The sequence below is a fragment of the Entelurus aequoreus genome, linkage group LG20, assembly GCF_033978785.1.
Source record: "Entelurus aequoreus isolate RoL-2023_Sb linkage group LG20, RoL_Eaeq_v1.1, whole genome shotgun sequence".
NCBI lineage: Eukaryota > Metazoa > Chordata > Actinopteri > Syngnathiformes > Syngnathidae > Entelurus > Entelurus aequoreus.
This window is the reverse complement of record NC_084750.1, coordinates 17,692,989-17,765,077: the sequence shown is the minus strand read 5'-3', so window position 1 is coordinate 17,765,077 and position 72,089 is coordinate 17,692,989. Positions and strand designations below refer to the sequence as shown.

The 72,089-nt window shown below is 33.6% G+C and overlaps 2 protein-coding genes across 5 annotated transcripts; both read left to right on the top strand.

The window, feature by feature from the left end:
• Positions 1-21,528: 21,528 nt before the first annotated feature.
• On the top strand, positions 21,529-54,072 carry usf2 (upstream transcription factor 2, c-fos interacting). Of its 4 annotated transcripts, XM_062029533.1 has the most exons (11): positions 21,533-22,010; positions 30,196-30,239; positions 32,914-33,020; positions 33,150-33,269; positions 35,440-35,602; positions 40,242-40,329; positions 40,582-40,626; positions 43,061-43,119; positions 43,965-44,056; positions 45,695-45,823; positions 53,211-54,072. In XM_062029533.1, exons 1-11 carry the CDS (start codon positions 21,967-21,969, stop codon positions 53,298-53,300), a joined length of 981 nt encoding a protein of 326 aa, XP_061885517.1. In that variant the 5' UTR covers positions 21,533-21,966; the 3' UTR covers positions 53,301-54,072. The 4 variants fall into 4 exon arrangements, with proteins under 4 accessions (XP_061885520.1, XP_061885518.1, XP_061885517.1 ...); XM_062029534.1 differs by lacking the exon at positions 40,582-40,626 and having other exon boundaries at positions 21,530-22,010; XM_062029535.1 differs by lacking the exon at positions 33,150-33,269.
• Positions 54,073-54,124: 52 nt separating this feature from the next.
• tekt2 (tektin 2 (testicular)) lies at positions 54,125-70,571 on the top strand. Its single transcript, XM_062029532.1, has 10 exons — positions 54,125-54,240; positions 57,127-57,289; positions 57,367-57,492; positions 59,440-59,645; positions 59,725-59,868; positions 62,882-62,996; positions 63,070-63,177; positions 67,442-67,585; positions 67,676-67,755; positions 69,964-70,571. The coding sequence occupies exons 2-10, from the start codon at positions 57,134-57,136 to the stop codon at positions 70,166-70,168; spliced, it is 1,284 nt and encodes a 427-aa protein (XP_061885516.1). The 5' UTR covers positions 54,125-54,240; positions 57,127-57,133; the 3' UTR covers positions 70,169-70,571.
• The last annotated feature ends 1,518 nt before the right edge of the window (positions 70,572-72,089 follow it).

Below are 72,089 nucleotides of genomic sequence, written 5' to 3'. Positions count from 1 at the left end.
AACTACGATATTCCAAATGCAAAATTGAATATTATTCATATTTAATCCAAATTTGAAAAAGTGACTAATCATGATTAATCCAAATTCAATTTATTAATCATCATTAATCCACATTCCAAAGTGTGATTGACAACAATTAATCCAAATGCAAAATTTAGTGTTATTATTCATATGTAATCCAAATTTTAAGATTGGCTAATCATGACTAATCCAAATTTAAGTGTGATTAATCCACATTCAAAAAGTGTGATTGACTACGATTAATACAAATGCAAAATGGAAAGTGTTTTTATTCATATTTAATCCAAATTTGAAAAAGTGACTAATTACAATTAATCCAAATTCGAGTGTGATTAATCACGATTAATCCACATTTAAAAGTGTGATTGCCTAAAATGAATCCAAATGCAAAATTGAGTGTTATTATTCATATTTAATCCACATTTGAAAAAGTGGCTAATCATGATTAATCCAAATTCAAGTGATTAATCCACATTCAAAAGTGTGATTTACTATGATTAATCCAAATGCAAAATTGAGTGTTATTATTCATATTTAATCTAAATTTGAAAAAGTGACTAATTACGATTAATCCAAATGCAAAATTGAAAGTGTTATTCATATTTAATCTAAATTTGAAAAAGTGACTATGATTAATCCAAATTCAAGTGTGATTAATCATGATTAATCCACATTCAAAAGTGTGATTGACTACGATTAATCCAAATGCAAAATTGGGTGCTATTATTCATATGTAATCCACATTTTAAAAAGTGACTAATCATGATTAATCCAAATTCAACTGATTAATTATGATTAATCCACATTCAAAAAGTGTAATTGACTACGATTAATACAAATGCAAAATGGAAAGTGTTATTATTCATATTTAATCCAAATTTGCAAAAGTGACTAATTGCGATTAATCCAAATTCGAGTGTGATTAATCATGATTAATCCACATTTAAAAGTGTGATTGCCTAAAATGAATCCAAATGCAAAATTGGGTGTTATTATTCATATGTAATCCACATTTAAAAAAGGGACTAATCATGATTAATCCAAATTCCAAGTGTGATTAATCATGATTAATCCACATTCAAAAGTGTGATTGACTATGCTTAATCCAAATGCAAAATTGAGTGTCATTATTCATATTTAATCCAAATTTGAAAAAGTGACTAATCATGATTAATCCAAATTCAACTGATTAATTACGATTAATCCAAATTCGAGTGTGATTAATCATGATTAATCCACATTTAAAAGTGTGATTGCCTAAAATGAATCCAAATGCAAAATTGGGTGTTATTATTCATATGTAATCCACATTTAAAAAAGGGACTAATCATGATTAATCCAAATTCCAAGTGTGATTAATCATGATTAATCCACATTCAAAAGTGTGATTGACTACGATTAATCCAAATGCAAAATTGAGTGTCATTATTCATATTTAATCCAAATTTGAAAAAGTGACTAATCATGATTAATCCAAATTCAACTGATTAATTATGATTAATCCACATTCCAAAGTGTGGTTGACAACGATTGATCCAAATGCAAAATTTAGTGTTATTATTCATATGTAATCCAAATTTTAAAATTGGCTAATCATGATTAATCCAAATTTAAGTGTGATTAATCCACATTCAAAAAGTGTGATTGACTACGATTAATCCAAATGCAAAATGGAAAGTGTTATTATTCATATTTAATCCAAATTTGAAAAAGTGACTAATTACGATTAATCCAAATTCGAGTGTGATTAATCACGATTAATCCACATTTAAAAGTGTGATTGCCTAAAATGAATCCAAATGCAAAATTGAGTGTTATTATTCATATTTAATCCACATTTGAAAAAGTGGCTAATCATGATTAATCCAAATTCAAGTGATTAATCCACATTCAAAAGTGTGATTTACTATGATTAATCCAAATGCAAAATTGAGTGTTATAATTCATATTTAATCTAAATTTGAAAAAGTGACTAATTACGATTAATCCAAATGCAAAATTGAAAGTGTTATTCATATTTAATCTAAATTTGAAAACGTGACTATGATTAATCCAAATTCAAGTGTGATTAATCATGATTAATCCACATTCAAAAGTGTGATTGACTACGATTAATCCAAATGCAAAATTGGGTGCTATTATTCATATGTAATCCACATTTTTAAAAGTGACTAATCATGATTAATCCAAATTCAACTGATTAATTATGATTAATCCACATTCAAAAAGTGTGATTGACTACGATTAATACAAATGCAAAATGGAAAGTGTTATTATTCATATTTAATCCAAATTTGAAAAAGTGACTAATTACAATTAATCCAAATTCGAGTGTGATTAATAACAATTAATCCACATTTAAAAGTGTGATTGCCTAAAATGAATCCAAATGCAAAATTGAGTGTTATTATTCATATTTAATCCACATTTGAAAAAGTGGCTATTTAATCCACATTTGAAAAAGTGGCTAATCATGATTAATCCAAATTCAAGTGATTAATCCACATTCAAAAGTGTGATTTACTATGATTAATCCAAATGCAAAATTGAGTGTTATTATTCATATTTAATCTAAATTTGAAAAAGTGACTAATTACGATGAATCCAAATGCAAAATTGAAAGTGTTATTCATATTTAATCTAAATTTGAAAAAGTGACTATGATTAATCCAAATTCAAGTGTGATTAATCATGATTAATCCACATTCAAAAGTGTGATTGACTACGATTAATCCAAATGCAAAATTGGGTGCTATTATTCATATGTAATCCACATTTTAAAAAGTGACTAATCATGATTAATCCAAATTCAACTGATTATGATTAATCCACATTCAAAAAGTGTGATTGACTACGATTAATACAAATGCAAAATGGAAAGTGTTATTATTCATATTTAATCCAAATTTGCAAAAGTGACTAATTGCGATTAATCCAAATTCGAGTGTGATTAATCATGATTAATCCACATTTAAGTGTGATTGCCTAAAATGAATCCAAATGCAAAATTGGGTTTTATTATTCATATGTAATCCACATTTAAAAAAGGGACTAATCATGATTAATCCAAATTCCAAGTGTGATTAATCATGATTAATCCACATTCAAAAGTGTGATTGACTATGCTTAATCCAAATGCAAAATTGAGTGTCATTATTCATATTTAATCCAAATTTGAAAAAGTGACTAATCATGATTAATCCAAATTCAACTGATTAATTATGATTAATCCACATTCCAAAGTGTGATTGACAACGATTAATCCAAATGCAAAATTTAGTGTTATTATTCATATGTAATCCAAATTTTAAAATTGGCTAATCATGATTAATCCAAATTTATTATTCATATGTAATCCAAATTTTAAAATTGGCTAATCATGACTAATCCAAATTTAAGTGTGATTAATCCACATTCAAAAAGTGTGATTGACTACGATTAATACAAATGCAAAATGGAAAGTGTTATTATTCATATTTAATCCAAATTTGAAAAAGTGACTAATTACAATTAATCCAAATTCGAGTGTGATTAATCACGAATAATCCACATTTAAAAGTGTGATTGCCTAAAATGAATCCAAATGCAAAATTGAGTGTTATTATTCATATTTAATCCACATTTGAAAAAGTGGCTAATCATGATTAATCCAAATTCAAGTGATTAATCCACATTCAAAAGTGTGATTTACTATGATTAATCCAAATGCAAAATTGAGTGTTATTATTCATATTTAATCTAAATTTGAAAAAGTGACTAATTACGATTAATCCAAATGCAAAATTGAAAGTGTTATTCATATTTAATCTAAATTTGAAAAAGTGACTATGATTAATCCAAATTCAAGTGTGATTAATCATGATTAATCCACATTCAAAAGTGTGATTGACTACGATTAATCCAAATGCAAAATTGGGTGCTATTATTCATATGTAATCCACATTTTAAAAAGTGACTAATCATGATTAATCCAAATTCAACTGATTAATTATGATTAATCCACATTCCGAAGTGTGATTGACAACGATTAATCCAAATGCAAAATTTAGTGTTATTATTCATATGTAATCCAAATTTTAAGATAGGCTAATCATGATTAATCCAAATTCAAGTGGGATTAATCCACATTCAAAAAGTGTGATTGACTACGATTAATACAAATGCAAAATGGAAAGTGTTATTATTCATATTTAATCCAAATTTGCAAAAGTGACTAATTACGATTAATCCAAATTCGAGTGTGATTAATCATGATTAATCCACATTTAAAAGTGTGATTGCCTAAAATGAATCCAAATGCAAAATTGGGTGTTATTATTCATATGTAATCCACATTTAAAAAAGGGACTAATCATGATTAATCCAAATTCCAAGTGTGATTAATCATGATTAATCCACATTCAAAAGTGTGATTGACTATGCTTAATCCAAATGCAAAATTGAGTGCCATTATTCATATTTAATCCAAATTTGAAAAAGTGACTAATCATGATTAATCCAAATTCAACTGATTAATTATGATTAATCCACATTCCAAAGTGTGATTGACAACGATTAATCCAAATGCAAAATTTAGTGTTATTCATATGTAATCCAAATTTTAAAATTGGCTAATCATGATTAATCCAAATTTAAGTGTGATTAATCCACATTCAAAAGTGTGATTGACTACGATTAATCTAAATGCAAAATGGAAAGTGTTATTATTCATATTTAATCCAAATTTGAAAAAGTGACTAATGACGATTAATCCAAATTCGAATGGGATTAATCACGATTAATCCACATTTAAAAGTGTGATTGCCTAAAATGAATCCAAATGCAAAATTGGGTGTTATTATTCATATGTAATCCATATTTAAAAAAGTGACTAATCATGATTAATCCAAATTCCTAGTGTAATTAATCATGATTAATCCACATTCAAAAGTGTGATTGACTACGATTAATCCAAATGCAAGATTGAGTGTCATTATTCATATTTAATCCTAATTTGAAAAAGTGACTAATCATAATTAATCCAAATTCGACTGATTAATTATGATTAATCCACATTCCAAAGTGTGATTGACAACGATTAATCCAAATGCAAAATTTAGTGTTATTATTCATATGTAATCCAAATTTTAAGATTGGCTAATCATGATTAATCCAAATTTAAGTGTGATTAATCCACATTCAAAAAGTGTGATTGACTACGATTAATCCAAATGCAAAATGGAAAGTGTTGTTATTCATATTTAATCCAAATTTGCAAAAGTGACTAATTACGATTAATCCAAATCCGAGTGTGATTAATCATGATTAATCCACATTTAAAAGTGTGATTGCCTAAAATGAATCCAAATGCAAAATTGGGTGTTATTATTCATATGTAATCCACATTTAAAAAAGGGACTAATCATGATTAATCCAAATTCCAAGTGTGATTAATCATGATTAATCCACATTCAAAAGTGTGATTGACTATGCTTAATCCAAATGCAAAATTGAGTGTCATTATTCATATTTAATCCAAATTTGAAAAAGTGACTAATCATGATTAATCCAAATTCAACTGATTAATTATGATTAATCCACATTCAAAAAGTGTGATTGACTACGATTAATCCAAATGCAAAATGGAAAGTGTTATTCATATTTCATCCAAATTTGAAAAAGTGACTAATTACGATTAATCCAAATCCGAGTGTGATTAATCATGATTAATCCACATTTAAAAGTGTGATTGCCTAAAATGAATCCAAATGCAAAATTGGGTGTTATTATTCATATGTAATCCACATTTAAAAAAGGGAGTAATCATGATTAATCCAAATTCTAAGTGTGATTAATCCACATTCAAAAGTGTGATTGACTATGAATCCAAATGCAAAATTGAGTGTTATTATTCATATTTAATCCACATTTGAAAAAGTGGCTAATCATGATTAATCCAAATTGAAGTGATTAATCCACATTCAAAAGTGTGATTTACTATGATTAATCCAAATGCAAAATTGAGTGTTATTATTCATATTTAATCTAAATTTGAAAAAGTGACTAATTACGATTAATCCAAATGCAAAATTGAAAGTGTTATTCATATTTAATCTAAATTTGAAAAAGTGACTGATTAATCCAAATTCAAGTGTGATTAATCATGATTAATCCACATTCAAAAGTGTGATTGACTACGATTAATCCAAATGCAAAATTGGGTGCTATTATTCATATGTAATCCACATTTTAAAAAGTGACTAATCATGATTAATCCAAACTCAAGTGTGATTAATCCAAACTCAAGTGTGATTAAGCATGATTAGTCCACATTCAAAAGTGTGATCGACCACAATTAATCCAAATGCAAAATGTAGTGTTATTATTCATATTTAATCCAAAATTGAAAATTTACTAATTATGATTAATCCAAATTCAAGTGTGATTAATCCACATTCAAAAGTGTGACTATGATTAATCCAAATGCCAAATTGAAAGTGTTATTATTCATATTTAATCCAAACTTGAAAAGGTGACTAATTACGATTAATCCAAATTCAAGTGTGATTAATCATGATTAATCCACATTCAAAAGTGTGATTGACTACGATTAATCAAATGCAAAATTGAGAGTTTTATTATTCATATTTAATCTTAATTTGAAAAAGTAGGTAATCATGATTAATCCAAAATTCAAGTGTGATTAATCATGGTTAGTCTACATTCAAAAGTGTGATTGACTACGATTAATCCAAATGCAAAACTGAGTTATTACTCATATTCAATCCAAATTTGAAAACGTTACTAATTATGATTAATCCAAATTCAACTGATTAATCATGATTAATCCACATCCCAAAGTGCGATTGACTACGATTAATCCAAATGCAAAATTTTGTGTTATTATTCATATGTAATCCAAATTTGAAAATTGGCTAATCATGATTTATCCAAATTCAAGTGTGATTAATTATGATTAATCCACATTCAAAAGTGTGATTGACTACGATTAATCCAAATGCAAAATTGAAAGTGTTATTCATATTTAATCCAAATTTGAAAAAGTGACTAATTACGATTAATCCAAATTCAAGTGTGATTAATCATGATTAGTCCACATTCAGAAGTGTGATTAATCTGATCAAAAAAACAAAAAAAAAACATTTTATAGCACGAGTTAGACTACAAAATTTAGTACTGTAGTGTACACAAGACCATATACAGGATTAGGATTAGGGCTACAGTTTGAGGCCCCCTTCATTTTTCACACTTTTTTATTTATATGCAACTTTTATACCTTTTTAATCAAACTTGAAACTTTAATTTGATGCATGTTTTGAACCAAAACGGGGAAAAATCGTAATTAGTTATTTTCTTTTTGTGAAAAAAACATTTGAACATAATTAAAACATCACCTGGGACCCAGTATGAGTGCCAGTGCATTACCACTGCTCTGTTATTTTATTTTTTTTATCAGTGATGGAGCAGGAAGGGGCTGTGAATACCTTTTTAGAAGCGCCCTCATTGACATTTTACATGGCACTTTGAAAAAAAATCTGTTTCAGAAGCTATTTTTTTTTCAAATTCCATCCCTCCATTTCTTACTGCTTCATTGCTAAAAACAATAAGCAAGGGGGCAAATACTGCATATAAAGTCCAATAAAATAATAGTTGTAAACATCAGGCCTACCTGACCAGCGTCAAAAGTCAGACATATGTCTCTCCATCGCTCTGCGGCGCTTCTTCCGTCCCTCAGACTGCAGGTGTCATTACATCCCAGACTGCAGGTGTCATTATATCCAGTCCCAGCCTTCACGCTCCGGAAGTTTAATAAAGCTTCTGGACACGAATGTGCTTTCTCCGCCCGCTCTGCAAACACCGTCACCTCGCAACCGCCCGTAAGATCACATTGCTATCATGTGGAAATGTACGCTAATCACTCGCCGGGTCAAAGGTGACGAGGAAAGCGTGGAAAAGGTGATGCTTCATGTCGGTGGCTTTGGATGCAAGCGAGGGGGCGGAGCTACAATACGGCTATTGGGGAAGTCCCGCCCACGGCAAAAGAGGGTGAACTGTCAGTGATACACATATTCTGTATCTACATAATAGGGCTGTCAAACAATAAAATATCTAATTGTGATTAATCACATTTTGTCCCTACTTTACTCAGGAATAATCGCGACAAATCGCAGATTTTTAAAAAATCTTTAATAAGTGTACTTTTAAGTGCACAATTAAAATAGCTAATTGTGATTAATCGCATTTTGTCCTTACTTAACTCAGAAATAATCACGACTAATCACAGATTTTGTTTAATTTTTTTATATTTAATAAGTGTACAATTAAAATATGTAATTGTGATTAATCACATTTTGTCCCTACTTATCTCATAAACAATCGCGACTAATCGCAGATTTTTTTTAATATTTAATGAGTGTACTTTTAAGTGCACAATTAAAATAGCTAATTGTGATTAATCGCATTTTGTCCTTACTTAACTCAGAAATAATCACGACTAATCGCAGATTTTGTTTAATTTTTTTTACATTTAATAAGTGTACTTTTAAGTGTACAATTAAAGTATCTAATTGTGATTAATCACATTTTGTCCCTATTTATCTCATAAATAATCGCGACTAATCGCAGATTTTTATTTTTTTATCTTTAATGAGTGTACTTTTAAGTGCACAATTAAAATAGCTAATTGTGATTAATCGCATTTTGTCCCTACTTAACTCATAAATAATCTTTAATAAGTGTACTTTTAAGTGTAAAATCTAAATATCTAATTGTGATTAATTGCATTTTGTCCCTACTTAACTCAAATCGCAGATATTTTAAAAAAATGTTTGGTTTCCTTTCAAGTGTACAATTAAAATATGTAATTGTGATTAATCGCATTTTGTCCCTACTTAACTCAGAAATAATCACGACTAATCGCAGATTTTTTTATCTTTAATAATTGTACTTTTAAGTGTACAATTAAAATAGCTAATTGTGATTAATTGCATTTTGTCTCTACTTAACTCAGAAATAATCGCGACTAATCTCAGATTTTAAAAAAAATCTTTAATAAGTGTACTTTTAAGTGTAAAATTAAAATATCTAATTGTGAATAGCATTTTGTCCCTACTTAAGTCAGAAATAATCGCAGATTTTAATTTTTTATCTTTAATAAGTGTACTTTTAAATGTACAATTAAAATAGCTAATTGTGATTAATCGCATTTTGTCCCTAATTAACTCAGAAATAATTGCAACTAATTGCATATTTTTATTATTTTTTATTATTTAATAAGTGTACTTTTAAGTGTACAATTAAAATATGTAATTGTGATTAATCGCATTTTGTCCCTACTTAACTCATAAATAATCGCGACTAATCGCAGATTTTTAAAAAATCTTTAATAAGTGTACTTTTAAGTGCACAATTAAAATAGCTAATTGTGATTAATCGCATTTTGTCCTTACTTAACTCAGAGATAATCACGACTAATCACAGATTTTGTTGAATTTTTTTATATTTAATAAGTGTACAATTAAAATATGTAATTGTGATTAATCACATTTTGTCCCTACTTATCTCATAAACAATCGCGACTAATCGCAGATTTTTTTTAATCTTTAATGAGTGTACTTTTAAGTGCACAATTAAAATAGCTAATTGTGATTAATCGCATTTTGTCCTTACTTAACTCAGAAATAATCACGACTAATCGCAGATTTTGTTTAATTTTTTTATATTTAATAAGTGTACTTTTAAGTGTACAATTAAAGTATCTAATTGTGATTAATCACATTTTGTCCCTACTTATCTCATAAATAATCGCGACTAATCGCAGATTTTTATTTTTTTATCTTTAATGAGTGTACTTTTAAGTGCACAATTAAAATAGCTAATTGTGATTAATCGCATTTTGTCCCTACTTAACTCATAAATAATCTTTAATAATTGTACTTTTAAGTGTAAAATCTAAATATCTAATTGTGATTAATTGCATTTTGTCCCTACTTAACTCAAATCGCAGATATTTTAAAAAAATGTTTGGTTTACTTTCAAGTGTACAATTAAAATATGTAATTGTGATTAATCGCATTTTGTCCCTACTTAACTCAGAAATAATCACGACTAATCGCAGATTTTTTTTTATCTTTAATAATTGTACTTTTAAGTGTACAATTAAAATAGCTAATTGTGATTAACTGCATTTTGTCTCTACTTAACTCAGAAATAATCGCGACTAATCTCAGATTTTAAAAAAAATCTTTAATAAGTGTACTTTTAAGTGTAAAATTAAAATATCTAATTGTGAATAGCATTTTGTCCCTACTTAAGTCAGAAATAATCGCAGATTTTTATTTTTTATCTTTAATAAGTGTACTTTTAAATGTACAATTAAAATAGCTAATTGTGATTAATCGCATTTTGCCCCTAATTAACTCAGAAATAATTGCAACTAATCGCATATTTTTATTATTTTTTATTATTTAATAAGTGTACTTTTAAGTGTACAATTAAAATATCTAATTGTGATTAATCGCATTTTGTCCCTACTTAACTCATAAATAATTGCGACTAATCGCAGATTTAAAAAAAAAATCTTTAACAAATTTACTTAAGTGTAAAATTAAAATATCTAATTGTGATTAATTGCATTTTGTCCCTACTTGACTCAGAAATAATCACAGATTTTTTTTAAAAATCTTTAATAAGTGTATTTTTAAGTGTACAATTACAATATCTAGTTGTGATTAATCACATTTTGTCCCTACTTAACTCGAAAATAATCGCAGATTTTTTATTTTTTTTAAATCTTTGATAAGTGTACTTTTAAGTGTAAAATTTAAGTATCTAATTGTGATTAATCGCATTTTGTCCCTCATAAATAATCGCGACTAATCGCAGTTTTTTTTTTTTTTAAATAATCTTTAATAAGTGTACTTTTAAGTGTAAAATTAAATTAGCTAATTCTATCAACATATGACAGGACAATTTGTTGGCTTTATGCAAATGTTTATTTAAAGTTCTGCTTTTTTACACAGCTCAACACAAAAAGGACACAAAACACTTTTACAGACACACACATGCATATGTACATACTAGGGCTGTCAAACGATTAAGGTACGTAATCGCGATTAATCGCAGATAGATGATAGTTTTTTTCATCTTTAATAAGTGCACTTTAGATGGATCATTTTCAAGTTGTTGACACTATCAACATGTGACAGAGCAATTTGTTTGCTCTATGCAAATGTTTGTTAAAAGTTCTTCTTTTTTAAACAGCTCAACACAAAATAAACACAAAACACTTTTACACACACATGCTCGGGCTGTTAAAAGATTCAATTATTTAATCGTGATTATTCACATTTTTCCCCTACTTAACTATCTACTTAACGCATAATTAGTTGTGGTTAGTAGCAGTCAGAAACACTTTTTAAAATCTTTAATAAGTGTACTTTAAAGGGATCATTTTCAAGTTGTTGAAACTACACTCTTAAAATGAATGTGTTGGAAATAACACAATTTGTGTTGTTTTTTTTACACATCTCAATGTCCAGAGGGGGACAACTCAATTTTTGTTCATTTTAACACATTAACTTTGTTACTTATATTAACAAAGTAAATGTGTAGGTTTTAGTAACAAATGTTTGTGTTACTTACTCACAATCAACACATTTCTGTGTATATTGGCAACATGTTTGTGTGTCTGTGCATGCTATGCTATATATAAAAAAAACCAATTGAAATTGAATTGGCATTTAATTCAATAATTCCTTCTATTCATTACATTTACTTTTACCATTTACACAAGTCACAACATTTAGGAAATAAGTCTGTAACTTGTTAGCAAGTGCAATACCTTATAATTGTTCAACAACCATTCTAAGTTACGGTTTGGTAATTAACATGGGCAGCTATTGCATCATAGCTTATAGATGTTCAGCAAACATCTTAAGTTACGATTTGGTAATTAACATTAAGATTAAAGATTAAAGTACCAATGATTGTCACGAGCATTGATTGCATCATACCTTATAGCTGTACAGCCTACCGTTCTAAGATACGGTTTGGTAATCAACACGAGCGGCGATTGCATTATACCTTATAGCTGTTGTGCAAGAAACCAAGTTATATGACTCTGAGTCATACGTTGGCCTATGTCATGTGAAATTAATTTGGCGTATTCGGCTACAAAATTGTCCAAAAAGAACATGGGCGCCGATAGCGTCGTACCTTAATAGCTTTTTCAGCCAACCCTTTTAAGTTACGGTTCTGTAGTTAACATGGGCGCCGATTGCGTCGTATCTTAATAGCTGTTCAGCCAACCCTTTTAAGTTACGGTTCTATAGTTAACATGGGCGCCGATTGCGTCGTACCTTAACTTTTTCAGCCAACCCTTTTAAGTTACGGTTCTGTAGTTAACATGGGCGCCGATTGCATCGTACCTTAATAGCTTTTTCAGCCAACCCTTTTAAGTTATGGTTCTGTAGTTAACATGGGCGCAGATTGCGTCGTACCTTAATAGCTTTTTCAGCCAACCCTTTTAATTAACGGTTCTGTAGTTAACATGGGCGTCGATTGCGTCGTACCTTAATAGCTTTTTAAGCCAACCCTTTTAATTAACGGTTCTGTAGTTAACATGGGCGTCGATTGCGTCGTACCTTAATAGCTTTTTCAGCCAACCCTTTTAATTTACGGTTCTGTAGTTAACATGGGCGCCGATTGCGTCGTACCTTAATAGCTTTTTAAGCCAACCCTTTTAATTAACGGTTCTGTAGTTAACATGGGCGTCGATTGCGTCGTACCTTTATAGCTTTTTCAGCCAACCCTTTTAATTTACGGTTCTGTAGTTAACATGGGCGCCGATTGCGTCGTATCTTAATAGCTTTTTCAGCCAACCCTTTTCTTTCTTTCTTTTCTTTCTTTAGTTTATTTCGAACATGAACACACTTACATCTTAATACGTCACACAATTTCATATCATTTCATTTTACATCATGCCCGAAAAGGAGTAGGAAGAAGCAAAGCTTATTTAATCCTACCCCTTTCCCACTTCAAAGCGTTTACAGTGATATAGAATCATTTACTGACCTTCTTATATAATAAAATAACATCTATGAATTAGTATACACAACAGTTTTATAATATGTAATTAATTAATTCAGTCATTATTAACATACTGAGATGAAGAATATCTTATTTTTAATAAGGTTAGAAGTATTTCTCATAATTCTTCTTTGTACTTTGTAAGCACTATTATTTTGAACAACCTCTTAAACTGGATCATATCAGTACAATTTTTAACTTCTTTACTTAGTCCATTCCATAATTTGATTCCACATACTGATATGCTAAAAGTTTTAAGTGTTGTACGTGCATATAAATGTTTTAAATTATTTTTTCCTCTAAGGTTATATTTCTCCTCTTTAGTTAAGAAGAATTGTTGTACATTCTTTGGTAGCAGGTTATATACTGCTTTGTACATCATTTTAGCTGTTTGCAATTTTACCAAATCACCAAACTTTAATATTTTTGACTTAATAAATAAAGGGTTTGTATGTTCTCTATATCCAACATTTAAGTTTTTAGTCTTTTAAGTTACGGTTCTGTAGTTAACATGGTCACAGATTGCGTCGTACCTTAAAAACTGTTCAGCCAACCCTTTTAAGTTACGGTTGCGTTATACCTTATAGCTGTTGCGCAAGAAACCAAGTTATATGACTGAGTCATACGTTGGCCTATGTCATGTTATATGAATTTGGCGTATTCGGCTGCAAAATTGTCCAAAAAGAAGTTCACGTGCAAGTTTAACGACAAGACAAAGAGTCAAAGCAGCACTTGTCTGATATTGCTATAGTGCTATCTCCAAATTGTCTCCACTCGCTTTACATTGGGAAGGCCAATGGTTGCAGAAAGTACAAAGTCATTTAATACACTTTTAAGAAGAACCAAATGTTGAAACCGTGAGTCAGGATGGTGTGTGGAAAAGCTAAATGCCTGTGTCAGTCTCCCAGATAATAAACATGTTAAAGCACCAGTTTAAAACAAAGTTCTGCTAAACAGTGACATTGCATACCGGATTTGCCATTGAATGGTGATTTTGATTGGCTATCCAAAAAGTCTCTGACAGTAAAGAAGACTGACTAACAAAAGCCTTGGACTTTGAAAATTTGCGAGTTGTTTGATCATTCAAACTAATTGGTTTGAGAAACAGCGAAACACAACCTGATTAAATGTAAAACTAGAAAGAGCTGAATACTTAATGAATTATCTGTAATAAGTGGAAAAGTACGGACAGTCCATGCGTACTCCCGGCAACACTAGGTTCTTTTGGCTCAGCTCTTCTTTTGATTCCCAATTTTTTGGTCAAATAAATGCATAATTTAGGAATACAGGTTTTATCTAATATTTTGTATTTATTTGGCCTTTTTTATACAATCATCATGAAACCAATTACTACAAAAAAAGACCCATCTCAGTGAGACAAAAAGGCCCAATATGATATTTCTAGACCAGGGGTCACCAACCTTTTTGAAAGCAAGAGCTACTTCTTGGGTACTGATTAATGCGAATGGCTACCATTTTGATACACACTTAAATAAATTGCCAGAAATAGCCAATTTGCTCAATTTACCTTTAACTCTATGTTATTATTAATAATTAATGATATTTACACTTAATTGAACAGTTTAAAAGAAGAAAAAACACGAAAAAAATGACAATTAAATTTTGAAACATAGTTTATCTTCAATTTCGAATCTTTCAAATTCTAAATTAAACCGAAAAAAAGAAGACAAAAACTTAAAAAAAATAATTTATGGAACATCATTAGTAACTTTTCCTGTTTAAGATTAATTTTAGAATTTTGATGACATGTTTTAAATAGGTTAAAATCCAATCTACACTTTGTTAGAATATTTAACAAATTGGACCAAGCTATATTTCTAACAAAGACAAATCATTATTTCTTCTAGATTTTCCAGAACAAAAATTTTAAAATAAATTCAAAAGACTTTGAAATAAGATTTAAATTTGATTCTACAGATTTTTTAGTTTTGCCAGAATAATTTTTTTGAATTTTAATCATAATAAGTGTAAAGAAATATTTCACAAATATTCTTCGTCGAAAAAACAGAGGCAAAAATGAAGAATTAAATTACAATTTATTTATTATTCTTTACAATAAAAAAAAATACATTTACTTGAACATTGATTTAAATTGTCAGGAAAGAAGAGGAAGGAATTTAAAAGGTAAAAAGGTATATGTGTTTAAAAATCCTAAAATCATTTTTAAGGTTGTATTTTTTCTCTAAATTTGTCTTACTGAAAGTTATAAGAAGCAAAGTAAAAAAAATAATGAATTTATTTAAACAAGTGAAGACCAAGTCTTTAAAATATTTTCTTGGATTTTCAAATTCTATTTGAGTTTTGTCTCTCTTAGAATTAAAAATGTCGGGCAAAGCGAGACCAGCTTGCTAGTAAATAAATAAAATTTAAAAAATAGAGGCAGCTCACTGGTAAGTGCTGCTATTTGAGCTATTTTTAGAACAGGCGGGCGGGCTACTCATCTGGTCCTTACGGGCTACCTGGTGCCCGCGGGCACCGCATTGGTGACCCCTGTTCTAGACCATTTACAGTGAAACAACAAATCATCATAGAACGTAAAACACTATAAAATGTGCTAAATTCTAAGCTAACCCAGCTGAGAAAACGCCTTGTTCACTTTACAGCGTGAACGGCTCCCGTCGTTGACTACAAAGAGCCTACTCCAAAAGCCGGATCGTTGGCAAACGTGCCAGCGCTCGTGCTAATAGGCAAAAACATACTTGTGAAAATACCCAGACTGTGTTGCTATTTGCGGCCCGCTACCAATTTGTATTACGTTACTGTTAAAAAAAGAACAAAAATACATAAAAAAGTGGAATAAAAGAGCAAGCAGGTAAAATGTAACTACAAAATGTTGCAATATTGACACTTCTAACACACAGATATCACTGCTCAAAAATCAATAATGAATCAAAATAAATGTTGTGAATTATTGACCTATTCCAGGCTCCAAATACTTCACATTTAAAAATTCACTTTTAAATATTTTTTGGCCAAAATATTGCATATTTGGAGTGTTTGCCATCAAAAACTAATTTTTCTTTGACAAAAAGGGCATTTAAAAAAAAAAAAAAACATGAAATATATTAATAAGGTATCATCGGCGGATAGATCTGAAGTAGAAAGTAAAAAAAAAGAAAAAAGTATGACTTTTATGAGTGGGGGGGCCTTTTGGATTATGAATTATTGATCCAACTACGTCACATAAAATATTCCACTTTGTCCATTTTTTGGAGTGAAATATTGCAGATTTCTTTGTTTTTGCCACAAAAATCTGGGTTTTGACAAAAAGGGCATAAACATAAAAAGAAAAAAATATATATTGACAGATAGATCATAGACTGAAAGTTGATCTACACCAGGGGTCACCAACGCGGTGCCCGCGGGCACCAGGTAGCCCGTAAGGACCAGATGAGTAGCCCGCTGGCCTGTTCTAAAAATAGCTCAAATAGCAGCACTTACCAGTGAGCTGCCTCTATTTTTAATTGTATTTATTTACTAGCAAGCTGGTCTCGCTTTGCCCGACATTTTTAATTCTAAGAGAGACAAAACTCAAATAGAATTTGAAAATCCAAGAAAATATTTTAAAGACTTGGTCTTCACTTGTTTAAATAAATTCATAATTTGTTTTACTTTGCTTCTTATAACTTTCAGAAAGACAATTTTAGAGAAAAAATACAACCTTAAAAATGATTTTAGGATTTTTAATGACACATACATTTTTACCTTTTAAATTCCTTCCTCTTCTTTCCTGACATTTAAATCAATGTTCAGGTAAATTTATTTTTTTTATTGTAAAGAATAATAAATACATTTTAATTTAATTCTTCATTTTAGCTTCTGTTTTTTCGACGAAGAATATTTGTAAAATATTTCTTCAAACTTATTATGATTCAAATTCAAAACAATTATTCTGGCAAATCTAGAAAATCTGTAGAATCAAATTTAAATCTTATTTCAAAGTCTTTTGAATTTCTTTTAAAATTGTTGTTCTGGAAAATCTAGAAGAAATAATGATTTGTCTTTGTTAGAAATATAGCTTGGTCCAATTTGTTATATATTCTAACAAAGTGTAGATTGGATTTTAACCTATTTAAAACATGTCATCAAAATTCTAAAATTAATCTTAATCAGGAAAAATTACTAATGATGTTCTATAAATTATTGTATTAATTTTTTCAAAAAGATTCGAATTAGCTAGTTTTTCTCTTTTTTTCGGTTTAATTTTGAATTTTAAAGAGTTGAAATTGAAGATAAACTATGTTTCAAAATGTTATTGTCATTTTTTTCGTGTTTTCTCCTCTTTTAAACCGTTCAATTAAGTGTAAATATCATTAATTATTAATAATAACATAGAGTTAAAGGTCAATTGAGCAAATTGGCTATTTCTGGCAATTTATTTAAGTGTGTATCAAACTGGTAGCCCTTCGCATTAATCAGTACCCAAGAAGTAGCTCTTGGTTTCAAAAAGGTTGGTGACCCCTGATCTAGAGATTTAAGTGTTGAATGAAAAAATAAACATTTTATATATGACTTATTTTTTTAATTTTTATGACTGACATCCGTCCAGATCCCTGGTACCAAACTTGATGGGAGCCCTAAAGGTAAAAAATTTGTATATATATAATATATATATATATATATATAATATATTAGGGCTGTGAATCTTTGGGTGTCCCACGATTCGATTCAATATCGATTCTTGGGGTCACGATTCGATTCAAAATTGATTTTTTTTTTTCAATTTAAGACTATTCTTGATTCAAAAACGATATTTTCCCGATTCCAAAGGATTATCTATTCATTCAATACATAGATTTCAGCAGGATCTACCCCAGTCTGCTGACATGCAAGCAGTAGTAGATTTTTGTAAAAAGCTTTTATAATTGTAAAGGACAATGTTTTATCAACTGATTGCAATAATGTAAATTTGTTTTGACTATTAAATGAACCAAAAATATGACTTATTTTATCTTTGTGAAAATATTGGACACAGTGTGTTGTCAAGATGCGATGCAAGTGTAAGCCACTGTGACACTATTGTTCTTTTTTTATAAATGTCTAATGATAATGTCAATGAGGGATTTTTATTCACTGCTATGTTGAAATTGTAACTAATATTGATACTGTTGTTGATAATATTCATTTTTGTTTCACTACTTTTGGTTTGTTCTGTGTCGTGTTTGTGTCTCCTCAATTGCTCTGTTTATTGCAGTTCTGAGTGTTGCTGGGTCGGGTTTGGTTTTGGAATTGGATTGCATTGTTATGGTATTGCTGTGTATTGTTTTGTTGGATTGATTAATTAAAAAAATAAAAATAAAATATTTATATTCTTTTAAATATTCGAATTCGAATCGATTTTTCCCCACACCCCTAATATGTATATATATATATATATATATATATATATATATATCACACTAGTAACGATTTGATACCATACTTTGACCGATATCTGGATCGACCCCATCCTGCAAAATAGTAAGATTAATGGAGTTGGTTCTTTTGGCTCGGCTCCCTAAGAAGAGCCGACTCTTTTGACTCCCAAGTGGCTTCATATTTTTTTGCCAAATAAATGTATAATTTAGGAATAGAAGTTTTATTCAATATTTTGTATTTATTTGGCCTTTTTTATACAATCATCATGAAACCAATTGGTACAAAAAAAGACCCATCTCAGTGAGACAAAAAGGCCCAATATGATATTTCTAGACCAGGGGTGTCCAAACTTTTTCCACTGAGGGCCGCACACTGAAAAATTAAAGCATGTGGGGGCCATTTTGATATTTATATAGGCATTTTTTAAATTTATTTTACCTTTAGGGGTCCCGGGGACCATAAAGGGTCTCAGTCATTAAAATGTAAAAAAAATAAGTCAGATTATTATTATTTTTTAATTATTTAACGCTTACAGTAAATCTCTATATCAACTTCAAGTTGATATAAAGTAATACAAATTAAAAAAAATGTTTTATGGCTTTTCTGTCAAAAACAACTTAGTTTTTTTTATAGCAAAACTGAAATATGCAGTATTTAGTAATTAGAGCCCTAAAAGATCAATAATGCAGGACACCATTGATTTGAATTCTTTCATATTTTTGAGTAATCACAGTGAAAAGATAAATAAAAAATCACTAAATATATTTGGGATCCAAAAGGTGCCCCACTCATAAAGTGATAGATTTTTATTAGGTTTTTCTTTAACTTTCAACACTTAAGTTACGAGATCAACTTCAGATATATCTGTCCATTTTATGCTGGAACTATTATTTTTTTTGTTTTATGCGCTTTTGTCAAAGAAAACTTTGATGTTTTTATATGGCTACTACACGATATATGCAATATTTACCACATAAAACAATTTAAAGTGAAATATTTGAAGTAATTGGAGCCCTGAAAATAATTCATTATAACATGGATTTTTTTGTCATCATTTTTTTTTTTTGAAGCAATGGCAAAAAAAGAAAAATGAAGAAATCAATCAATCAATCAATGTTTATTTATATAGCCCTAAATCACAAGTGTCTCAAAGGGCTAAAGAAAAGACCATAGAGAAAAAAAACAGCCTGCATGGCAGCTTTTGTGTCAACATTGCAACTTTTTCTCGTTAGATTTCACATCATTCCACTTTTTTTAATGTTCTTTTTTATTTTTACAATAGTATTTCCAGAATGTGTGGCGGGCCGGTAAACAATTAGCTGCGGGTCGCAAATGGCCCCCCCGGGCCGCACTTTGGACACCCCTGTTCTAGACCATTTACAGCAGGGGTGTCCAAAGTGCGGCCCGCAGGTCATTTTTTAACGGCCCCATGGCAGATTTTAAAAATACGATTGAAAAAAAATACAAAACATTAAAAGTGGTATTTAAAGAGCAAACAGGTGAAATGTAACAAGAAAATGTTGCAATGTTTACTCTAATCACACAAAGCTGCCATGTAGGCTGTTTCTTTCTTTAAAAAATAATAATGAATCAAAATCAATGTCATTATGAATTATTGACCTATTCAAGGCTCCAATTACGTCACATTAAATATTTTGAGATTTTTTGGGGAAATGTTGCATATTTTGTGTTTGCCATGTAAAAAAACGAGCTGTTTTTTTTAAAGAAGGGCCTAAAACGAACAAAAAAAAACATAAACAACAATAAAACTTATAATTGACAGATAGATCTGAAGTTGATCTTGAGATTATTGTTAAAGGAAACAGTAAAAAAAATAAAAAATATATAATTTATTTTTTAACACTTTAATGAGTAGGACCCTTTCAATTTTAGTGTGATTAGTTTTTAAGTGTCATTGCTCAAAAAATAATAATGAATTAAAATCAATGGTGTTATGAGTTATTGTTATGAGTTATTGACCTTTTTAAGGATCCAATTATTATCTAATCTCAAATATCCCACTTAAAAATGTTATTGGGTGAAAATATTGCATATTTTGTGTTTCTTTTCATTAAAAAAAGGGTTTTCTTTGACAAAAAGAACATACAATTTAAATCTTTAAAAAATGTTATATTGACAGATAGACAGAGATTTAAAAACTTGAATAATAACACAAATAATAATACTGAATAATGACACATTTTTTATATTTTTTGGACCTAAACCCTTTGAGGTCCCCGGGATCAAGCCTGAGCGGAAGCCTAAATGTGTATTTTTTTATACATATATTGTATTGGTTTTTAAAATAAAAAATATCAAAATGGCCCCTGGTAGCGTTGATTTTTCAATGTGCGGCCCTCAGAGGAAAAAGTTTAGACTAGAGATGATGTTCGAAACCGGTTCTCCCGGTTGTTCGATAAGAAAAGAACCGTTCGATAAGAAAAGAACCGATTCCATGGACTCGAATCCCTTTTTGAGAACCGGTTCCCGTTATCGAGGCCACTATAGTAAAGAAAAATAGTTGGTTCTTTATTCGAATCCCTGGGAACGAATCCCGTCCCACAAGAAATGCCCTGTGGAGCAAGCAGCAAAAATAATGGACCGGAATGGCTATTCACCTATAGTGATCACAGAGACAGGTTGTTTTTGTGTTACTGTATATATTTGTTTTTCTGAAAAATCCCACTTAATATACTTTGGGTAACAACAGTCAATATGTATTTATTTTATTTTTTTAGGGGGTTAACAGTCAATATTTATTTATTTATTTTAAAGTGAGCTTTTGTTAAACCGAATATTGTGTTTTTTTTCCATATACAACAACCTATCTGGATTTGATAACAGAATCGATAAGGAATCGGTTCGATAAGATGATTCGATAATGGGCTCGAACTCGATAATTTCTTATCAAACATCATCCCTAGTTTAGACACCCCTGATTTACAGTGAAACAACAAATCATTATAGAACGTAATGTGCTAAATTAGAAGCTAACCCAGCAGGGAAAACGTCTTGTTCACTTTACAGAGTCGGCTCCCGTCGTTGACTACAAAGAGCCGACTCTAAAAGCCGGATCGTTGGCAAACGTCCCAGCGCTCATGCTAATAGGCAGCTCAACCTAGCAGAAAACAGGAAACGCACTAAGAAAAATCGTCTTTAAAGGACTACAACTTTGCTCAAATAGCTATTTAACACACCGGAAGAGGACCCCGTCTAAGTCCCGCTGTTGTGGACGCGTCGGCGCCGTGCAGGAGCGCCAACAAGCGCAGCGTCGGTCGGTTTTGTCGCCCGGTCGTCGAGTCGTCGTGGAGCGGCGGCGTCCATCTTAGCTCCCCCGTGGATCTCTGCGCGCCTCCTCACGTGTCCCGGCCTGTCTGCCTCACATGACCCGCGTGTTTGTCCCCGTGATCACAGCCTCCATCTCCGTGGGTCCGTGTCGTTGACGTCGCTCCTTCCCGCCAGAGAGAGAGAGTCTTCATGGAGATGCTGGAGCAGCAGCAGAGTGTGGACAGCTCGGCGAGGTGAGCAAGCTCTTGTCCGCTTCCTGCTCGGCCATTGAGGCCTCCTTTTTTCTTTTTTGGACTTAGCTTTGGAGTCTTTACAAAGGCTCTTCTTTATGTTTTAAGCTGGTTGACCCGGTTACTTTTTAATCGCGTTGCAGGTTTGTTTAGCGCCTACCAGGTTGTATGAACCCCGTTGTGCAATTCTGGTCTCATATCCGAGTAAAGGTGAGACTATTTTGTTAGTCTTTTCTGCTAGTTTTCGTAGCATTAAGGTCATTTTACAAAAACGTGACTATTACAGCCGGTGACCAAAAATTAACTTAGCATTTAGTCGATAAATAACTGCATTCCGTTGCTATGTTGAATCTTTACATTTAACGTAATGTATATTTTAGTACTTATTTGCAATGTTTCTTTAGTGTTCTTTTGCAATGCAGCCAAACGAACACTAGATGGCGACTCACTTCAACGCCTTGTGTTGGCCGACATTTGTATGTACGGTGGCCTATAAGGCGAGCTTTTTAAAAAAAAAATTTTTTAATTTCGAACAAAATATCGACATATTTTTGTTTTCTCTTTACAACCGAAAGAGAGTATAAATAATCCGAGTTTATCTAAGCCTAACAATTTGTAAGATTTGTTCACTTGCTGTTTTCCCTTTATAACACTATTTAAATCAATGAGTAATAAATACAGGATGTTTACGTTTTTTTCAATGGTCGTTATCGATAATAAGTGATATTTTGATGACTTATGGAAACTATGGACCAGGAGGAAAATAAATTAAATGTTAACATTTGTATTTGAAATGCAATCTGGTTATAATCCCCATAGCTATAAAGGCAGAAAGGAAAAACAGCCATGGAAAACACTCAAAAAATGTAAATACAATTTTAAAATGACAATGAATACTTAACAGTAATTTCCTGAGAGGTGTAAAAATAAGGAATAAATAAATAAATGATAAATGGGTTATACTTGTATAGCGCTTTTCTACCTTCAAGGTACTCAAAGCGCTTTGACAGTATTTCCACATTTACCCATTCACACACACATTCACACACTGATGGCGGAATATGTCAGAAAAGCTTGATAAAGCGTAACAAAATAGTGCAATGTGTGGATTTGTGTTCTCATATCCGAGTAAACGTCAGACTGTTTTCTTAGTCTTTTCTGCTAGTTTTCGTAGCATTAAGGTCATTTTACAAAAACGTGACTATTACAGCCGGTGACCAAAAATTAACTTAGCATTTAGTCCATAAATAACTGCATTCCGTTGCTATGTTGAATCTTTACATTTAACGTAATGTATATTTTAGTACTTATTTGCAATGTTTCTTTAGTGTTCTTTTGCAATGCAGCCAAACGAACACTAGATGGCGACTCACTTCAACGCCTTGTGTTGGCCGACATTTGTATGTACGGTGGCCTATAAGGCGAGGTTTTTTTTAAATGTTTTTTTTAATTTCGAACAAAATATCGACATATTTTTGTTTTCTCTTTACAACCGAAAGAGAGTATAAATAATCCGAGTTTATCTAAGCCTAACAATTTGTAAGATTTGTTCACTTGCTGTTTTCCCTTTATAACACTATTTAAATCAATGAGTAATAAATACAGGATGTTTACGTTTTTTTCAATGGTCGATATCGATAATAAGTGATATTTTGATGACTTATGGAAAGTATGGACCAGGAGGAAAATAAATTAAATGTTAACATTTGTATTTGAAATGCAATCTGGTTATAATCCCCATAGCTATAAAGGCAGAAAGGAAAAACAGCCATGGAAAACACTCAAAAAATGTAAATACAATTTTAAAATGACAATGAATACTTATCAGTAATTTCCTGAGAGGTGTAAAAATAAGGAATAAATGATAAATGGGTTATACTTGTATAGCGCTTTTCTACCTTCAAGGTACTCAAAGCGCTTTGACAGTATTTCCACATTTACCCATTCACACACACATTCACACACTGATGGCGGAATATGTCAGAAAAGCTTGATAAAGCGTAAGAAAATAGTGCAATGTGTGGATTTGTGTTCTCATATCCGAGTAAACGTGAGACTATTTTCTTAGTCTTTTCTGCTAGTTTTCGTAGCATTAAGGTAATTTTACAAAAACTTGACTATTACAGCCGGTGACCAAAAATTTACCTAGCATTTAGTCGGTAAATAACTGCATTCCGTTGCTATGTTAAATCTTTACATTCAACTTAATGTATATTTGAGTACTTATTTGCAATGTTTCTTTAGTGTTCTTTTGCAATGCAGCCAAGCGAACACTAGATGGCGACTCACTTCAACGCCTTGTGTTGGCCGACATTTGTATGTACGGTGGCCTATAAGGCGAGCTTTTTTTTTTAATGTTTTTTTTTCATTTCGAACAAAATATCGACATATTTTTGTTTTCTCTTTACAACCGAAAGAGAGTATAAATAATCCAAGTTTATCTAAACCTAAAAATTTGTAAGATTTGTTCACTTGCTGTTTTCCCTTTGTAACACTATTTAAATCAATGAGTAATATATATAAAATGTTTGCGTTTTTTTCAATGATCGATATTGATAATAAGTGATATTTTGATGACTTATGGAAACTATGGACCAGGAGAAAAATAAATTAAATGTTAACATTTGTATTTGAAATGTAATCTGGTTATAATCCCCATAGCTATAAAGGCAGAAAGGAAAAGAAAAACAGCCATGGAAAACACTCAAAAAATGTAAATACAATTTTAAAATGACAATGAATACTTAACAGTAATTTCCTGAGAGGTGTAAAAATAAGGAATAAATAAATAAATGATAAATGGGTTGTACTTGTATAGCGCTTTTCTACCTTCAAGGTACTCAAAGCGCTTTGACAGTATTTCCACATTTACCCATTCACACACACATTCACACACTGATGGCGGAATATGTCAGAAAAGCTTGATAAAGCGTAACAAAATAGTGCAATGTGTGGATTTGTGTTCTCATATCAGAGTAAACGTGAGACTATTTTCTTAGTCTTTTCTGCTAGTTTTCGTAGCATTAAGGTCATTTTACAAAAACGTGACTATTACAGCCAGTGACCAAAAATTAACCTAGCATTTAGTCGATAAATAACTGCATTCCGTTGCTATGTTGAATCTTTACATTTAACGTAATGTATATTTTAGTACTTATTTGCAATGTTTCTTTAGTGTTCTTTTGCAATGCAGCCAAACGAACACTAGATGGCGACTCACTTCAACGCCTTGTGTTGGCCGACATTTGTATGTACGGTGGCCTATAAGGCGAGCTTTTTTTTTTAATGTTTTTTTTTATTTCGAACAAAATATCGACATATTTTTGTTTTCTCTTTACAACCGAAAGAGAGTATAAATAATCCAAGTTTATCTAAGCCTAACAATTTGTAAGATTTGTTCACTTGCTGTTTGCCCTTTATAACACTATTTAAATCAATGAGTAATAAATACAAGATGTTTACGTTTTTTTTATTGGTCGATACCGATAATAACTGATATTTTTATGACTTATGGAAACTATGGACCAGGAGAAAAATATATTAAATGTTAACATTTGTATTTGAAATGTAATCTGATTATAATCCCCTCAACTGTAAAGGCAGAAAGGAAATGGAACAGCCATGGAAAATAATCAATCAATGTAAACACATTTCTAAAATGACAATAAATACTTAACAATAATAACCTGAGAGGTGTAAAAATAAGGAATATGTCAGAAAAGCTTGACAAAGCGTAACAAAATAGTGCAATGTGTGGATTTGTGTTCTCATATCCGAGTAAACGTGAGACTATTTGCTTAGTCTTTTCTGCTAGTTTTCGTAGCATTAAGGTCATTTTACAAAAACTTGACTATTACAGCCGGTGACCAAAAATTTACCTAGCATTTAGTCGGTAAATAACTGCATTCCGTTGCTATGTTAAATCTTTACATTCAACTTAATGTATATTTGAGTACTTATTTGCAATGTTTCTTTAGTGTTCTTTTGCAATGCAGCCAAGCGAACACTAGATGGCGACTCACTTCAACGCCTTGTGTTGGCCGACATTTGTATGTACGGTGGCCTATAAGGCGAGCTTTTTTTTTTAATGTTTTTTTTTTATTTCGAACAAAATATCGACATATTTTTGTTTTCTCTTTACAACCGAAAGAGAGTATAAATAATCCGAGTTTATCTAAACCTAAAAATTTGTAAGATTTGTTCACTTGCTGTTTTCCCTTTGTAACACTATTTAAATCAATGAGTAATATATATAAAATGTTTGGGTTTTTTTCAATGATCGATATCGATAATAAGTGATATTTTGATGACTTATGGAAAGTATGGACCAGGAGAAAAATAAATTAAATGTTAACATTTGTATTTGAAATGCAATCTGGTTATAATCCCCATAGCTATAAAGGCAGAAAGGAAAAACAGCCATGGAAAACACTCAAAAAATGTAAATACAATTTTAAAATGACAATGAATACTTAACAGTAATTTCCTGAGAGGTGTAAAAATAAGGAATAAATAAATAAATGATAAATGGGTTATACTTGTATAGCGCTTTTCTACCTTCAAGGTACTCAAAGCGCTTTGACAGTATTTCCACATTTACCCATTCACACACACATTCACACACTGATGGCGGAATATGTCAGAAAAGCTTGATAAAGCGTAACAAAATAGTGCAATGTGTGGATTTGTGTTCTCATATCCGAGTAAACGTGAGACTGTTTTCTTAGTCTTTTCTGCTAGTTTTCGTAGCATTAAGGTCATTTTACAAAAACGTGACTATTACAGCCGGTGACCAAAAATTAACCTAGCATTTAGTCGATAAATAACTGCATTCCGTTGCTATGTTGAATCTTTACATTTAACGTAATGTATATTTTAGTACTTATTTGCAATGTTTCTTTAGTGTTCTTTTGCAATGCAGCCAAGCGAACACTAGATGGCGACTCACTTCAACGCCTTGTGTTGGCCGACATTTGTATGTACGGTGGCCTATAAGGCGAGCTTTTTTTTTTAATGTTTTTTTTTATTTCGAACAAAATATCGACATATTTTTGTTTTCTCTTTACAACCGAAAGAGAGTATAAATAATCCGAGTTTATCTAAGCCTAAAAATTTGTAAGATTTGTTCACTTGCTGTTTTCCCTTTGTAACACTATTTAAATCAATGAGTAATATATACAAGATGTTTGCGTTTTTTTCAATGATCGATATCGATAATAAGTGATATTTTGATGACTTATGGAAAGTATGGACCAGGAGAAAAAAAAATTAAATGTTAACATTTGTATTTGAAATGTAATCTGGTTATAATCCCCATAGCTATAAAGGCAGAAAGGAAAGGAAAAACAGCCATGGAAAACACTCAAAAAATGTAAATACAATTTTAAAATGACAATGAATACTTAACAGTAATTTCCTGAGAGGTGTAAAAATAAGGAATAAATAAATAAATGATAAATGGGTTTTACTTGTATATCGCTTTTCTACCTTCAAGGTACTCGAAGCACTTTGACAGTATTTCCACATTTACCCATTCACACACACATTCACACACTGATGGCGGAATATGTCAGAAAAGCTTGATAAAGCGTAACAAAATAGTGCAATGTGTGGATTTGTGTTCTCATATCCGAGTAAACGTGAGACTGTTTTCTTAGTCTTTTCTGCTAGTTTTCGTAGCATTAAGGTCATTTTACAAAAACGTGACTATTACAGCCGGTGACCAAAAATTAACCTAGCATTTAGTCGATAAATAACTGCATTCTGTTGCTATGTTGAATCTTTACATTTAACGTAATGTATATTTTAGTACTTATTTGCAATGTTTCTTTAGTGTTCTTTTGCAATGCAGCCAAACGAACACTAGATGGCGACTCACTTCAACGCCTTGTGTTGGCCGACATTTGTATGTACGGTGGCCTATAAGGCGAGCTTTTTTTTTTTAATGTTTTTTTTTATTTCGAACAAAATATCGACATATTTTTGTTTTCTCTTTACAACTGGAAGAGAGTATAAATAATCCAAGTTTATCTAAGCCTAACAATTTGTAAGATTTGTTCACTTGCTGTTTGCCCTTTATAACACTATTTAAATCAATGAGTAATAAATACAAGATGTTTACGGTTTTTTTATTGGTCGATACCGATAATAACTGATATTTTTATGACTTATGGAAACTATGGACCAGGAGAAAAATATATTAAATGTTAACATTTGTATTTGAAATGTAATCTGATTATAATCCCCTCAACTGTAAAGGCAGAAAGGAAATGGAACAGCCATGGAAAATAATCAATCAATATAAACACATTTCTAAAATGACAATAAATACTTAACAATAATAACCTGAGAGGTGTAAAAATAAGGAATATGTAAGAAAAGCTTGACAAAGCGTAACAAAATAGTGCAATGTGAGGATTTGTGTTCTCATATCCGAGTAAACGTGAGACTATTTTCTTAGTCTTTTCTGCTAGTTTTCGTAGCATTAAGGTCATTTTACAAAAACTTGACTACTACAGCCGGTGACCAAAAATTAACCTAGCATTTAGTCGGTAAATAACTGCATTCCGTTGCTATGTTAAATCTTTACATTTAAGTTATTGTATATTTGAGTACTTATTTACAATGTTTCTTTAGTGTTCTTTTGCAATGCAGCCAAGCGAACACTAGATGGCGACTCACTTCAACGCCTTGCGTTGGCCGACGTTTTTATGTACGGTGGCCTATAAGACGAGCTTTTTTAATGTTTTTTTTATTTCGAACAAAATTAGTATCCAAATATTTCCGTTTTCTCTTTACAACCGAAAGAGAGTATAAATAATCCGAGTTCATGCAAGCCTAACAATTTGTAAGATGTGTTCACTTGCTGTTTTCCCTTTATAACACTATTTAAATAAATGATTAATAAATACAAGATGTATACGTTTGTTATATTGGTCAATATCAATAATAACTGATATTTTTATGACTCATGGAAACTATGGACCAGGAGAAAAATATATTAAATGTTAACATTTGTATTTGAAATGTAATCTGATTATTATCCCCTCAGCTTTAAAGGCAGAAAGGAAATGGAACAGCCATGGAAAATAATCAATAAATGTAAATACAATTTTAAAATGACAATGAATACTTAAAAATAATTTCCTGAGCGGTGTAAAAATAAGGAATATAAAGTGTAACAAAATAGTGCAATGTGTGAAAATGTAAACATAGAGAAACTTGAGAAGAACCTTTTTTTTTACAGGTTTACTGCCAGGACGCTACGTGGTCTGTTTGACATTTAATTGTGTCTGTTATTTCATGTAAATGGGTTTATGTTATGCAGTAATTATGTAAAATATTATTGGACCAAATTATTATTTTAAAGTAGCACACTTGTTATATTTAGATTTGTATTTTATTCATACAGTCCTGCGCTTTAGTTCCTAGCAGTTGTTTCCGTGCATGGGAAAAGGGAATGAACAAGGTTTGAAAAGAAAAGAGGAGTGCGGCCAAAGACTACAGTCCGTTTGGAAAAAAATCCCCCAAAAACCGCCTTACTCTCGAGGTGACTTTTCCGGTTTAATCCACAATTTCTCCACTCTCGGCAGCACTCGTTTTTACTTTCTCTTCTCACTAAAATCAACAGGGAGACATCAAGATGTCACAACCAAAATGATAATTGATACTGTTACGCGATTGGCTGTTTAGCTTGTCCCTCTCATTGCTCACTGGTCACTTCCCTGCATGAATGCATTTTTTATTGATATCAATTATGTCTATCGCTATATACAGTATATCGATATCGTTTTATTGGCCCATCCCTCACATGTTAATCAGGATTCTTCTTCCTTGTAGTTTGTAAACACTTTGAGTTTGAACAGTTTCTTAAACTGGATTATTTTAGCACTTTGAGTTATTTACTTAATCCATTCCATAATTGAATTCTACATACTGATATGTTAAAGGTTTTAAGTGTTATACGTGCTTACACTTTGCATTTGTTTTGAAATACGTAAGAGGAGAATATTAAATCTTTTTGAACATGTTTTGGTAAATGTGGCAGCAAAATACCTCGTTAGCAGCATTCTACCGTTGTATTTGTTTGATGGTGTTTGCGTAGTTTAGGGTTTGGAGCGTTTGGACGTAGTTCCACGTTTCCCCCTGTCAGCCACCTGGAAATAACCAAATAATTTTGATGTTGCAGTCACGACAAACGGGATAACGACGAGGTGGTGCAGTTACAGGAAGGTAAGAACTTGTGTTTCTATCTTATCAATATACAGTATTATGGAAATTATTTTTTGTTTGTTAATTCTATTTTTTTTAAAAACAACACACTCCATTTTTTCAAGCCACTTTATTATGCTATAGCAAGCAAAATTTAACACTTTTTATTATTATTATGGGCTTCCATCGCTGAACTGCACTAGAATTTGAATTCCCTATTTGTAGTTCAGTCAGTAGAATAGAATAGAATGGAGTTTATTGTCATTATATTTGCATATAACGAGATTAAGGACTCCAATTTAAGGGGCAGTAGTTGAAACAGATATGGAATAAAAATGAATCACATAAGTAATAAAGATAAAAAATAAGAATTGAAATAAACAGACTACTATCCAATAAAAACAATAAGCAATCCTGTACAATATACAAAAAACTGTACAATATACAGAACAAAACAAGAGTACTGGAGTAATAAAGTAATGACAATCAGTGTCGGACGTATTGCACTCGAAGGGTAATATTGCACAGTAGGATATTGGGGTAGGACATTGTATAGGGGTGAATCATTTATTATAAGTTTGAGTTCAGGATGGTGACAATAATTGTATAAAATATTATTAAAGTATTGTTTATACAACTGTCTGTTGCAGGACTAAATATCATGTTACTCAATCTCAGATTAAAAAGATAACGTGTAAGCAATCAAAAAGTTTTTGTATTATTTTAACGCTATTTTTATTAACGTTTTCATGGGGTTTCAGTAAGATACTGCACTAGATTTCTGATTTTCAGTATTGGTTACATAACTGTGTGTTATGGGACTAAACAGAACTTTTTAAAAACTCATAGTAAAAAAAAAAAAAAAAGTGTAATCAATCATAAAATAATTTATATTCATTTAACCCTAGTTTTATTATTATTATGATCCAGTGGTGAACGGTATTGAAATTTTGATTTCCAGTATATTTCCATAACCGTTTGTTGATCGTGGATGAAAAAAAAGTTTATTTTTCAGCTTCTCTAATATCATAAAGTGCAGTTCTACTATTAAAGAGCTTAAAAAAATAACAGGGCAGTCAGAAGTAGGGTTGTACGGTATACCGGTACTAGTATAGTACCGCGATACTAATGAATCATAAATGGTAATATACCGCCTCTAAAAAACGGTTCCCCCTTCTGTTCTTTTTTTTAACGGGCGTGACGGCGCATCATAGTCACGCCGTGACATTGCTGGTTTTACGAGCAGAGGAGCATGTTCGGCAGCGCACAATCACGGAGTACTTTACAAGCAGACACAGTGTGTAGACAAAAAAGGGAGAATGGACGCATTTTGGCCTACGATATAACACTAAAACGCCCTAAGTAAGAGAGGGTTTAAAACAGTGTTAAAGCTACTTCTAAATCACTAATTCTCGTTTCCATGGTGACAAATAAAGTGAGTTTCTTACAAGTATCATTATCACTTCAGGACAAGGAATAGCTGAACATGCTTCACTACACATCGTGGGAGGATACAATAGCTCACCGGCGTCACAATGTAAACAAATGCTATGTGTGGATCTACACCTGACATCCACTGTAACGATACCAAGTACAAGAGCGTATCTAGTCGATACTATTATGATTACACAAAATAGTCTTTTTTTAAATTCATATTATGTTTATAAACTCAGGAAATACGTCCCCGGACACATGAGGACTTAAATTATGACCATTGTAAGACAAGCTCCAGCACCCCCCGCGACCCCGAACGGGACAAGCGGTAGAAAATGGATGGAAGACCTCACCGTTGTAAGATCTATAAGAAGTATTTGGTATCTGATCGATACCCAAATTTGTGGTATCATCCAAAACTAATGTAAAGTATCAAAGAAGAGAAGAATAAGTGATTATTACATTTTAACAGAAGTGTAGATAGAACATGTTAAAACAGAAAATAAGCAGATATTAACAGTAAATGAACAAGTGGATTAATAATAAATTTTCTACCTCTCTTCCTTAATAATGTTGACAAAATAATAGGTGTATAAATGACACAATATGTTACTGCATATGTCAGCAGACTAATTAGGAGTCTGTTTGTTTACTTACTACTAAAAGACAAGTTGTCTAGTATGTTCACTATTTTATTTAAGGACAAAATTGCAATAACAAACATATGTTTCATGTACTGTAAGATTGTTTGTTAAAATAAAGCCATTTTTTTGTGGTCCCCTTTATTTAGAAAAGTATCTAAATTAGGGCGGCAACTAACGATTAAGTTGATAATCGATTAATCTGTCGATTATTACTTCGATTAATCGATTAATAATCGGATAAAGGAGACAAACTACATTTCTATCCTTTCCAGTATTTTATTGGGGAAAAAACAGGATACTGGCACCATACTTATTTCGATTATTGTTTCTCAGTTGTTTGTACATGTTGCAGTTTATAAATAAAGGTTTATAAAAAAATAATTGCCTCTGCACGTAGCATAGATCCAACGAATCGATGACTAAATTAATCGGCAACTATTTTTATAATCGATTTTAATCGATTAGTTGTTGCAGCCCTAATCGAAATACACTTTGGTACCGGTACCAAAATATTGGTATCGGGACAACCCGAGTCAGAAGTGAACACCAATTTTATTATTTTTATTGAGACGCATATTGGGGTTAAATGCTACTCCCTGTGGACGTGTATGTTGCAGGAGAAGCCGAGGAGCAGTCAGCAGGCAGCATCCCTGGTGTCCCACAGGCTTCTTTCACCGACCACAATGTCCAGTACCAGTTCCGCACAGAAAATAGCGGCGGACAGGTAAGCATCTAAAAACCTACATGGTTCAATTTAACCAAAAATATGTTGAAAGAGGGCTATAGATATTTAAAAAAAACAAACAAATTGTTTGATGCGATCATCATTTGACATCATCTGGCCCCTTTTTAGGTGACGTATCGCGTAGTTCAGTTGGCGGACGACAGCGTTGACGCGTCAGCCGACGGCACCGGGGCCGTTAGCGTCGTCTCTACCGCCGCCTTTGCAGGAGCGCCACAAACTGTGACACAGGTGGGCGACGCAAACAAGTCAGTCAGTACTAAGCATCAATTACACACAAAATCAGGGACAGCCGCAGAGTCCTGTAAGAGCCAATACTCGATATGTGGCAAAATAAAGTTCATTTGCACATTTTTGCGGGTTGCGGAAAAAACAAGACACTGTAAAAGCCTGCATTGTGCTGCTGCGTCAAGGAGCTAAAGCATCGAACACTATATTGATTAGTTATGAGTAGGGATAGGTGTCGTCTAGGGATGTCCGATAATATCGGCCGATAAATGCTTTAAAATGTAATATCGGAAATTATCGGTATCGGTTTCTAAAAGTAAAATGTATGACGTTTTAAAACGCCGCTGTGTGCACGGACGTAGGGAGAGGTACAGAGTGCCGATAAACCTTAAAGGCATTTCCTTTGCGTGCGTGCCGTCCGAGTCACATAATATCTACCGGCTGTTCTCATCACGAATTAATGCAAGGCATACTTGGTCAACAGCCATTCAGGTCACACTGAGGGTGGCCGTATAAACAAGTTTAACACTGTTACAAATATGCGCCACACTGTGAACCCACGGCAAACACATTTCGGGAGAACATCCGCACCGTAACACAACAAAACAAATACCCAGAATCCCTTGCAGTACTAACTCTTCCGGGACGCTATAATATAAACCCCCCCAGCCACCCCAACCCCGCCCACCTCAACCTCCTCATGGTCTCTCTCAGGGAGAGCATGTCCCAAATTCCAAGCTGCTGTTTGGATAGATAGATAGTACTAGAGATGTCCGATAATATCGGCCTGCCGATATTATCGGCCGATATATGCGTTAAAATGTAATATCGGAAATTATCGGTATCGTTTTTTTTATTATCAGTATCGTGTTTTTTTTTGGTTTTTTTTGTTGTTGTTTTTTTTAATTAAATCCACATAAAAAACACAAGATACACTTACAATTAGTTCACCAACCCAAAAAACCTCCCTCCCCCATTTACACTCATTCACACAAAAGGGTTGTTTCTTTCTGTTATTAATATTCTGGTTCCTACATTATATATCAATATATATCAATACAGTCTGCAAGGGATACAGTCCGTAAGCACACATGATTGTGCGTGCTGCTGGTCCACTAATAGTACTAACCTTTAACAGTTAATTTTACAAATTTTCATTAATTACTAGTTTCTATGTAACTATTATTATATTGTTTTACTTTCTTTTTTATTCAAGAAAATGTTTTTAATTTATTTATCTTATTTTACTAATTTTTTTAAAAAGTACCTTATCTTCACCATACCTGGTTGTCCAAATTAGGCATAACAATGTGTTAATTCCACGACTGCATATATCGGTTGATATCGGTATCGGTTGATATCGGTATCGGTAATTAAAGAGTTGGACAATATCGGAATATCGGATATCGGCAAAAAGCCATTATCGGACATCCCTAGATAGTACTTTATTGATTCCTTCCCTCAGGAAAATTTAAATTCCAGCAGCAGTGTACAGAATTGAGATCGAATTTAAAAAGTAAATAATGGGGGTATAAATGGGAACAGAATAGAAAAATATTACAATAAGAATAAAAATAAAAAGCAACAATGAGAATAAAAATATAACAGTAAAATAAGAATATAACAAGAGAAACTAGGCAGTAGTGACCACGTTATGAAAAAGTATTGCACTGTTATTGTTTTGAGGCATGTTAAAAAAAAATAACGCACTTTGTGACTTCAATAATAAATATGGCAGTGCCATGTTGGCATTTTTTTTCCATAACTTGAGTTGATTTATTTTGGAAAACCTTGTTACATTGTTTAATGCATCCAGCGGGGCATCACAACAAAACTAGGCATACTAATGTGTTAATTCCACGACTGTATATATCGGTATCGGTTGGTATCGGTAATTAAGAGTTGGACAATATCGGATATCGGCAAAAAAGACATTATCGGACATCTCTAAAAATATATATTTTTACAATAACACCACCTGTTGCTGAGTGTGCGTTCATTCCGTATTTTTGTCCAGTCTGGTTATTATCGTTTAACTTATTATTTTTAACATTATGGGCCAAAATATTAGAGACAACCCTCAACATGATGCAAAGCAATTCTATACACCATTGCGTCCACTGGCCAAATGCTACTGGCTAATATCGTGTTTTTATTCGTCACCATCATCCAGGCTGTAATTCAGAACCCTTTCAGCAACGGCGGGAGTCCTGTGGGTGAGACGGTCGGAGGGGAGACGCGTTTCGCCTATTTCCCCGCCGCCGCTGTCAGCGACGGTACATCCACGGCGGTGTCCGTGCAGGCCAGCGCGGACCCAAGCATCACACAGGGTGGAGGTACGTCTACACACTTTTATGTTGTCACATGTCTAGCAAGTCGTGACTCCACAATAAGATGAGTTCAATCCTATCCATATCCCTGGGCTGATATTCGGTAAGTCAATTAACCGACAATAAATTAATATTAAGTCGGTAAGTTTTCTAGCGTCGATAAATCGCCATGTGCTTACTTCCAGAGCATTCACGCTTTTTGTTGCTTTCAGCAGCTACGCCCGTTAGTCCCATATTTATCAATCAATTTTTACTTATATAGCCCTAAATCACGAGTGTCTCAAAGGGCTGCACAAGCCACAACGACATCCTCGGCTCAAATCCCACATCAGGGCAACAAAAAGCTTAACCCTATGGAATACAATGAGAAACCTTGGAGGGGACCGCAGATGTGTTTTTTTTTGGTGAACAACCTGTCCTCACGGCCACATCTTTCATCTTTCAAGCACACCTGTGAAGTGAAAACCACTTCAGGTGACTACCTCTTGAAGCTCATGGAGAGAATGCCCAGAGTGTGCAAAGGAGTAATCAGAGCAAAGGGTGGCTATTTAGAAAAAACTAGAATATAAAACATGTTTTCAGTTATTTCACCTTTTTTTTTGTTAAGTACATAACTCTACATGTGTTCATTCATAGTTTTGATGTGACAATCTACAATGTAAATAGTCATGAAAATAAAGAAAACTCATTGACTGAGAAGGTGTGTCCAAACTTTTGGCCTGTACTGTGTATGCATTATTATGTATTATCGTTACATCAATGGTTACAGTGTTTCCCATAAACTGCCAAGATACCTGTGGCGGCGGGGGCGTGGCTATGGGCGTGGTCAACATGACATCATCGAGTAATTTGCATAATTTACTACAATGATATGATTTTCTCTAAAAAGGCTCAAAAAATGTATACTTACTAATTAATAATAACAGTTTTGTTTTAAACGTCCATCCATACATCCATTTTACAATATAATTACAACACTTTATGTACATATTTATATACAGATTTGAACAATAAGTTATTCACTGAAATATATTTATTAATTGTGGTTCTTACAAAAAATATATCTTATAAAATATAAAAGCTAAAATGTCTCATAAAGCTCTGCCCCTTTAATTAGTGCATACTAAATAATTTAACTTTAGCCTACTACTACAACCATATTATTTACCAGCAACATAAAGTGAAACAGAGGCAGAGGTGTCCTGCCACAGTCAGTAACAAATAAACAGAAAACAGTAGTGGTGGTAGATAGACACAGAGCTTCATCAAACATCTGATCCACTGAACTTTTAAAAAAGCTCCAAAAATCTTGAACTTTAGACTGCCATCAGTTTTACTCCCTACACTTAACCATGTGTTTCCTACTGCCTGTAGACTTTGCACCCTTTGTTATATACACATGTTGTGTTTCTAATATAAATACATTTAATAAAGTCAAATACAAATAAGGCAACAAGAGAAGTATCCTACACTTCTCTTTTGTAAAGTAAATCTGAACAGCCTATATGATTTGCCTGTGAAGCTGGACAACAACAAAAAAATAAATATTTTTTTATTTTTTTATTTTTTTTACAATTTGTGGCGGACGTAATTCTTTCGTGGCGGGCCGCCACAAATAAATGAATGTGTGGGAAACACTGGGTTAATTTGGTTTCATAAAAATATGGGCAATAATATAGTTTATCTGCAATAATTTGTAGGTCATTATATCGTCAATTAAAATGTGTTATCGGCCCAGGCCTACCTATCCATGGCCTCCAATATTATGTTGATAATTTCATTCACATCATAAGCAGGGTTCATCTGTTCCTTTCATAGTGTCATAAACTTTTTAGGGCAGTACAATTAATCACATTTTAATCACGATTTTGGCTGTCACGATCAAACAAGGTTGATCTTTGCATATTTTAACATTTCAAAAGCGGCCTCTGTGCATACCAAATCAAGCACTTTTATTGCCTGCGGTGGCAGATAAAGCAGCAGCAGCTGCTCATCATTTTCTTGTGTATTGGCACAAAGTATGGTGTCAAAACAGTGCCAAAAATAATTGCGCAAAAAAGACCAACCCACCCTCTGCGCGCGCGTGGCCTCTATGTGTGCACACGCGGACTCATTTTACGCTCGCGTGGCCTCTTTGGAGTAAAGATAGCTGCACGGAGTAAAATGAGTCTGCACACGTGGTTTAATTCCATGCAGAATGAGTCTGCACATGCGCAGAATGAGCCTGCACGTGCGCAGAATGAGCCTGCACGTGAGCGCAAAATAAGTGTGTTCGCGCTAAGTGTGGTTTATTTGGCAGCGTTTTAATGCCATAACAGAGCTCCATGACTTCGCTGGCCGACATTTACCAACTTTTCCCGGGCTGCTGCAGCCGGTCGCCTCCTTTCGTCTCCGTGGAATCTTAACGCCGCGTGTTCTAGACCGGGCCGTTGTTGTTAGAGGACAAAAGTCGTGGACGCCTGCACGACACGCCGCTCTGCTTATCTCCTTGGAGTCGCACGGAGAGGACAAGTGTGTGTTCGCACAAAACGGGCTCCCCATTTAAATGTGTGTGTGTGTGTGTGTGAGAGGCAGCACAGTGCAACAGGGGTTTTGTGCATTTTGTCATTAGATTGACATGTTTCACACTGCAAACAATCAAATGGATGATTAGGTAAAGCGGTGGGGACCTAACTGATGACATGTGGGCCAAAGTGACTGTTATTCATGGCCCCGAACAAAACATCAAAAATAGATGGAGCTTAAGGCCTCATGTAATGAGAAAAAATTCAAATGTTAATATTAATAATGAACAAAAAAGTTTTTAGCCTTTCAAATTCATTATACAAAAGCAGTGAAGTTGTCACGTTGTGTAAATAAAAACAGAATACAATGATTTGCTAATCCTTTTCAATTTATATTCAATTGAATAGACTGCAAAGACAAGATATGTAATGTTCAAACTGGTCAACTTTATTTTTTGCAAATATTAGCTCATTTGGAATTTGATGCCTGCAACATGTTTCAAAAAAGCTGGCACAAGTGGCAAAAAAGACTGAGGAATGCTCGTCAAACACTTATTTGGAACATCCCACAGGTGAACAGACTAATTGGGAACAGGTGGGTGCCATGATTGGGTATAAAGGCAGCTTCCATGAAATGCTCAGTCATTCACAAACAAGGATGGGGCGAGGGTCACCACTTTGTCAACAAATGCGTGAGCAAATTGTCAAACAGTTTAAGAACAACATTTCTCAACCAGCTATTGCAAGGAATTTAGGGATTTCACCATCTTCGGTCCGTAATATCATCAAAAGGTTCAGAGAATCTGGAGAAATCACTGCACGTAAGCGGCAATGCCCGTGACCTTCGATCCCTCAGGCGGTACTGCGTCAAAAAGCGACATCAGCGTGTAAAGGATATCACCACATGGGCTCAGGAGCACTTCAGAAAACCACTGTCAGTAACTACAGTTGGTCGCTACATCTGTAAGTGCAAGTTAAAACTCTACTATGCAAAGCCAAAACCATTTGTCAACAACACCCAGAAACGCTGCCAGCTTCGCTGGGCCCAAGTTGATCTAAAATGGATTGATGCAAAGTGGAAAAGTGTTCTGTGGTCTGACGTGTCCACATTTCAAATTGTTTTTGGAAACTGTGGACGTCGTGTCCTCCGGACCAAAGAGGAAAAGAACCATCCGGACTGTTATAAGCGCAAAGTTGAAACGCCAGCATGTGTGATGGTATGGGGGTGTATTAGTGCCCAAGACATGGGTAACTTACACATCTGTGAAGGTGCATTTAATGCTGAAAGGTACATACAGGATTTGGAGCAACACATGTTGCCATCCAATCAACGTCATTTTCATGGACGCCCCTGCTTATTTCAGCAAGACAATGCCAAGCCACGTGTTACAACAACGTGGCTTCATAGTAAAAGAGTGCAGGTACTAGACTGGCCTGCCTGTAGTCCAGACCTGTCTCCCATTGAAAATGTGTGGCGCATTATGAAGCCTAAAATACCTCAAGGGACACCCCGGACTGTTGAACAACTTAAGCTGTACATCAAGCAAGAATGGGAAAGAATTCCACCTGAAAAGCTTCAAAAATGTGTCTCCTCAGTTCCCAAACCTTTACTGAGTGTTGTTAAAAGGAAAGGCCATGTAACACAGTGGTAAAAATGCCCCTGACAACTTTTTTGCAATGTGTTGCTGCCATTAAATTCTAAGGTAATGATTATTTGCCAAAAAATATTAAGTTTCTCAGTTCGAACGTTAAATATCTTGTCTTTGCAGTCTATTCAATTGAATATAAGTTGAAAAGGATTTGCAAATCATTGTATTCTGTTTTTATTTACCATTTACACAACGTGACAACTTCACTGCTTTTGGCTTTTGTAAATCCATGTTGTCATGTTCAAGCCTGGTCTGTCTCCTTTCTCCCTCCTGTTAAGCAACTGTGCTTCCTGTGCTTTCCATGTGCTGTTTACATGGTGAGGCATTCAAACGCGCCTTGTTAGGCAAATATGCTTTCAGGCACTCGCAGTGCTTTTTTTAATTGAGTACGGCTACAAAATAAGCCACCAAAAACCCTTGCAACCAAAACATTGGGTCATCGTTTAATATTTATCCTTTTTAAATCAGTATATTTTTGTTATTTGTGTTCAGGTCAGTTTTACGTAATGATGACTCCACCTGAGGTTCTGCAGTCGGCGGCCCAACGTTCATTGGCCCCACGCGGACACGCTTTCCCAGCGTAAGTACACAAAGCCTTTTTGCACTTCCACAAAAGTCCTCCCTAAAATCACCACATTCTTCCTCCACACATGGCCACTCTTTGAGACCGACCTTTTTAAAAACCTCCCATGTATTCCCTTTTTGAAAAAGTCCTCTAAACATGATTCGCACTAGAGATGAGGAAAAAAAACCCTGGAGATCAATAGCCGTCCTTTTTAAATGATCAAACATCTGAAAACCACACTGTGTCCTACTTACCTGCCATCCCCAGAGACCTTGATGAAAGCGAGATGTTGCAGCATGGCAGCACAAACTGGTGAGGAGACCTTTCAACATTCGACCCCATGTTGCCAAACTAGCCCTCATCACTACTTCATGTACAGATGGAACAAAACAATCATGCATTGTGTGGTGTGTGTGGGTTCTTGTCACCTATAGGGTATACTTTCTTATATGTTAACCCCTTCTCTTTTATTTAGTAAAACGTCTGGTTGTAGGAATGCAAAAAGGCAATTTAATATTTTTGTATATTTAACTCAATTTACTAGAAAGACTGAAAAAAACCTGTTTTTGATTTTTTGATTTTGCAATACTCTAAAGGCTAAACAACTATTTGATATATTTTTAATGTTATATATATATATATATATATATATATATATATATATATATATATAATGTATACTGTATATATATATATATACTTTATATATATGTGTATATATATATATAGATATATGTATATATATATGTATTTTTTTTTAAAATTATTATTATTAATTCTTTTTTGAGTAACGTTTTTTTTATGTTCATTTTGTAAAAAGGCTATAAAAATGTTTTTAATAACATTTGGATTTTTTTTAATTTTGCAATACTGTAAAGGCTAAACAACAATTTGATATATTTTTTATGTATGCTTTTTAATTTTATAAACCAAACAAACAAACAAACAAAATAATATATATATATATATATAAAATGTATACTGTATATATATACTTTATATATATATGTGTATATATATATATAGATATATGTATATATATATGTATTTTTTTTAAAAATTATTATTAATTTTTTTTGAGTAACGTTTTTTTTATGTTCATTTTGTAAAAAGGCTATAAAAATGTTTTTTATAACATTTGGATTTTTTTAAATTTTGCAATACTGTAAAGGCTAAACAACAATTTGATATATTTTTTATGTAACAAACAAACAAAATAATATATATATATATATATATATATATATATATATATATTTTTTGGAGTAAAAAGCCACACAATTTGTTCATGTTCATCATTTTGTAAAAAGGCTATAAAAAAAAAATGTTATAACGTTTAGATTTTTTAAAATTTTGCAATACTGTAAAGGCTAAAAAACTATTTCATATATTTTTTATGTATGCTTTTCAAATGTTTTTTTTAAATATATATATATATACCGGTATATAATGTGATATATTATATTATATCTTTGAGTTAAAATGCCACACAATTTTTTTATGTTCATCATTTTGTAACAAGGCTAAAAAAAAAAATTTTAGATTTTTTTTCCATTTTGCAATACTGTAAAGGCAAAAAAAATATTTGATATATTTTTTATGTATGCTTTTTAATTTTATAAACAAAAACAATTTTTTCTTAAAAAAATAAAATAAAATATATATATATATATATATATATATATATATATATATATATATATATATATATATATATATATATATATATATATATATATATATATATATATATATTCTTGAGTAAAAATGCCACACAATTGTTTTATGTTCATTTTGTAATAAGGCTAAAAAAACATTTTATGTTTAGATTTAGTCTAAAATTTAAAAACAATTTTTTTTTTTCGTTTTGTAAATGGACTAGAAAATTAAGTTTTAGTATATCTAAAAAAAATTGTAAAATAGATTAAAAAACACATATATTTTTCCAATAAAGAAGACTAAGCATTGTTTTATCTTTTATCTAATTTAGTAAAAAGGCTGAAGAACATTTATCACTTTATTTTAGGTCTAGTACAACAGCTATAACCATTTTTATATTCTGTGTTTGGTAAAAATACAAAACAAATGTTTTATATTTTTAAGTGTATATACATATATTTATATATATATATATATATATATATATATATATATATATATATATATATATATATATATATATATATATAGGTATAGATATAATTATTATATTTTTTTCACTCATTATTTTGTAAAAATACAAACAAATGTTTGATATTAAGTATATATATATTTATTTTCAATCATTATTTGGTAGACAGGATAGACAATTAAATAACATTATAAAAAGGCCAAAAAACCTTTATATTTAAATTAACCTTTTATGTTTGTATATTTAACTTTGTAAAAAAAAAACAAAAAACCTTTAAAAAACATTTAAATGCAAAGCTTTTTTTACTTTATTAGTATAAATGATCAACATTGCAGCATTCTTTGCATTTTGCTTTTGTGCTCTATTTGATCCATTTTGCAGTTTAATTTTCTTTCTGCAATATGCTGCGGACCAATAAAAAACCCAACACAAATGGCCCCCAATGGCGCAGTTTGGACTTAGGGGGGAAGGCTCCCAAAAGTCTGGCCTTTGAAGGCTTTACACCTCCAAAATTGTGATGATCTAGTAAGAGTAAACAATAATTTAGTTGATGTTCTCTGATGTGTGAAATTGTAGCTAGAATTTACGGGGAAAACTGCTTTTGTTTCCTTCCAGGAAGGTGGAAGGTCCACGGGCACCTCGCGATGAAAGGAGGCGAGCGCAGCACAATGAGGGTATACTTCTAAATTTGTTTTGACAGTTGGGAACAAACAATCCATGAACCTTGAAATGTTGAATATTACTTAACTGCCATGTGATCAACAGTGATGTACAAAACCCAAAACCAGTGAAGTTGGCATGTTGTTTAATTCGTAAATAAAAGCAGAATATGATTTGCTAATCCTTTTCAACTTTTAAAGCCGGCAGCATTCCTGGGTGTTGTTGATAAATGGCTTTCGCTTTGCATAGTAGAGTTTTAACTTGCACTAGCAGATGTAGCGACGAACTTAGTTACTGACAGTGGTTTTCTGAAGTGTTCCTGAGCCCATGTGGTGATATCCTTTACACACTGATGTTGCTTTTTGATGCAGTACCGCCTGAGGGATCGAAGGTCCGTAATATTAGCGCTTACGTGCAGTGATTTCTCCAGATTCTTTAAACCTTATGATGATATTATGGACCGTAGATGGTGAAATCCCAAAATTCCTTGCAATAGCTGGTTGAGAAATGTTGTTCAATTTGTTGACAAAGTGGTGACCCTCGCCCCATCCTTGTTTGTGAATGTTTTTATACCCAATCATGGCACCCACCTGTTCCCAGTAAGCCTGTTCACCTGTGGGATGTTCCAAATAAGTGTTTAATGAGCATTCCTCAACTTTCTCAGTCTTTTTTGCCACTTGTGCCAGCTTTTTTGAAACATAGAATAGAATAGAAAGTACTTTATTGATCCCTGGGGGAAATTCAGCACCACATGTTGCAGGCAACGTGCCAACTTCACTGCTTTTGGGGTTTGTAGTTTCTCTCTTTCTGTGTAGTGAATAATCTGTGATGGTGCCTGTTTTTATTTCCTTCCTTTTAGTGGAAAGAAGAAGAAGAGACAAGATCAACAACTGGATTGTCATGCTGTCCAAAATCATCCCCGACTGCAACATTGACAGTAGAACAGGCGCAGTAAGTGTTCAGTATCAGACCATGTACACACCAATATGGATATTATTTAAAAAAAAACACAAATTTCTCACTCCTTTTGAAGCAAATCTCCACAGGCAGCTGACTTGGTTGCGATTATTCAGCGGAATGATACGCGGTCAAACGGACTAGTTTGTTTGGCGCAATGAGACGCTGTACGAAAAGCTGTGGTTAAAAAACGTGGGAAAATGTTGCACATTTCTTACGGCACAAGACAAAAAGATCAGTTTAACCCGTCCATACTCCAGATTAGATTAGATTAAACTTCATTTATCCTGCCTCTAAGGGAAATGAAGGCTCCAATAGCAGCAACACCATATGCAGTACAGTAGTAGGTACACGTTTTTTTTTGCACACTTTTGGTATTCTCTCGATGAGCTTCAAGATGTAGTCACCTGAAAGGGTTTTCACTTCACAGGTGTCATAATTTTGATGCCTTTAGTGAAAATCTACAATGTAAATAGTCATGAAAATACACTACCGTTCAAAAGTTTGGGGTCAACCAAACAATTTTGTGGAATAGCCTTAATTTCTAGAACAAGAGTTTCTAGAACTGTCGAGTTTCAGATGAAAGTTCTCTTTTTCTGGCCATTTTGAGCGTTTAATTGACCCCACAAATGTGATGCTCCAGAAACTCAAACTGCTCAAAGGAAGGTCAGTTTTGTAGCTTCTGTAACGAGCTAAACTGTTTTCAGATGTGTGAACATGATTGCACAAGGGTTTTCTGATCATCAATTAGCCGTCTGAGCCAATGAGCAAACACATTGTACCATTAGAACACTGGAGTGATAGTTGCTGGAAATGGGCCTCTATACACCTTATGTAGACATTGCACCAAAAACCAGACATTTGCCGCTAGAATAGTCATTTACCACATTAGCAATGTATAGAGTGTATTTCTTTATCTTCATTGAAAAGTACAGGGCTTTTCCTTCAAAAATAAGGACATTTCAATGTGACCCCAAACTTTTGAACGGTAGTGTAAAAAAAACACATTGAATGAGAAGGTGTGTCCAAACTTTTGGCCTGTACTGTATATCATTTTTTTTTCTTTTTTTTTCTAAAAAGTAATTTGTAATAATTTCCCTTCAAAACCGTTCACTGGCTTCCTGTTCCACTCCGGATGGAATACAAAGTCTCCCTATTAACCCACCAGTGCCTCCATGGAAATGCCCCCCCCCCCTCTACCTCAAAGAACTGCTCACCCCCAAATCCTCCACACGACACCTCCGCTCCGGACAGGCTAACCTCCTCCAACCTCCGAGGACAAAGCTACGAACAATGGGAGACCGGGCTTTCTGCTCCGCCGCTCCCAGTCTGTGGAACGCTCTCCCTGACCACCTGAGGGCACCACAGACTGTGGATGCTTTTAAAAAAGGCTTAAAAACTCTTCTTTTTAAAAAAAAAAAAAAGCCTTTTTTTTTTTAGATTTATGCCTGCTAGTTCTAGCTATTAGGCTGTTCTATTTTTTATTTTTATTTATTTGTATTATCTTTTTATTTTTTTAACACACTAGCACTTTGAGGTTGTTTGCTCAATGTAAAGTGCTTTTTACAAATAAAATCTATTATTATTATTATTATTATTATTATAATTGTCTTCTCTTTTTTTCCCCCGCAGAGTAAAGGAGGCATCCTGTCCAAAGCTTGTGATTATATCCGAGAGCTGCGTCAGAACAACCAGCGACTGCAGGACAGCTACAAAGAAGCAGAGAGAATCGAGCTGGACAATGAACTACTAAGACAACAGGTGAACAAAGAACTAGGGGTGCAACGGCCATTCGACAAAAATCGACTATAAAATTGGGCGCCGACCAATGGATTTGTCGATAATAGTCGTGACGTCATTGTTTAATCCGGACAGAAGTAGTCATCTTTATTTTTAGTTTGCACATGTCTAAAATGATCTCAAACTGAAATTGAAAGACAATATCTAAATTAGAACCACTGAATATCTGTAAACTTTATAATCCGATTAATCGACTAATCGTTAAGATAGTCGACGACTATCAAAATGGAGCGGCCATCCAGAAACTCGAGGGTTCCCGGTTCAAATTCAGCTTTCGCCATCTTTAATAACTGCTATTGTGTCCTTGGGCGAGACACTTCACCCACCTTGCTCCGAGTGCCACCCACGCTGGTATAAATGAAGCTTACCACCACCAAACTTTAATGTATGGGTTTCTCATTGTAAAGCGCATCGAGACATTTATGGAAAAACATAAATATTAGGGATGTCCGATAATGGCTTTTTGCCGATATGCCGATATTGTCCAACTCTTTAATTACCGATACCGATATCAACCGATACCGATATCAACCGATATATACAGTCGTGGAATTAACACATTATTATGCCTAATTTGGACAACCAGGTATGGTGAAGATAAGGTACTTTTTAAAAAAATGAATCAAATAAAATAAGATAAATAAATTAAAAACATTTTCTTGAATAAAAAAGAAAGTAAAACAATATAGAAACAGTTACATAGAAACTAGTAATTAATGAAAATTTGTAAAATTAACTGTTAAAGGTTAGTATTATTAGTGGACCAGCAGCACGCACAATCATGTGTGCTTACGGACTGTATCCCTTGCAGACTGTATGTATGAATGTAGGAACCAGAATATTAATAACAGAAAGAAACAACCCTTTTGTGTGAATGAGTGTAAATGGGGTGGGTTGGTGCACTAATTGTAAGTGTATCTTGTGTTTTTTATGTGGATTTAATAAAAAAAAACAAAAAACGATACTGATAATAAAAAAAACGATACCGATAATTTCCGATATTACATTTTAACGCATTTATCGGCCGATAATATCGGCAGACCGATATTATCGGACATCTCTAATAAATATCATTAATTTAATTTTCGTTAGTTGCAGCCCCAAAGGAAACAAACACACTTAGTATCGGCCATACTGTTACGCCCCAGTGCAAGTGGACCATAACAGCACAATATTTGCTGCCCCTCCACAGAGTTTCATGGAGACCAATTGTGTTGTTTTAACATAATCCTGCTAACGAGCAATCAAAACAATAAGGTTTTTTGTAAGCCCCACGCCAGAAGTTTTCCCCGGTTTTCATATCAATCAATCAATCAATGTTTACTTCTATAGCCCTAAATCACGAGTGTCTCAAAGGGCTGCACAAGCCACAACGACATCCTCTGTTCAGATCCCACATCAGGGCAAGGAAAAACTCAACCTAATGGGACAATGGGAAACCTTGGAGAGGACCGCAGATGTGGGGACCCCCCTCCCCCCAGGGCGACCGGTGCAATGGACGTCGAGTGGGTCTGACATAATATTGTGAGAGTCCAGTCCATAGTGGGTCCAACATACTAGTGTGAGAGTCCAGTCCATAGTGGGTCCAACATAATAGTGTGAGAGTCCAGTCCATAGTGGATCTAACATAATAGTGTGAGAGTTCAGTCCATAGTGGATCTAACATAATAGTGAGAGTCCAGTCCATAGTGGGTCCAACATAATAGTGTGAGAGTCCAGTCCATAGTGGATCTAACATAATAGTGTGAGAGTCCAGTCCATAGTGGATCTAACATAATAGTGTGAGAGTCCAGTCCATAGTGGATCTAACATAATAGTGAGAGTCCAGTCCATAGTGGATCTAACATAATAGTGTGAGAGTCCAGTCCATAGTGGGTCCAACATAATAGTGTGAGAGTCCAGTCCATAGTGGATCTAACATAATAGTGTGAGAGTCCAGTCCATAGTGGATCTAACATAATAGTGTGAGAGTCCAGTCCATAGTGGATCTAACATAATAGTGTGAGAGTCCAGTCCATAGTGGATCTAACATAATAGTGAGAGAGTCCAGTCCATAGTGGATCTAACATAACAGTGAGAGTCCAGTCCATAGTGGATCTAACATAATAGTGTGAGAGTCCAGTCCATAGTGGATCTAACATAATAGTGAGAGTCCAGTCCATAGTGGATCTAACATAATAGTGTGAGAGTCCAGTCCATAGTGGGTCCAACATAATAGTGTGAGAGTCCAGTCCATAGTGGATCTAACATAATAGTGTGAGAGTCCAGTCCATAGTGGATCTAACATAATAGTGTGAGAGTCCAGTCCATAGTGGATCTAACATAATAGTGTGAGAGTCCAGTCCATAGTGGATCTAACATAATAGTGAGAGAGTCCAGTCCATAGTGGATCTAACATAACAGTGAGAGTCCAGTCCATAGTGGATCTAACATAATAGTGTGAGAGTCCAGTCCATAGTGGATCTAGCATAATAGTGTGAGAGTTCAGTCCATAGTGGATCTAACATAATAGTGGGAGAGTCCAGTCCATAGAGGATCTAACATAATAGTGGGAGAGTCCAGTCCATAGTGGAATCTAACATAATAGTGTGAGAGTTCAGTCCATAGTGGGGCCAGCAGGAGACCATCCCGAGCGGAGGCAGGTCAGCAGCGCAGAGACGTCCCCAACCGATGCACAGGCAAGCGGTCCACCCCGGGTCCCGACTTTGGACAGCCAGCGCTTCATCCATGGTTACCGAACCTGTGCCCCCACCTCCACGAGGGAGAGGGGGGCAGAGCAGAAAAGAAACGGCAGATCAACTGGTCTAAAAAAGGGGGGTCTATTTATAGGCTAGAGTATACAAATGAGTTTTAAGATGGGACTTAAATGCTTCAACTGAGGTAGCATCTCTAACTGTATTCCATAGTACTGGAGCCCCAATAGAAAACGCTCTGTAGCCCGCACACTTTTTTTGGGCTCTGGGAATCACTAATAAGCCGGAGTTCTTTGAACGCAGATTTCTTGCCGGGACATATGGTACAATACAATCAGCAAGATAGGATGCCATTTGTTATTGTACGGCTGAACTTTGCTCATAAAAAAAACAGTCCATTTGCAAGATCTGGGTACTATTTGAGATAATTTTCTAGGCACCGACCAAATTCCATCGTGCTATTGTTCGTAAATCGAGGTTCTACTGTCTTAAATGCCTTTGCAAATGAGACTCAGAAATGTAAAAAGGAAAACAAGATACAACAAATTGACGATACATTTATCATCAGCTCATTTTTTAATATTACTTAAAAAAATGTGATTTCATTAATAAACAATTAACATATATCAACACACAAAAGTACAGAAAATTGGTATTTTGCATTAATTTCTATAGAATGTGTTTTGTGTTAGTAGTTTTGGGTGTCTATGATTAAATAATTGGATTTGCATTATTTCTTATGGGGGAACTTTTACTCGTTGGACCCCTAAAATATTACAACTCCTGTCGCCGTGATCAAAATTAGTGATTTTACATGTCGTAGTACCTATGTGTCAAAGTCTAGGCCCAGATCTGAATGATCTAGGGATGATATTTGATTAGTATTAGGCCACAGCTGCCTGCTGCTGTTTTGCACGCACCAATACTCCATCAGTGTTGGTACTAGGAAATTTCAAAATGGGGTCCAGGGGACCCCATCAAGTCATAAAAATGGGGTCCCCCAGTAAATTTTGGGGGTCCCACTTTTTTGTAAGCGTTTTGAAAACAAATGATAAATGTATGCATTATCCTGTTATATCTCACATTCTATATTGTGTTTTGTGAAAAAGGTTGTCCTAAACGTTACCTAATTCATTTTAAAAAATAATGCAAAAGAAAACACATATGCAAATGCAAATGTCTTCAGTTTATAAACATTCATTCACTTTCTTCCTTCCTTCATGGATCTAAACTTTACCGCTGACGGTATTTTTTTCTATGGTAGGTAGGTAGGTAGGTAGGTCTTTATTGTCATTGCACAAGTACAACGAAACTTTGTTTTCAGCACAAACTCCGTTCAAGATTAGACAAACAAACAGTGTACAGGGTTACAGAACAGGAACGCTGATGGGTCGCCACAAGGCGCCCCGTAAAAGATGGGGAAAAAGGTCAACGCTGGGGAAGGATGAGTAAAAAAAAAAACAATCTAGACTGGGCTCCTGAGGGGGCCCAGTCTGGAGTGGGAAAAAGCCTCCATAGCAAAGCACATATACATATTACAACATACATCTCGAGATATCTAGCAACAGAGGGGAGGGAGTGGGGGGCCATGGTGGCAGGCTGCACCTCTTCAGGCGCTGCCCATCCGTCCATCACCCCTATGGGATTTGCGTCAAGGGCGTTGGATTGGGGGTGGGGTATGTGTGTGTGTGGCGTATATATTTTTTGTGGATGCATGTGTGTGTGTAAGCCTGCAGTGTGTCTCTGTTCCGTGGCCTTGATGTCGTGCAGCCGATGTTCAGTCTAAAGTCAACAACAACAACAGGTGTGTGTCCATGAGAGACAAGAAGGGAGTTTGTTGAGTCTTCGCCGCACTGTCCTTCGGGAGAGTCTCCAAGCCAGGGAAACAATCCAAGTTAGAATGTTTTGTATGCGAGTGAAAATAAAATGTGCTTTTCACTCTAAATTGTCTGACTGGTCCTCAAAATTCATCCTGCGGGGCAGACAGTCCGATGTGATCCAAATCACAAGAGTGTCCACTAGGGATGTCCGATAATGGCTTTTTGCCGATATTCCGATATTGTCCAACTCTTTAATTACCGATACCGATATCAACCGATACCGATATCAACCGATATATGCAGTCGTGGAATTAACACATTATTATGCCTAATTTGGACAACCAGGTATGGTGAAGATAAGGTACTTTTTAAAAAAAAAAAATAAAATAAGATAAATAAATTAAAAACATTTTCTTGAATAAAAAAGAAAGTAAAACAATATAAAAACAGTTACATAGAAACTAGTAATTAATGAAAATGAGTAACATTAACTGTTAAAGGTTAGTACTATTAGTGGACCAGCAGCACGCACAATCATGTGTGCTTACGGACTGTATCCCTTGCAGACTGTATTGATATATATTGATATATAATGTAACAGAAAGAAATGGGGGGAGGGAGGTTTTTTGGGTTGGTGCACTAATTGTAAGTGTATCTTGTGTTTTTTATGTTGATTTATTAAAAAATAAAAATAAAAAAAATAAAAACGATACAGATAATTAAAAAAACGATACCGATAATTTCCGATATTACATTTTAACGCATTTATCAGCCGATAATATCGGCAGGCCGATATTATCGGACATCCCTAGTGTCCACAGTTCTTCACGTATCCTCCAATCATTTGTGGCAGCTTTGGGGTACTTTGAAGACTGCCAGCAACTTCCAATTTGTCGACAAACCAGAGCGACGCTTTTACTCCAATCAGCAGATGTCCTGTTGTCATAACTCTGAATAGGTAGATATTAGGGCTGGGAATCTTTGGGTGTCCCACGATTCGATTCAAAATCGATTCTTGGGGTCACGATTCGATTCAGAATTGATTTTTTTTTTTTTTCAATTCAACACGATTCTCGATTCAAAAACGATTTTTTTTTTTTTTTATTTAATTTTATTTTATTTTTTTTAATGAAAACAATACACAACAATACCAAAATAATGCAATACAATTTCAAAACAAAACCCGACCCAGCAACTTTCAGAATAGCATTAAACAGAGCAATTGAGAGCAATTGAGGACACACAAACAATACACGGAACAATCTAAAAGTAGTGAGACAAAAATGAATATTATCAACAACAGTATCAATATTAGTAACAATTTCAACATAGCAGTGATTAAAAATCCCTCATTGATATTATCATTACAAACAATAATAAAAAAAAGGAACAATAGTGTCACAGTGGCTTACACTTGCATTGCATCTCATAAACTAAATGTCTAATGATAATATCAATGAGGGATTTTTAACCACTGCTATGTTGAAATTGTAACTAATATTGATACTGTTGTTGATAATATTCATTTTTGTTTCACTACTTTTGGTTTGTTCTGTGTCGTGTTTGTGTCTCCTCTCAATTGCTCTGTTTATTGCAGTTCTGAGTGTTGCTGGGTCGGGTTTGGTTTTGGAATTGGATTGCATTGTTATGGTATTGCTGTGTATTGTTTTGTTGGATTGATTAATTTAAAATATATATATATATATATATACACTACCGTTCTAAAGTTTGGGGTCACATTGAAATGTCCTTATTTTTCAATGAAGATAACTTTAAACTAGTCTTAACTTTAAAGAAATACACTCTATACATTGCTAATGTGGTAAATGACTATTCTAGCTGCAAATGTCTGGTTTTTGGTGCAATATCTACATAGGTGTAGAGAGGCCCATTTCCAGCAACTATCACTCCAGTGTTCTAATGGTACAATGTGTTTGCTCATTGGCTCAGAAGGCTAATTGATGATTAGAAAACCCTTGTGCAATCATGTTCACACATCTGAAAACAGTTTAGCTCGTTACAGAAGCTACAAAACTGACCTTCCTTTGAGCAGATTGAGTTTCTGGAGCATCACATTTGTGGGGTCAATTAAACGCTCAAAATGGCCAGAAAAAGAGAACTTTCATCTGAAACTCGACAGTCTATTCTTGTTCTTAGAAATGAAGGCTATTCCACAAAATTGTTTGGGTGACCCCAAACTTTTGAACGGTTGTGTATATATTTTTATTAAAAAAAAAATTATTTTAAAAAAATGAGAATCGATGCTGAATTGCACAACGTGAGAATCGCGATTCGAATTCGAATCGATTTTTTCCCACACCCCTAGTAGATATCTTCACGTCCTCGACTGAAAAGGGTCGCCAGGCACGCGGCACTCCTTCTTCTCCCAAGAGTCCGTCGCGTGTCCGGCAACAACCGCTCCGTCACGACAAGCAGGTTCCCCCCAAACCCAAGATCTTGTCAATTTCGTTGATGCCGGTTAAATAGTTCCAATGTTTAGATTTGGAGAGCAGTGCAAAAAGAGGCAACACAAAAGTTAAGACAAGACAAAGAAGCAAGCAGGAGAGGAAGGCCCAGCCTTCGATGAGTGCCAGTGAGAATGTCTATATTTTATTGTAATATTTTCAGAATGTGTTTGTTCTATTTTTGGCCAAAAAAAACAATCTGAAGTTGTCTTTATTTTGTAGTTTTAATGCCATGATTTTAATAGTCCTGCCCGCGTGTGCCCAGGTTTCCTCCATGCTGCCCCTGAGCTAAAATGACTTTGACACCCCTGTTGTAGTAGAAGTGCCCCAAAGTGCCGCCTCATCCCGTCTTTTCTCTCGATGTTTCTAGTTGGAGGAGCTGAAGAGCGACAACGCCCTGCTTCGAGCGCAGCTTCAGCAGCACGGCGTAGAAGTCAACGGAAACGCAACACCTCAGTGATAACGAAACATGTTCCCACTCACCTGAACAATACCAGGAAAGGAATATCTGGGACACAAAAGTGAGCTGGGGAGCCTCACGAAGAACCACTGACAGACTTGTCATGTCTTCTTCCATATGCTGCTGGTCAATGGCCGACATGAACTGAGTCGCCTCAAGGAGCCTCTCAAAGACCTCAGTACTTTCAAAATGCTTGTTTTTACTGTAACCACTCCTTCATACCCCCCTTTTTTGTGGCTACCAAATCATACTACATGGCTACTCTATTTTTATTTTATTTTATTTATAAACCTAGTCCAAAGTTAGCACATTTGAAAGCAATGATTCAAAGAGTAAACCCTTCTGATACAGTTTTTATTTTAATACGATACTTAAATAAGGTGAATAATGGTGTAAGCCTAGCTCAGGTAATAAGGGTAGTGCACTAGTAACTGGTTCCCAGATTTTACAAATAGATATTATATATTGTTGGGTTATTTTCTATTTCCTTTTCCAAGCGCAAGGGATAAGTAGTGAATCAGTTTAATGGGCATTACATTGTAGGTTTTTTTTTTTTTTTAGGACATTTTCGGTTAATGGACCCTGATATTTTTCTGTCTGTGTTGCTTTTTATCCCCTCCCCAAATGTGGAATAATGTTGGGACCTTTGCAGTTAACGTAAGGCAATAAACAATGAGCATGGATGAGCTGATATTATTTTTATAACTGCTGTTTTTGTCAAAACAGCATGACAAAAGTGAGTGATGCGAAATTAATAAAAGGTGTACAATTATTCCAAATAGAATCAGCCTTCTTAGCTGAGCAATATTTTTGAGTTAAATGACATTTTCCTGTGTAAACGTTGTCTAGTTTGGTTGCCTGGAGACGGCCTGATGCCGTTGCCATGGAAACCCGTCTAGCAACACCAGCTAGCGCTAGCCGAACTTTCTGGAACTTAGCGGTGAGTAAAAACTTGACTTTACACATTCCTGTTATGTATGTATTTGTTAATTTCACTAAACTTTGTGTTTATGCGCAAAAATACAAGCTTGAATCTGTGAGTAAACTAGCTATTTTGCCTCACGGCGTTTCAAATAGTCTTTTTAAGCACGACATGTAAAGGCAATAAATTGTAAACGTTAAACGCCACGTTAAAAAGACTGCCTCAAATGCGCAGTAAAGTATCTTAAAACACGCAGGTACAAAAATATATATTTATTAATAATGTGCCTTTTAAACAACGTGAATACAGAACCCGCCAACGTACGCCTGAGATCAGCAGATTCGTCATTTCATAAACGTCACAATTTTACCACCCCCCAAATTTCCAAAGCTGTGAGTAGTCATTTTATTTTCCATCACTTGTACAAAAAAAAGTTACAAGAAAACATAACAAAGGAACTTTGACGTCACTAATTTAAATAATTTACGGGAATTTGCCTTAAAGCCGACGCTTATTATGACGTATGCTGGAGTGAGCCTGTGGAAAGTGCGGAGGCGAAAGCTAAAATGTGTAAATGGGTGTGTAAATAAATGGTCAAATAAAACATATATAGGAATAAAAGTGTCCACTTTGTTGGCCTGGCTTCTTTGCTGGCTGAAGAGTTCACGTAAAGGTATTTTAAGTGTATTCGTGACATTATTACATTCGTGTTATGGATTTTTAAATGATACGTCTAAATTATCAGTGTCGCTACAGCTGCTGAGTCTAATTAAAATAAACACGTCGACTTCAAATAGTGTTTAAATGTATAATTGATGATGTACATTAACACGGAGCATCCTTTTTCATGGTTTAGTAATCATACAAGCAGTATACTACAGTTTACTATGGTGTTTCGTTATCGACATTGTTATCCATGGTCAATATATTGGTGTTGGCTCGAAATTACAGCGAATATATGTTTTGTTTTTTAGCTCTTTTCTATGTTTATTGTCAAAAATATTGTTGGTTTTTGTAGTGTTGAAATATATTGTCCTATTTTTATGCAGTATTATCAATATAGTGTGTATATATATAGTATTTATTTATTTAACAAAAGTGAATAAATCAATTTAAATGACACATTTAAGTAATTATGTAAACATTTATTTTTTTGGACAAATTAATTAATTAAAATATTTACTTAAATGTGCCATTAATTAAATGTGTATTTTTTGACTAAATGAAATCAATTTAAATAATGAATTGACAATTTAAAGTAATTATTTTAATTGATTTCATTTAGTCAATAAATAAATCACACATTTAAGTAATTATTTAAATATTTATTTATTTACCAATAAATCAACTGAAATTATTACTTATTTAGATAAATCATGAAAAAAATCAATAAATTAAATGTAATTTTATATTCAATAAATTAATGACACATTTACAGATTTATCTATTTATTGACAAAACAAATACAATAAATAACAACTTAAATTGTATCTGGATTTAAAAACAATGAAGAGCTATTAAATGTTTCATTAATTTATTTTGTATAAAATTAAATTTTTTAATCATTTAATTTATTATTGCTGTAATCAATTCAGATTTAATCATTTTAAGATTTAATTAATTATTCATTCCAATATTACCTGCTTTTTTTTGTGATTTAATTATTAATTACACATTCAGATAATATATTTAAAGATGTATTTATTAAATGTTGTCCCATTCAGCCCTCACAGAGGGACCATATTCACTGTCCATCAATATACTGTATGTTTTTATTGGGTTTTTTATTTATTTTTATTTTTATTTAAGTCATGTTTTTATTGGGTTTTTTTTTGCTAATAAATTAGTAAATAGTCTAGTTCACTGGTGTCAAACTTAAGGCCCGGCGGCCAGATCTGCCCCTTGACATCATTTTATCCGGCCCGCAAACAACTGGAGATATGTGTCAATAAAGTACTTAATATTTTCTCACTAAATGTAATGGATTTTTTTCATTTTGACAGAAAAAAATGTATGTACTGTTTGAAATTGCATACATTTTAAACTTTAATAGTATCCAATATTGCAACACATTTTACAGTATATTATCATACTTTCCAAACATTTTTTGTATAAATAAAAATAAATACTTAAATATCTGCTTGATTTATGATTTTACAGCAAACTACCCATCAAATTACTATAAATGACAATAAATGTTACGGTGTTCTTTACAGCATATTACTGTAAATTGAAAATGAAACTTATTTGTACCATTTTTTTGCGCTAAGGTTCTGTTGAATGAGCTGCCATATTTTTACTGTAAAATCTTGTTTTTAAAGGCGTATTACTGTAAATGGAAAAACGATACATTTGCTTTACGGTGGAAAAACTGGCAGCTAAGTTGCCAGAATAAAAAAAGAACCTGTACTGTTTTTTCGTGTACAATATAATGTTGTAAAAAACAATGTAAATTTAAGAGTCAAATTCTGGCAACTAAGCTGCCAGCTTTTTTTTTAATAAAAAACAAAAAACAAAACATTGGTACTGTTTTTATATTTACTGTAAAATGTAAGAAATAAAAAAACACTATTTTACAGTAACATTTTGTAAATATAAAGTATTAACTGTAAAATCGACAGTCTACTTAAAACAATTCATATAATTAATAATGAAATCCAGAGGCAAATTCATACATTATATACTGTTACAAGCGGCCCTTTGATGGCAGCCATAACTGCCATGTGGCCCTCAATGAAAACTAGTTTGACATCCCTGGTCTAGTTACTTTAAACAAAGGAAAATAGTGACAAAAAGATACTTTTGAAAGGTTGAATTGACAAAAACATGTGCTTAAGTTATGTAGAGCACTGCTTTTTTTCTGTATTGTATTGTGTTCCATGTACTATTTGTATATGCTTGTAGTGGTACCATGTCCAAACATCCCGAGAAGCCCAGCGTGCACTACAGCGTGCCAGAATGGTGCGACAACAACAACAGCCTGTCTACCACCGCACAAATTGAGCAGCATCTCTCCAACGTAATCCGCCAAGAAAGCAGGTCGCTGCGCAACGACACCAACTGCAAGGTGATTCCTCGTTGATGCCGCCGTAAAATATTCAGCGTCCACAATGTGTCAGCCGGTCTTTGTCCTGACCTACACAGACCACCTGGGACGAGAGTAACACTTCCAGCAGATTGAGCGATCGGATCTGGGAGGTGACGAGGTGGAAGGAGCTGATTGTATCATGTGCGCACAAAGTGGATGAAGAGATGGAGGCGCTGACATTGGTAAGCAGCATAATTTTAAGGCACAGGTGTCAAACTCAAGGCCCGGGGGCAAAATCTGTCTCGCCGCATTATTTTATGTGGCCCACGAAAGCCTGGAAATAATATGCATTAATAAAATGCTTAATCTTTTCTTACTAAATATATTTATTTCCCTTTTGACATTCAAAATCCTGTACTGCATGCAATTACATATATTTTAAAATTCAATATTATCAAAATCTAAATATTGTATTATGTTTTCCAAAAATATTTTTGTTGAAATAAAGATAAATACTGTACTTAAATATCTGCTTGACTTATGATTTCAAAACAAATCATCAATCAAATTGTAGACTGTAAAATTGACAATAAATTTTATGGTTAAATTCCGCCGACTGAGTTTTTTACCATAAAATCAACTTTGGTACTATTTTTTTCCCATACTAAAGTAAGACACTAAAACATACTAAAGTAAGACACTAAAACATAAAAAAAGTAACAAAAAAAAACATCAAAAACAAGTTTTTATGGTAAAAAAACAACTGGCAGCTCTGTTGCATGAATTAATAATAATAAAATAATAATAATGAATTACATTTGTAACGCACTTTACATTTGGTAAAATCTCAAAAGTGCTACAAAGTATAAAAAAATAGAAAGTTAGAATATATAATAGAAAATTAAAATAGAAATAAAAACATGAAAAACACTAGATAAAACAGAAACATAGATAAAATAGAAATAAAAACGTGAAATTTTACCGCTAAAAACAGTGGTATTGTTTTTCCATTCCATTTATAAAAAAAATAAAAAAATTTATATGCTGTAAAAAAAACAACACTGCTTTTACTGTACAATTGTGGTGACTGAGCTGCCAGGTTTTAAAGTAAAATGTAAAGATTTTTTTTAGTAGCTTATGTAAATTGTAGCGTCCCGGAAGAGTTAGTGCTGCAAGGAATTCTGGGTATTTGTTCTGTTGTGTTTATGTTGTGTTATGGTGCGGATGTTCTCCCCAAATGTGTTTGTCATTCTTGTTTGGTGTGGGTTCACAGTGTGGCGCATATTTGTAACAGTGTTAAAGTTGTTTATACGTCCACCCTCAGTGCGACCTGTATGGCTGTTGACCAAGTATGCATTGCATTAATTCGCGATGAGAACAGCTGGTAGATATTATGTGACTCGGACGGGATGCACGCAAAGGAAATGCCTTTAAGGTTTAATGGCACTCTGTACCTCTCCCTGCGTTCGTGTACACAGCGGCGTTTTAAAACGTCATACATGTTATTTTTAGAAACCGATACCGATAATTATGAAACCGATACCGATAATTTCCGATAACATTTTAAAGCATTTATCAGCCCTAATATATATATATATATATATATATATATATATATATATATATATATATATATATATATATATATATACATATATATATCTCGAGCTCCCAAATTGTTGCGTCCGACCAGTCTTCCTCTCAGGGAATAAAAAACACTGGTCAATCCCAAGGTATTTCGGATGCCATATTTGTTGAGTAAGAAGGACCACCAAGACAGAATAGCAATAATACCAAGTTTTACTAACGCTTTAGGAGACCGCTTCTTGATGCTGCTATTACCGCATTGTAAGGGCTGGTCTCCTAAAGTTTTAGTAAAACTTGGTAATATTGCTATTCTGTCTTGGTGGTCCTTCTTACTCAACATATATGTCATCCGAAAGAATTTGGGATTGACCAGTGTGTTTTATTCCCTGAGAGGAAGAATATGGTCGGACGCAACAATATATATATAAATGTGTATTCATATATTACTCATAGTTAAACGCGGCCCTCTGAGGGCTGCCATAACTGCGATGTGGCCCTCAATGAAAACGAGTTTGACACCCCTGTTTTGAGGCCTGAGTAGTTTACGAGACCAGCGCTCTTACTCCTGAGCTATGAAGGCTGTCCTGTGTGTGCTGTGACAGTCTAAAACCCGGACAGAGGAGACCCTGGCTGCCACCGCCGTTCCCTTGGAGGTCAGCCTGGAGAGCCTGACCCTGAGGGAGGGCCGGCCCGGGCGAGAGCTGGTCAACGACCCCGTGGAGGAGCAGCTAAAACAAGAGGTGCACGTGATTGAAAGCGTGCAGAAAGCTCTGCAGCAGCACATTGACGAAGCCTTCGCCCAGCTCTGGTCAGATCATCCTGCCATTATTACGTCATTAAAGTCCCATCTGTAATCTATTAACTGACTTCAGGTATTATGTTGACAGTATTTTGCAGAAAATTCGACAACAGCTGACAGCGGACCTCCAAAACAAGATGGACACGCTGGATATTGATGTATCCTGTCTGGCGCTTAAAATAACGTCCACGCAGATCTCCCTCAAGCCCAATCCTACTCGAATACCTGCAGGGTAATCATTGATTGCGAGTGCCAAATGATTATATTTGCATCTACACCTCCCAGGATTGTGCTCATTCTAACAATTTGCATATATCAGGGGTGTCCAAAGTGCAGCCCGGGGGCCATTTGCGGCCCGCAGCTAATTGTTTACCGGCCCGCCACACATTCTGGAAATGCTATTGCAAAAATAAAAAAATAAACATAAAAAAATGTGGAATGAGGTGAAATCTAACTAGAAAAAGTTGCAATGTTGACACAAAGCTGCCATGCAGGCTGTTTTTTTTCTTTTGTCTATCTTTATTTATTATTTGCAATTGCTAAAAAAAAAAAAATTAAAAAAAAAATCAATGTTATAATGAATTATTGACCTTTTCAAGGCTCCAATTATTTAAAATATTTCACTTGAAAATGTTTTATGTGGAAAATATTGCATATATTGTGTGGTTGCCATATACGAATATCAACGTTTTCTTTGACAAAAGAGCATAAAACAAACAAAATAATAGTTCAAACGTAAAATGGACAGATATATCTGAAGTTGATCTCGTAACTTAAGTGTTGAAAGTAAAAACAACTAATAAAAAATGTATCACTTTATTTCATTTCATTTCATTTCATTCATGTTTATTTCGAATATGTAGACAAAACAAAATTTTGAAAAAAAACAACAAAAAAGCCATTCAAGAATGAATAACAAAAACAATAATAATAATAATAGTAATAATAAAAAGCAAAAGAAACAAGAAATGAAAATAAACATTAATGTAAACATATCCGAAAAGGAGTGAGAAGAAGTAAAAACGTATGTACTCCCACCCCTCTTATTACTTACTGTATGTTTAATAATAATAATAGTATATAAAAATGTTATGTCATATAAATACATATACATATATAAGTATGTATAATTTGTTGAAAGGACTAGTTGGTACAATCCCTGGGGACTCTGCATGGCAGGGGCGTCCTCCTCCCTGAGCCAGGCTTGCACCTGACCGCATACCTAAGTGAGGCTAGGTGACACTGCTGGGAGGCTTTTCCACCATTGGGACACATCTTCAGTTGTGTGCCCCAGCGTCACGGGGTGTTTCGGCCCGGCTTACCACAAGACACCCTCTGCTGAGGAAGGGCCCACCCCAGGGTGATCAAATCCCTGGGTGTGTGTGTCCCATTAGGTGTTAGCCTTATCAGCCCAGCTGGTGTCACTCCTCCTCAACCACAACCAATGGCTCGTCCTCTCTGCTGTGTTGGCCAGCTCTTTAATGGCCTGTCTGTGAGCCTGCCCCCTGACTCCAACCTCCCTAAGGAGCTTTGCTGTTGTGCTAGCTACAAAGCCCCTACAGCCCACCTCCACTGGGCGCACCCTTACCCTCCAGCCTCTGTCCTGTGCCTCAGCTGCAAGGTTGGAGTACCGCAGCTTCTTGCGTTCATATGCTTCTTCGATGGCATCCTCCCACGGAACTGTCAGTTCAATGATATAGACAATATGGGAGGTTTCAGACCATAGGACGAGGTCTGGACGCAGGGTGGTCGTTGCGATCGCCGGGGGGAAAATTAGCCTCTGATATATATATATATATATATATATATATATATATATATATATATATATATATATATATATATATATATATCTACAACACACATTTAACAAGTAACTATGAATGTGACACAACGGCGTGTATACATAGTATACATATACATACACATACAAACCTACTGACTCTTAGTGCAGTTCACTATATACTTTATGAGTGAGGCACCTTTTGGATCCCAAATATATTTAATGGGATTTTATTCATCTTTTCACTGTGATTACTCAAAAATAATAATAAATTAAATCAATGGTGTCCTGCATTATTGATCTTTTTAAGGCTCAAATTACTTCACATCAAACATTGCTTTCTGAATGTTTTTGGGCAGTGGGGGAAATACTGCATATTTCAGTTTTATTATAAAAAACAAAGTTGTCTTTGACAGGAAAGGCTTTTTTTTTTTTTAACTTAATATCAACCTGAAGTTGATATACTGTAGAGATTTACTGTAAGCGTTAAATAAATTAAAAAATAATAATTTAACTTTTTTTGAACAATTTTTAATAATTGAGACCCTTTATGGTCTCCGGGAGCCCTAAAGGTAAAAAAAAAAAAAAAAAATCCATATATTTTGTTATGGTTTTGAAAATGAAAAGTATCAAATTGGCCCCCGCATGCTTTAATTTTCCCGTGTGTGGCCCTCAGTGAAAAAACCCTCGCCCCATCCTTTATATGTATGTGAATGACTGAGCATTTCAAGTAGCCTCTACACCTGTGGGATGTTCCAAATAAGTGTTTGATGAGCATTCCTCAACTTTCTCAGTCTTTTTTGCCACTTGTGCCAGCTTTTTTGAAACATGTTGCAGGCATCAAATTCCAAATGAGCTAATATTTGCAAAAAATAACAAAGTTTACCTGTTCGAACATTAAATATCTTGTCTTTGCAGTCTATTCAATTGAATATAAGTTGAAAAGGATTTGCAAATCATTGTTTTTATTTACCATTTACACAACGTGACAACTTTACTGGTTTGGTATGATCGTTGTTAACAGGACGGATTGAGAATTGTGTGAATTTTAACGCCATTTAAAATAACTACAGTAGTTATAAGCACAACTGTGTAATCAATATCAGAGTGTGTTAGGTAAACAAGACTGAGTTCCAAGTTAATTAAACTAAGTGTAGGTGGTATAAGCACAAATATATAAAGAATATCAGAGGCGGTTGGTAATGTGTTAGGTAACAGGACTGAGTGAAAACTCAGACATGACTTAAGTGTGATTTTATTTTTAAGTTAATAGAAATAAAGTATGTGTTCAAAGTAGTTTATAAGTTAATCGTTTGAATTGTATGGATACATTTTGCAATCAGTGCAGGACATTTTGCTCATTTAAAAAAAAATGTATAGCTGATTTTTATAATGCATTAGTTTTTTATATCGGGGATGCAGTAGAATGTGTTAACATGTGTATGTCTCGTCTCCCCTTTAGCACCTGCACACCACAGGAGTGGGTCAGGTTCAGCCAGCTTAATTTGGCGCGGGCCCATGAGGCCATGCGGATGTCCCAGCAAATGAGGGACGACATGAGTCTCTCCCGAGTCAACGTATGCGTTTTAAACAGTCTCATGCAAACTTCTTGTTTGGATGTAATTCCTTTCTCTGTCCTATGATGTCCAGCTGCACAACGAGCTGAAGAAGCAACAAAGTGCCACCGAGTTTGCACTTCGTAAGCGCAGTCACCAAGAACAACAGGCTTCCAGTCAGCTTCAGTGGCAGCTGAAAAACGTGAGTTTAAAAATGGGCCATTGCTTGTTGTAACTCTCTCAAAATGAACTTTAACTCTAAATCGGGTAATATAGATCAGGGGTCACTAACCTTTTTGAAAGCAAGAGCTACTTCTTGGGTACTGATTAATGCGAAGGGCTACCAGTTTGATACACACTTGAATAAATTGCCAGAAATAGCCAATTTGCTCAATTTACCTTTAACTCTATGTTATTATTAATAATTAATGATATTTACACTTAATTGAACAGTTTAAAAGAGGAGAAAACACGAAAAAAAAATGACAATTACATTTTGAAACATAGTTTATCTTCAATTTAACTCTTTAAAATTCAAAATGCAACCTAAAAAAGAAGAGAAAAACTTAAAAAAATAATTTATGGAACATCATTAGTAATTTTTCCTGATTAAGATTAATTTTAGAATTTTGATGACATGTTTTAAATAGGTTAAAATCCAATCTACACTTTGTTAGAATATATAACAAATTGGACCAAGCTATATTTCTAACAAAGACAAATCATTATTTCTTCTAGATTTTCCAGAACAAAAATTTTAAAATAAATTCAAAATACTTTGAAATAAGATTTAAATTTGATTCTACAGATTTTCTAGATTTGCCAGAATAATTTTTTTGAATTTTAATCATAATATGTTTGAAGAAATATTTCACAAATACTCTTCGTCGAAAAAACAGAAGCTAAAATGAAGAATTAAATTTCAATTTATTTATTATTCTTCACAATTAAAAAAAAAATAAATTACTTGAACATTGATTTTAATTGTCAGGAAAGAAGAGGAAGGAATTTAAAAGGTAAAAAGGTATATGTGTTTAAAAATCCTAAAATCATTTTTAAGGTTGTATTTTTTCTCTAAAATTGTCTTTCTGAAAGTTATAAGAAGCAAAGTAAAAAAATTAATGAATTTATTTAAAGAAGTGAAGACCAAGTCTTTAAAATATTTTCTTGGATTTTCAAATTCTTTTTGAGTTTTGTCTCTCTTAGAATTAAAAATGTCGGGCAAAGCGAGACCAGCTTGCTAGTAAATAAATAACATTTAAAAAATAGAGGCAGCTCACTGGTAAGTGCTGCTATTTGAGCTATTTTTAGAACAGGCCAGCGGGCTACTCATCTGGTCCTTATGGGCTACCTGGTGCCCGCGGGCACCGCGTTGGTGACCGCTGATATAGATATTGAACTATTTAGAATGTGTATAGGCCTCTTTTAGGCAATTTTATTTTATTTTTGTACGAGTTTCCGAAGCCCAAGATGAATCGGGACAGGACTGAAAGTAACATGAGTGAGTTTTTAGTGTAGAATTAGCAAATATATGAAATATAGCCACACAAAATGTATCCTTATAGCATGTTGACACTAAGCACATTGCATTAATTTAACAACAAAACTTCTTTTTTTTTAATAAACAACAATTAAACACATATTTGGGTAACAGGACTGTGATTTCTCCATCAATCCTAGTTAAAATATCAAATAGAAAAATAAATGAGTGAACTCTTATACAAACATATGTGTATATGTGTATGTACAATGTGTATATACATATTTGTATATACATATGTGTATATACATATGTATATACACATATGTATATACATATGTGTATATACATGTGTATATACATTTGTGTGTATACAGTTGTGTATATAAGTATATACATTTGTGTATATACATTTGTGTATGTACGTATATACATTTGTGTATATACGTATATACATTTGTGTATATAGGTATATACATTTGTGTATATAGGTATGTACATTTGTGTATATAGGTATGTACATTTGTGTATATAGGTATGTACATTTGTGTATATAGGTATGTACATTTGTGTATATACATTTGTGTATATACGTATATACATTTGTGTATATACGTATATACATTTGTGTATATACATTTGTGTATATAGGTATGTACATTTGTGTATATAGGTATATACATTTGTGTATATAGGTATGTACATTTGTGTATATAGGTATGTACATTTGTGTATATACATTTGTGTATATAAGTATATACATTTGTGTATATACGTATATACATTTGTGTATATAGGTATATACATTTGTGTATATAGGTATGTACATTTGTGTATATAGGTGTATACATTTGTGTATATAGGTATGTACATTTGTGTATATAGGTATATACATTTGTGTATATACGTATATACATTTGTGTTTATACATTTGTGTATATACATTTGTGTATATAGGTATGTACATTTGTGTATATAGGTGTACATTTGTGTATATAGGTATATACATTTGTGTATATAGGTATGTACATTTGTGTATATAGGTATATACATTTGTGTATATACGTATATACATTTGTGTATATACATTTGTGTATTTAAATGTAAATACACAAATGTATATACGTATATACACAAATGTATGTACGTATATACATTTGTGAATATATATTTGTGTATATACGTATATACATTTGTGTATATAGGTATGTACATTTGTGTATATAGGTATATACATTTGTTTATATAGTTATGTACATTTGTGTATATAGGTATATACATTTGTGTATATACATTTGTGTATATACGTATATACATTTGTGTATATACATTTGTGTATATACATTTGTGTATATACGTATATACGATTTGTGTACATACGTATATACATTTGTGTATATACATTTGTGTATATACATGCGTATATACACATGTATATACGTATATACATGCGTATATACATATGTGTATATACGCATGTGTATATACATATGTGTATATACGCATGTGTATATACGCATGTGTATATACGCATGTGTATATACACTTGTCTATACTAATGTGTATATACGTATGTGTATATACATAAGTATATATAAGTATGTGTATATACGTATGTGTATATATGTATATACGCATATGTATAAAGGCCTTAAAAACATCCAAACACCACCATTGAGGTTTCATATACATGATGTAAGTATATATGTAATGTAGTAACGGACACATTTATAATATTTGATATTTACGTATTTTGATCCTCTTAAGCTTATGCGGCGCATTCATTTAAAAAACGCATCACATTTGCTTTTTTTTTTTCTTCCTTCATCACTGATTATTACTCATTCATGAGAGCCAACAAACATAATAAAACATCACTCACCGTGCAAAGTCTGCTGTCATTAGGATGCCGACTGCTGGGATGTTCATATATTCCCATTTAGGTGAAGAATGTCTCGTAATCCTCACAAAGAAAGGGGGTTGGAGGGTAGGTGGACGGGGTCAAGAACAAGTGTCTTTTCGTGTCGTCCTCGCCGGTTTCAGGTGCTAAATGGCTGTCAAAGTGTACCAATTTGTCGTAATACCTACTCAGTCGTCTCATGTCCAGGTGAGATGCATGATTTATGATCTAGAATAAACTTACAAGGAGCAGACCGCTCGATGATGTAAACATAGGCACACACGGAAGTGATGACGTCGCCGCTATAAATAGTTTGTCTGCGTTAGCGCTTATAATAACAATATCATTAATACTTGGTTAATATTCAAATTGCAAAATATAAATGCATTGTTGGCTGTTTTTGAATGGTTATTTGTTGGATTTTTATGGGCGAAATAGAGAAAGCGGGCTTTTATTTACTTTTATTTACAAGTTAGAGTGCATTTTTTAATAAATTAATCCATCGTCATGTCTTTCATAATGATTGTAAACAATAGGTAACATTTAAAAAAAAAAAAGTGCAGTTCCCCATTAAAACCTCTAAAGGCTTAGTGGCCACATGCGTGGACAGCACCTTTTAGCTCTTATTTCCAAAATTGTGTACACTACTGAATTGGGGTCTTATGGCCACTTATGTGGACACTTATACTGCCATCTGGTGGTGTCAGAAGAGTATAACATACAATGGAATTTGGAAAAAAAAAGTGTAAAAATAAGAATTAGCATGTCACTAAACATGAAGTACATGTTTGTTACTTATGGACTAAGTACATCATATCAAAAGATGATTCTTAGTTTGTATTCTAATTAGGGTCCAATAAGCCCAAATAGCAAAGAGAAATAAAAAAAGGATGTAAACAAACAGCTTTGGCCTTAAGAGGTTTTAAACAGGTCTTCCCTGAGATGTAATGTATGCTCAATGAAAAATACATTTTAATTTCCTGGGGATGGTACCATGCAAAAAAAGGATGCAAGACATAACCTTTATTGGATTCAATATGCAGTTATTACATATTATTTATAAAGTGTGTGTGTGTCCTGTAACAGACTGAAAATGAGATAGCCGAGATGGAAAACGACATCTACAGACTAGATGCCGATTTGCAGGCCAAAATGGCCCCGATGAAGTTGGCACACACCAGACTGGAGAACAGAACCTTCAGACCGGGCATGGACCTGTGCAGAGATGAGGTGGATGTGCAGCACAGATTGACTATGCATGCAAGAAGTAAACGTTCATTCGTCAAACTTTTGTCTTTTTTCCCTCATGATGGCTTGCAGGCACAGCGTGCCCTTGTTGATGAAGTCAATCAGCTGCAGGCTACCATTGCCACTTTGAAGAAGAAGCTCGCTGAAGCTCAGTGAGTAAAATACACTTTGTCTGCCCGACTTTTTCGTATGATTTTGTTTCTGATGTCATACATTGTGCGGAATGTGTTTAAAAAAAAAAAAAAAAAATATATATATATATATATATATATATATATATATATATATATATATATATATATATATATATATATATATATATATATATATATATATATATATATATATATATATATATATTTGTAGATATTGCACCAAAAACCAGACATTTGCAGCTAGAATAGTCATTTACCACATTAGCAATGTTTAGAGTGTATTTCTTTAAAGTTAAGACTAGTTTAAAGTTATCTTCATTGAAAAGTACAGTGCTTTTCCTTCAAAAATAAGGACATTTCAATGTGACCCCAAACTTTTGAACGTATATATATATATATATATATATATATATATATATATATATATATATATATATATATATATATATATATATATATATATATATATATACTACCGTTCAAAAGTTTGGGGTCACATTGAAATGTCCTTATTTTTGAAGGAAAAGCACTGTACTTTTCAATGAAGATAACTTTAAACTAGTCTTAACTTTAAAGAAATACACTCTATACATTGCTAATGTGGTAAATGACTATTCTAGCTGCAAATGTCTGGTTTTTGGTGCAATATCTACATAGGTGTATAGAGGCCCATTTCCAGCAACTATCACTCCAGTGTTCTAATGGTACAATGTGTTTGCTCATTGGCTTAGAAGGCTAACTGATGATTAGAAAACCCTTGTGCAATCATGTTCACACATCTGAAAACAGTTTAGCTCGTTATAGAAGCTACAAAACCGACCTTCCTTTGAGCAGATTGAGTTTCTGGAGCATCACATTTGTGGGGTAAATTAAATGCTCAAAATGGCCAGAAAAAGAGAACTTTCATCTGAAACTCGACAGTCTATTCTTGTTCTTAGAAATAAAGGCTATTCCACAAAATTGTTTGGGTGACCCCAAACTTTTGAACGGTAGTATATATATATATATATATATATATATATATATATATATATATATATATATATATATATATATATATATATATATATATATATATATATATATATATCTCGGGCCGATAACTGATATCAATCAATCAATCAATCAAAGTTAATTTATATAGCCCTTAATCACAAGTGTCTCAAAGGGCTCAAAATCAGATCAGGACATCCCTAATAAAAGGCATATGCCGCAGTATTGTTGTTACAGGGTTATGTTTTGAGCCTCATAAAATCTGCCTAGCAACAAGTGGTCACACAAATATATTAAGTTGATATACGCAACAACATCTGTAAGATAATATCAACACCATATTTATAATAAACACAAAATTATTGGGAAAAAATAAAATAAATAAAATAAGAATACATAATAAAATAAAATAAATAAATATATATATATAAATATATATATATATATAAATATATATATATATATATATATATATATATAAATATATATATATATATAAATATATATATATATATATATATATTTTTTTTTTTTTTTATTTTAAATTTTTTTATTTATTTATTTTTTATTTTTTATTTTTATTTTCCCCCCCCCCAATAATTTGGTATTTATTATAATTATGGTCAAAAAAAATTAATAAAAGTACAATAAAAAATTTGGTATTTATTATACAATTTTAGTCAGCTGTATTAATTAAGACTTGTTTAAGTCGGGGTCCACTTAAATTGATTCATGATACAGATATATACTATCATCATAATACAGTCATCACACAAGATAATCATCAGAGTATATACATTGAATTATTTATATTATTTACAATTCGGGGTGTGGGATATGGAGGGGGGGGGGCAGGGGTTAGGTTTGGTTGATATCAACACTTCAGTCATCAACAATTGCATCATCAGAGAAATGGACATTGAAACAGTGTAGGACTGACTTGGGCGGATATGTACAGCAAGTAGTGGACGTAGAGAGAGAGATCAGAAAGCATAAGAATAAGTATCTACATTTGATTATGTACATTTGATTATTTACAACCCGGGGAGGTGGGATGTGGAAGGGGGAGGGTGTTAGTTTAGGGTTGAAGTTGCCTGGAGGTGTTCTTTTAGTGCGGTTTTGAATGCAATAGTATGTTTTGTATAAATAGTGCACTAAATAATAGAGACTTGACAATTGAATGCCAATATTCCGCATCTTTCCATCACTCAGGCACTCGTTACAGAGGCTGAAGCTCCATCACCACCAGCTGATGCAGGATCTCGCCAGGAAACGCGACGCCCTGGCTCTGGAGCAGCGTTGCATGAACATTCGCAGCCGCCTCATCCCAATACTTTACGGCGATGACACCCCGGTACCACTGGTCCAGCTCACCAGCTCTAGTGGGAGGAGCACCCAGCATCTTAAGGCTCAGTAGGATTTTGTCGTTTGAATCAAATCCCACTAATCGACAAAGAGCATTGTGTCCTTTCCATCCCGGATTTTATGAGGTGTGTCGTGCTGGATCGTCGGGTAGGAGGGTTCGTCCAAATGATGTTTTTGTAAAAAGCCTATCAAGATATTTCTGGGATCCGAGTGTATTCAGACTCACGTTTGTGTAAGGGTCATTTTACTCTCCGTTATCTGTTTAATGGCTTTGTTTGGCTCCGTCGTGATGTTTGACCATCTGACGCCGTTTAGAGCATGAGGATAATAATAATGTGAACTTTGACCTAAGTATGTGCTTTAGATTTTTTTTTTAAAGGGAAAAGGTCCAAACAGGGTAATTTGCAATATTAGAAATATTAGAAACAGCTCTCAGTGTGATGGTATGCATAAAAAAATACTCCAAACTGCAAGCAAGCACTAATAAATAGAGTGTAAAATGTACCGGTTTACATAGCTAACAGCCAGTGTTGGGACTTTGTAACGCGTTACTGTAACGCCGTTAGTTTCGGCGGTAACTAGTAGTCTAACGCGTTATTTTTTATATTCAGTAACTCAGTTACCGTTACTACATGATGCGTTACTGCGTTATTTTACGTTATTTTTTGTGTAGTATTGGATAAAATCAGAAGATCTGAGTGTGATTTATTGGAGCGCTGCAGTGTCGTCCTTCTGATTCTTCCTGTCTCACAACCGGGACAAGAGAATTGGCACTGTGTGTGTGTGTGGGTGTGGTGAGGGAAGGGGAGGGGGCGTGTCTGTGTTTACTAACAAGACATCATGGTGGAGCTGAAGCCGAGTTTCTTAACATGGAGATATTCTAGACTGACCATGCGTCCTCTTTTCCCCGGACATGTCTTCTTTTGCGGGGCTGTCTGGGCGGAGTTTCTTAAATGCCTCAAATGTCTGGCATTTTGAGTTAGGGTTGCGTGTATTTTCAATGTACGTTCAGGGTTAAGAAGGTTTTTTTTTGTCCTGTCCAGCTTCTCAGGCAAATCATATAGTACAGTGGTCCCCAACCACCGGGCCGCGGCCCGGTACCGGTCCGGGGACCGATTGGTACCGGGCCGCACAAGAAATAAAAAATAAAAAAATAAAAAAATATATTTTTTTTTTAATTAAATCAACATAAAAAACACAATATATACGTTATATATCAACATAGATCAATACAGTCTGCAGGTATACAGTCCGTAAGCCCACATGATTGTATTTCTTTATGGGGGGAAAAAAAAAAAAAAAAAAAAAATTTTTAAATACACCCCCCCTCCCCTCCCCCCACCGGTCCGTGGGACAAATTTTCTAGCGTTGACCGGTCCGCAGCTACAAAAAGGTTGGGGACCACTGATATAGTAGATGTAGATGCCCATATCGGCTGTGCAGATTTACTTTACAAAAGAGAAGTGTAGGATACTTCTCTTGTTGCCTTATTTGTATTTGACTTTATTAAATGTATTTATATTATCGTTTGGTGCAGCCGGGCCGGAGCAGGAGGGGATAGAAAGAGGAAAAAAAGGAAGACAGAGGGGGGAATTGTGGGGACAAGAGGGGGATTAGACAGAGAGACAAAAACAACAACAGCAAACACAACAACAACAATAGAGCAACATCAGCAAATACTACATGTACAAATATGATGGTAAAAGTAATAGCAAATAAGCAGTTAGCGAAAAAATAAAAAATAATACAGAAATGACAATGGGCATTATTACACTAAAAATGGAGCAATACGAATACCAATAGAAATAGTGCTATTGATAATAAACAATACCAATACTTTACCTTTATTATCAACAATACAGTTGTTCAAAGGCAACAATACATATACGTAATGCTAACTTGAGAAACGAAAGAATGCAGAAAAATGGAGGGGAAGAAAGAGAAGCAACCTACATTAATCTTGTAGATTGTTA

What these genes read in the sequence shown, in the direction of transcription:
- tekt2 (XM_062029532.1), top strand. Translation starts at nt 57,134, where the DNA reads ATGTCCAAACATCCCGAGAAGCCCAGCGTGCACTACAGCGTGCCAGAA. An exon ending in CCTACTCGAATACCTGCAGG is followed by an intron (nt 59,869 to 62,881) that starts GTAATCATTGAT and finishes TCTCCCCTTTAG; the next exon opens with CACCTGCACACCACAGGAGT. An exon ending in AAGAAGCTCGCTGAAGCTCA is followed by an intron (nt 67,756 to 69,963) that starts GTGAGTAAAATA and finishes TCCATCACTCAG; the next exon opens with GCACTCGTTACAGAGGCTGA.
- usf2 (XM_062029533.1), top strand. Translation starts at nt 21,967, where the DNA reads ATGGAGATGCTGGAGCAGCAGCAGAGTGTGGACAGCTCGGCGAG. An exon ending in GGTGGTGCAGTTACAGGAAG is followed by an intron (nt 30,240 to 32,913) that starts GTAAGAACTTGT and finishes TGTATGTTGCAG; the next exon opens with GAGAAGCCGAGGAGCAGTCA. An exon ending in CAGCATGGCAGCACAAACTG is followed by an intron (nt 40,627 to 43,060) that starts GTGAGGAGACCT and finishes GTTTCCTTCCAG; the next exon opens with GAAGGTGGAAGGTCCACGGG.